The 72,089-nt window shown below is 41.5% G+C and overlaps 2 protein-coding genes across 2 annotated transcripts in view; both read right to left on the bottom strand.

The window, feature by feature from the left end:
• The window catches only part of panx2 (pannexin 2), an 11,017-nt gene extending 3,148 nt beyond the window's left edge, over positions 1 to 7,869 (bottom strand). Inside the window, exons 1-4 of the mRNA XM_066719465.1 lie at positions 7,781 to 7,869; positions 4,614 to 5,256; positions 1,962 to 3,218; positions 1,319 to 1,513 (exon numbers count right to left, since the gene is read on the bottom strand). Coding sequence (XP_066575562.1) covers positions 1,319 to 1,513; positions 1,962 to 3,218; positions 4,614 to 4,839 — 1,678 coding nt within the window. The 5' untranslated portion in view covers positions 4,840 to 5,256; positions 7,781 to 7,869. The remainder of the gene's footprint in view (positions 1 to 1,318; positions 1,514 to 1,961; positions 3,219 to 4,613; positions 5,257 to 7,780) is intronic.
• A 4,517-nt stretch (positions 7,870 to 12,386) lies between these two features.
• Positions 12,387 to 64,035, bottom strand: mov10l1 (Mov10 like RNA helicase 1). Its single transcript, XM_066719464.1, has 27 exons — positions 63,690 to 64,035; positions 60,657 to 60,771; positions 60,106 to 60,293; positions 59,417 to 59,576; positions 59,231 to 59,343; positions 58,937 to 59,124; positions 58,688 to 58,834; positions 55,052 to 55,528; positions 54,526 to 54,726; positions 48,644 to 48,758; positions 48,287 to 48,464; positions 48,067 to 48,137; positions 47,738 to 47,829; positions 45,915 to 45,973; positions 36,293 to 36,390; positions 36,020 to 36,104; positions 33,341 to 33,522; positions 32,992 to 33,138; positions 32,783 to 32,904; positions 32,520 to 32,619; positions 32,257 to 32,421; positions 21,086 to 21,259; positions 20,792 to 20,941; positions 20,561 to 20,668; positions 14,181 to 14,321; positions 12,698 to 12,789; positions 12,387 to 12,525 (listed from the first exon to the last, which is right to left on the bottom strand). The coding sequence occupies exons 2-27, from the start codon at positions 60,751 to 60,753 to the stop codon at positions 12,489 to 12,491; spliced, it is 3,687 nt and encodes a 1,228-aa protein (XP_066575561.1). The 5' UTR covers positions 60,754 to 60,771; positions 63,690 to 64,035; the 3' UTR covers positions 12,387 to 12,488.
• Between the last annotated feature and the right edge of the window lie 8,054 nt (positions 64,036 to 72,089).

The following is a 72,089-nucleotide window of genomic DNA, read 5'->3' as shown; positions in this document are numbered from 1 at the left end:
ATCTCCTGAACTCCAAACTGAATGTCTGAATGGGAAAGAAAGGTGATTTAAGCAATTTTGAGCGTGGCATGGTTGTTGGTGCCAGACGGGCCGGTCTGAGTATTTCACAATCTGCTCAGTTACTGGGATTTTCACGCACAACCATTTCTAGGGTTTACAAAGAATGGTGTGAAAAGGGAAAAACATCCAGTATGCGGCAGTCCTGTGGGCGAAAATGCCTTGTTGATGCTAGAGGTCAGAGGAGAATGGGCCGACTGATTCAAGCTGATAGAAGAGCAACTTTGACTGAAATAACCACTCGTTACAACCGAGGTATGCAGCAAAGCATTTGTGAAGCCACAACACGTACAACCTTGAGGCGGATGGGCTACAACAGCAGAAGACCCCACCGGGTACCACTCATCTCCACTACAAATAGGAAAAAGAGGCTACAATTTGCACAAGCTCACCAAAATTGGACAGTTGAAGACTGGAAAAATGTTGCCTGGTCTGATGAGTCTCGATTTCTGTTGACACATTCAGATGGTAGAGTCAGAATTTGGCGTAAACAGAATGAGAACATGGATCCATCATGCCTTGTTACCACTGTGCAGGCTGGTGGTGGTGGTGTAATGGTGTGGGGGATGTTTTCTTGGCACACTTTAGGCCCCTTCGTGCCAATTGGGCATCGTTTAAATGCCACGGCCTACCTGAGCATTGTTTCTGACCATGTCCATCCCTTTATGACCACCATGTACCCATCCTCTGATGGCTACTTCCAGCAGGATAATGCACCATGTAACAAAGGTCGAATCATTTCAAATTGGTTTCTTGAACATGACAATGAGTTCACTATACTAAACTGGACCCCACAGTCACCAGATCTCAACCCAATAGAGCATCTTTGGGATGTGGTGGAACGGGAGCTTCGTGCCCTGGATGTGCATCCCACAAATCTCCATCAACTGCAAGATGCTATCCTATCAATATGGGCCAACATTTCTAAAGAATGCTTTCAGCACCTTGTTGAATCAATGCCACATAGAATTAAGGCAGTTCTGAAGGCGAAAGGGGGTCAAACACAGTATTAGTATGGTGTTCCTAATAATCCTTTAGGTGAGTGTATATGGTTATATTATATAGATTTTCCTGTAGGATAGCATGATGGGTCGAATGGCCTCCTCTCGTTTGCAAACTTTCTTATGTTCTTACATAAATAGTAAACAAAGTATTGCAGAAAATTTGTACTTGTATACTCAATAACTAAACTTCTCATATTCATATACTGTTTGGCAGTGTTTGCTATGTAAAGGGGGTGTGACGACAGATATAGTGGTACCTGTGATGGAGGCAGAGACATGGACGATGGTGTGTGTGCCCTCGATGAAGACGCTGTCTGGGTCACGGGTGGACGGCAGAGACTCACTGTTGGTGGCCTCTGTCTTGGGCTTGCGGATGGTCAGCATGTACGGATGCACATCCAGGGAGAAGTTCCGAATGGTCTTCTTCTCCATCCCTCCTCCACTCAGCTCACCTGAGAACAGAAGAACACAACATGGATAAGACAGGTTAGCCTGGTAACCAGTGCCTGTCCATTATCCTGCTGTGCCTGGCTGCTGACTCACTTCTTGGTTAAGGATACCATTATTCTGCTTGTGTAAGGACAATACAATTCTGCTTGTGCTCTTCATCTACTCAACACCAGTGTCACACATTATAGTATAACGACCTTTGTATGATGTCATCAATATATAGAGTTGTATTATGATTTGTTTTGGATAAACACCGGATAAAGAATAAACCTAATGAATAAATTATAATAACTGTACTGATAACACAGACTGAATCACAGAAGAGAATATTCATTAAACATCCTTTGCTAAACTATGTGCTGTTTTCTACGTTGTCTTTCTTTTTACCTGTGCTGCCTAACAGAAGGAGACAGAGTGTGAACCCTTGCAGGGATGCTGCTCTTCTCCTACCTTTGCCAGTGGAGGGGTGCTGAGCACTCTTGGCAGAGTCTAGCAAGGGAGCAATCAGGCTATCTGTGACAGTCTTGCGTCGCATGGGCTTGGCCTTTTCAGGCTTGCTGCTGTTCTCCACACGCATCAGTGTGAGTGGCTCCTTAAAAGGCTGTGGCAGTGGGTTCGAGCTGGTGATCCACTTCATCTTTTTGCGTGGGCGCTTGATGACCAAAGGCTCCCCACCCAGTTCACCCACACCCAACATGGCTGGGTCAGCGCTGGGGTCCAGTGTCTGGATGCCAGAGTCCCGCATGGTGGGTGTGGCATCGTGGTTAGACTGTGCCAGTGCAGCTAGCAGCTGCCGCACCACGTTATCATACATCAAGTCACTTTCATTGGTGATGAAATCCAGCCGGTTCAGAGACTTGATGTGGTCGCGATTCTCATTGCAGAACATGGCCAGGATGTTGATGTCGCAGAACTGGGACTTCTGCCATTGCCGCTTTGTCTTGATGCCCACTTTGTGTAGCTTGTCGAACACAAAGTTGGACTTACGCACAATGAATAGGTGGATAAGGTTGATCAGGATTATGAGGTTAATGAAACACAGCAGTGTGATGTCCACTGCTGCCATGATGCGCTGCAGCTGCACAGCTGGCAGTTTGCAGTTCACACTGAGTCGCAGCTCAGGGGAGCTGCTACCATCAGGGGGCTCACCCAGCATGCAGGTGAACTCATTCTGCCTCTGTGTGGCATAGTAGGTGCTCAGGTAGGAGATTGGGATCGAGCTGAGGCAAATGATAACGAGGTGACGTGCCAGATACAGTTTGGCCAGAAAGTTGCTCTGGCCACGGCGCTCCAGGTACTTTTCAAACAGGTTCTGTTCGGGGCTCTTCTCCTTCTCTGCATTCTCAATGATCTCTCTACGCTCACGCTCTGTAATGCCCGGCCCCTTAGACTGGATTTGCTTCTCGATCTTTGGTGCCCGTCCCTCGGCAGCACGGTGGTAGCAGTTGTCGATCTCATGGAGCAGGAAGTTGAGCTCAGAGGTAAGGCGTGTGGAAGCCAGGAACTCCCAGCCAAGTGCTGGAATATACATGATGCCAGCAAAGGCCAGCAAGGCATAGGGCAGGAACTTGTGCTCAAACAACGAGGGTCGCAATGCAGGCTCCACCCCTGGCACTGCATCATGCAGCTCCGTCCAGCAGTAGCCACGTGCATACAGAGCTTGGTCACGTGTGAAGTTGTGCGGTGTGTAGCAGTATATTGACTCCTCTAATAGAAAGAGGGAGGGAAAGAGTAAGAGTGTAAATGCATCTTTTCAGGTTTTCTTCATTGTTGTAAGCTACATCCACACTGGACACAGTGCATATCTTATTGAATATACTGTAATGCATCCATAATAGGTTATTTTCTTTTATGAACCTTGAAAGTAAAGTGCTACATTTTTGTTGTTTTTATTATGTTGTTGTTTAGAACTACATAATCACCATCCTTGTTATTAGTGTTATTATTGATATGTTTTAGTTTTTTAGCACTATAATCACCATATGTAGTATTATGGTTATTAATAGTAATGCTGAAATTCATTATCATTAACATGAATTCATGAATGTATATAGCAATTAAATTAACTCTTTAGGGAGACCCCCAGAACCTGGAGATAATGAAAATATGTAGGTCCCGACGTTGAAGTTTTAGATTCTAGCATGTCATCTATAAAACATGGACTTTATGTATTCCAAAGAACTCAATATAAGGATGATTTAAAATGACCTATGAATCATAATCTTTAATCTACAGTTAACTGAAACGTAGGTAATATTTTTGTTTCATTTAATGTTATGTGTATGTAAATACCTTTTTCCAGTTGCAATGCAAGAGTCTTGTTGTCAATGACGTGTCACAGTATAATTTGCCTGAATAAAACCTTGTTACAATCAAATTAATTATCATGTTCAAGGATTGAGAATGCAGGACTTAAAAAAAACTGCAGCAAAAATATTTTTTTCATTGTAGACTGATGGGGACAGCATGTATGGTCCGATTTACTTCTAGTTGATACCTACTTTTTGATGCAACTTATACAATTAGCTTCTAAATGCACCTTCCAGTAATGACTACTGCATCAAAACTGATTTGCCCTACTCTGGTATGTCTTTTAATCCTTTATTTTGCATTAGTGCAGTACCTCATAATTCAGCCTGTTACTGCTTGTTGTTTTGATGTGCATACCATGTTTTCAAGGGTGTTACATTTGCTTCTGATTGGTCCATTTCCTTGTAGTATGGCAAAGAAACAAATACAGGAGAAGTTTTTACTTTTCAAATTTTCTTAGTGACGTCGCTTCTCTCATATCAGATATTGAAGCTTCCCTTGAAATGCTCTACCTTCTAGACCATGTACTGGAGCTACTCAAATCGCTCTGATAGTGTCGATGCAGCCTTACTGATATATCCACACACACCCTCCTCTGGAAAAAATTTAGACTACTCCACCTTCAGAAATCAATGTGAAGTTGTCGCAATTTTTTCCAGGGCTGTATATACATATACACACTTGAATTTTTTTTATTTTTTACAGAAAGCTATAACTGTAAATCACCCATTTGCATGAATAATACACTAATTGTGGACAATATCCCAGCATGTCAGTTTAGGTGTCCCAGACCTGCAAAGTTGCGAGTGAACACCAGAGTGACCAGCAGGATGGGAATCATGACAGTGCCAATGGTGACGACGCGGTCAAAGGGCAGCTCCAACTTCAGCTGTACAATAAGACCAGCCAGGGGCCCAGCCCTCTCATCCTGCTGCCCCGGCAAGATAAGCTCCCGCAGCTTCTCTCCGGCAAGCAGAGCTGTGGCCATGTCAGTGTTCTGCTCGATGATGTGCTGCATCCGTCTGGAGAGAGAGACTGGGCCACCCACCACCTGGCACACACAATGAGGACTGGGTCTGACTCACTGCCTGACTGTCTCAATGTCTGACTGCCTGTCTGTCTGTCTGACTCTGCTTAAGTGACTAACTGGCAATGTCTTTGTCTGACTCCGCGTTTGACTCTCTCACTCTCTCTACGTTACTGTCTGACTTTCTATCTCTCTTTATGTCTTGCTACCGGTCTCCTTGTCAGAATAACTACAGGGGTCTCTCTCTCTGTGTGTCTGCCTCATTATGTTTTTACTGTCATGTATATGAATCTGTAAATAGCTATGTTTGTAAGGCAAGATTGTGTGTATCTTTGCTGTTAATCAGTCTATCTATATGTCAGCTTGTCCTGTGTGTGTGCGCGGCCCAGCGCCCAGAACTTCACATTCCTTTAACAAAGAGAGAGAGAGAGAGAGAGAGAGAGAGAGAGAGATACTGTAACACTGCAGGGGAGAGAGGACATGTACAAAGCAGCCCTACCCTCTTTGTGAAACCCCCTTTTAGTCTATCATCAGCTGACTTCAGAAATAGCAGTAAGGGGGTTCCTTTTAAAAAATACAGTACATAAACACAGGCGAGGTTTATGGAAGAGCTCTGTTCTCATTGCAGAAGGAAACACAAGATCTCACTGCTGTGTCTGACAGCCCAGCTGGAAACAAGACACTCGCAGAGCCCAGTCACCAAGCACCAAGCAGGTTCCTGCTAGACAGACCTGAGCCCTGGAGCTTTCTCTACTCACACCACTGTCAGCTGGATTTGTTAAGTTTGTTTTTCAGTGTATATTGTGGTCTGTTTGCAAAAGACAGAGCATCAGTGAGGAGCTCAGCAGTATGGTAGAAATATTTTTAGATCATAACATTACTGCCTTTAACTGCATTGGAAAAACAAAACTGGTGAATAACTTCTCTGGAATTGTAAATCATCCTCAGGGCATTTATTTTACATAATACTCCTTGACACTCACTGAAATCTCATTACTACAGAAATACACCAAAACAGAGCTGTGAGATAGCAGTCGGTGTCAGTCTGTGTCCATTTGTGCATTTGCACAAGCATGCAGAGGCGTATGGAAATTTATGGTGGCCCCCCACAAGATCGGAGCACTATTCCACCCCCAGGATCGGAGTGCGATTACACGCCCCCCCTCCGGGATCGGAGTGCGATTAATATTCTTATTTTATTATTTATGTTTTTTTAACTAAATGTTGGGTGAGGCCCTTACATCTCTGTGGGCCCCGCAGGGGCGGGGCAGTGTCGTAAGCCTCTGCAAGCATGTGCTAGGGAATGAGTATCAATGTATGTGTGAGTCTAGTATACAGGCACCAGGGTATCAATTATAAATTGTTATAACCACCCCCCCTTCCTTAAAGTCCCCGGCCGTGAGGCCCAGTCAGGTTTTCAGGCATTGTGTCTGTCGCAGTGTAGACTGCTGCAAAACTGGAAGGTCATAGCCAGCATCCTCTGGCAGCTTGCTTGTCTGATTGTATTGTCCCACTGCTCACCCCAAAACACAATTATACCTCAATACTGCTTACTCTAATCAGCAAACTGAAATCTGCAGAGGGAACTTTTTTCTGAGAGCAATGCTGTATAATTGAACACAGAAGGAACGGCAGGCTGTGCACCAACACTAACTTTGTGCTGTGCTTCAAATGTAAATATTCTGCTTCAGATTATCTTCTTACATATACTGCTGTTTTTGGTCATGAAACACCCTGAAGCTAGCTTTGTATGAAGCTGCAAAAAGCAAGTTTAACTTGTTGTACTGTACTGTATTGTGCAGTACAATACTACAACAGAACAATTCATCACTGTTCCTTCCCACTGCATAAATCCCCACAGTGAGAGAGAGAGAGATGAAAAGAACAAAAGCAGGCACGGTATATAAATTTACTAAATTCTGCCCATGTGTCAAGAAAATCTCAGAAATTAATGGTCAAACTAAATAACTAACTGAGCAATAGAACAACTGAATAAAGTAATATGTAAATGACACCTTGTAAAAACAATTACATAGAGCATTGTAGGAGACAGATGCTGCTCTTATTTAACATCAAGATGCACTTCAATTCACTCTGGGCTCCACATTCCTATACTCAAATACCCAAACTGCACTTAAGACAAAACCTCCCCACTGAGTGAGCTGTCCTGTCTGTCTGGGCTGAAGGAGAGCAGCTCCTCTACAGATAGTCTATAGTCCAGTGTCTCTAGATTGCCCCATTCAAACTGCACACAGGACAGTGTTCCCCCCCCCCCCCCCACACACACACACACACACACATGTATATACCAATATGTAGAATACATTCACACCCTATACAGGCCTGTGTCACACACACTCTGTACAAAGAGCAGTCTCTCTGCAGCCTCTCACACATACACTCATACCTGTATATAGTATACACTTTACAGAAAGCACATGTACATAAACTCATTGAATAACAGAGGTAGCATTTGCATATATACAATCGACAAATCCAAAACCACGCCAGATAGATTATAAATATTATCCATCATCAAGTACAAGTTAATGCAGATTGGTGTGGAGGCAGGCAGCGTCGAGGGGCAAATGTGCGGGACAGCAGCGCATCAGCAGCTCCGCCACAGAAAGAGTGGAGACTAAGAGGGAGAGGCAGACAGACACAGAGATAGCTAGATCGAGTCTCTTTGTCCTACGATTGCTTCTATTTCTCGTCTCTCCAGATTCCTGTGCCTAAATCGGGACTGTGCGTCTGCCGGTCTCTTTCGTTGGCTCAGGCATGGCGGACAAACTTTCATCAGCATCACTCTCGGATACATTATTTCATTAAAAATCACAGTCACGCACAGAGACACAAACATACACAGTCGCGCATGCAGAATGGCAGAAATACACGCATGCACACACGGGGGTAGACAGCAACCTTAACTCACCGCTGTTTGGAGCCTCAGCACTGCAAGAGTTAATCTGCAGTGCGGACGAGCCCGTGTGTGTGTATCCGGCACCGGTATATTCCGCCGATAGCCCCCTCCCCTAAGTCTCTTACCCCTCCTCTCCCTCTGCTTCCTTCTCTACAGAAATGAGGTCATGTGCACGGCTCACGCCGTCAGTGCAGTCGAACAGCTGGTCACAGCGCGCGTCTGTGCTTCATTCTGAGCATATCCGAAACGACGCATCATTCTCTCCTCCAGGTATGCATGTCGGGAGGGCGCATGGAGCAACCGGCATGCAGACAGCTTTTCAGGTCTCATGATTTGAGGGGTTTTATCCAGCGATCAGGAGGTTCGGGATAGACAAATATACGAGTTTGGAGTCGCTGGCAGACGTGGCAGCGCCTCGCCTGCTGCCTATTCATCACGCTCCCCCGAGCGAAACATCACTACACAGGGACAAGGGGACACCTGGGCATGACACGGTCTCTGCGGTGTGGAGATATGTACAATCCGTTCTTTTTCTACGTTCCTGTCTTTATCCCGGTCTTCAACACCTGTGACGCATTTCACTGTAGAGAGCTCCATCTATGCCTGTGTATAGCTGTATGTGCACATTTATGTCGTTTGTGTGTATTAATGTATGGTTAAAAATAAAAAAACTCATACTACAGTGACTCCCCATTAAGAAACTGTGTGGACCTTTGCAACACGATGGATTCAATTATTAATATATTAGTTCTTATTTAAGCGCCTGCTTCTCCAATACAAAAATCAAAAATGCTCGTCTTGCATGAATACAGCTATGAAAATGAATATGAAACCCACTTTATTTTAAATATAGAAGCACACCCACAGGTGCTCTGTAACTGGTCTAATGATACTGTTGTAAATATACATACACACAAAATGCTCGAGCTAGTACTCCCTTGATAGAATTGGGAAATTTGGATAATAAATTGCATGCACCAGACTCACAACCTATACATGTGTTGTATGCTAATCATTAAACAAATACATTTCCAATAGAGGAGCAATCAGCCAGCCACACTCACAGCTTTCCCTGTCCCTGACATCGGTGCTGAAAAATCATTTCTCCTGGAGCTCCACCTCTGGGCTCAGCTGCAGTGCCTCCCCTCCCCCAACACATACTATCTGACACACACCGTCTATACAATCTCACAATTTCTCACAATCAGCATTAAAGTTGAACTAAAACTCTATAAGATTATTTTCTGAGGTAAAATAAGTCAAGTGCTGCCGAAGTACAGACAGTAGGGGGGGGGTTGAGTGAGGAGGGCAGGGGACCAAGAGGGCACTTTTCAAGCCCCCCCTGGGGTCTATATGTGCACATGCCTGCCCCCATCTTACAGTGTAGACTGCTGCAGGAAATGTTTATTTCTAATGCAAATACTGAAATTTCATCCAGACATGGATTTCACATCTAATAGCTTGATATTCCTGGTTCCTCTGTACATCACCAGTTTAAATTGTGTAACACTACTAAAAAAAATTAATACTAAGCTACTGAACACATATACTGCAGCACAGTACTGTGATGCTAAACAGCCCAGAAAGTCTTTTGATTTAGCTATTTAGTAAATATTATGCAGTTCTGATCATAAGAACATAAGAAAGTTTACAAACGAGAGGAGGCCATTCGACCCATCGTGCTCGTTTGGTGTTCATTAATATCTAAGTGATCCAAGGATCCTATCCAGACTATTTTTAAATGTTCCCAAACTTTCAGCTTCTACCACATCAGTTGGGAGTTTGTTCCAGATGTGACTACTCTCTGTGTAAAGAAGTGTCTCTGGTTTTCCATTTTGAATGCCTTGAAGCCAAATTACCATTTGTGTCCCCGGGTGCGTGTGTCCCTGCTGATCTGGAAAAGCTCCTCTGGTTTGATGTGGTCGATGCCTTTCATGATTTTGAAGACTTGGATCAAGTCCCCACGTAGTCTCCTCTGTTCCAGGGTGGAAAGGTTCAGTTCCCTCCGTCTCTCCGAGTAGGACTTTCCCTTCAGACCTGGAATAAGTCTGGTTGCTCTCCTCTGAACTGCCTCTAAAGCAGCGATATCTTTCTTGAAGTGTGGTGCCCAGAACTGTACACAGTATTCCAGATGAGGTCTAACTAGCGCATTGTACAGTGTTAACATTACTTCCCTTGTTTTAAATTCTACACTTTTGACAATATACCCTAGCATTCTGTTTGCCTTTTTTATTGCTTCCCCACATTGCTTGGATGGAGAAAGTGAGGAGTCCACATAGACTTCTAGGTCTTTCTCATGCGTTACTTCATCTAGATCTGTACCTCCCATAGTGTAATTATAGTGGACATTTTTGTTACCTGCATGTATTACCTTGCACTTGTCCACATTGAATTTCATTTGCCAGGTGTAAGCCCACAAATGAATATTATCTAAGTCCTTCTGAATAGCCTGTGCTGCCAAGATTGTATCTGCTGAGCCACCTATTTTAGCATCATCTGCAAATTTGACAAGTTTGCTAACTATCCCAGAGTCCAGATCATTAATATAGATTAGAAAAAGCAAAGGCCCTAGTACTGATCCCTGTGGAACTCCACTAACAACCTCACTCCAGTTAGAAGTGACTCCTCTAATTGACACCCTCTGTTTCCTATACATCAACCAGTTCATAATCCATCTACTTACATTACCCTGAATGCCTACAGCTTCCAATTTGAGGATCAGTCTTTGGTGTGGAACCTTATCAAAAGCTTTTTGGAAATCTAAGTATATCATAACATATGCTTTCACTTGATCTACAGCTGCAGTTGCATGTTCAAAAAAAATAAGGTAGTTAGTAAGACATGATCTGCCTCGTCTAAACCCATGTTGACTATCTCCAAGAATATGGTTTTCGTTGAGATGCTCCTCTATTTTCTGTCTAATCATTTTTTCCAACATTTTACAGGTGATGCAGGCGAGACTGATTGGTCTGTAATTTCCTGGCTCAGTTTTGTCCCCTTTCTTGTGGATTGGTATGACATTTGCTGTCTTCCAGTCAGTGGGCACATCCCCTGTTCTAAGTGTCATTTGGAATAATCGAGTTAGCGGCCTATAAATAATTTCCCTCATTTCTTTAAGTACTGTTGGAAATATCCCATCTGGCCCAGGTGATTTGTTGGTTTTTAATTCTGCTAGTCCCTTTAGTACCTCCTCATTTATCCTGATCTCTCTTAGGGTTTGACTGGACTGATTGTCAACCTGTGGCATGTCATCCGTTTTTTCTTTTGTAAAAACCTCTGTGAAATACTCATTTAGAATATTTGCCACATCTTGTTAGTTTTCCAAGATACCTCCATTTTTGCCCTTTATCTGTTTCACCTCCTCCTTTATTGACCGCTTGCTGTTGTAATATTGAAAAAAGCTCTTTGCATTGGTTTTAGCTCCAAGAGCTGTTTTTTTCTATTTCCCTCTTTGCTTTCCTGATCCCTTTCTTAAGATCTCTTTGCAGCTCAACATATTCTATGTATTTTGTTTCATCACCATCCCTTTTGTATGCGCTATACAACATTTTCTTCCTCTTTATGTTTTTTTGCATACCTCTATTAAACCATTTTGGCCAGTGTTTTTTGTTCCTCAATTTGCTATGTTTTGGTACAAATTGCTCCTGAGCCTCAAGTAGTATATTCTTAAAATATACCCATCCATTTTCAACTGACTCTGTATCCAGTGTGCTCCAGTCTACCTCTTCTAAGTGGCGTCTCATACCTTCAAGGTTTGCTTTTCTAAAATTGTAGACCATTGTTTTAGACTTGGACCTTGTTTTTTGAAAGAATGCCTCAAAGCTAACCATATTGTGATCACAATTTGCCATTGGTTCTCTAACTACTGTCCCCCTGACTCTATCTTGGTCATTTGAAAAGATCAAGTCAATACATGCGCTCTCTCTGGTTGGTTCCCTCACAAATTGAGTAGAAAGCAGTCATTTACCATCTCAACCATTTCTATTTCTGCTTCTGTAGTCCCCACTGGGCTTTCCCAGTCTAAGTTTGGGAAATTGAAATCCCCCATTATAACAGCCGCATCCTTGCTACATGCAGATTACACTGTACAATGCAGCATCTTTCTGAATATCTGAGTTTGGTGGCCTGTAACACACTCCTACCGCTAATCCTCCAGATCTCTTGTTCAAAAGTTTCACCCACAAAGATTCTGTTCTGTTATTGGGATCTAATACAAGTTCTTCTGCCTCAATGTCATTTTTCACATATAATGCTACCCCACCCCCTCTTCGATTTTGCCCGTCTCTCCTAAACTGTGTGTATCCTTCCAACTTGTATTCATCCCCATCATTTTCTATAAGCCATGTTTCTGTCACTCCTACAACATCATAGTCACACGCCAGCACTGTGGCTTCCAAGTCTAACATCTTGTTCCTTATACTCCTGGCATTGAGGTACAAACATTTCAGGACTTTCCTACTGGCAGTTTCCCTTGGTTTTCTTTCCTTGGTGGAACATCTCCCATTGTCAGAGCTCCCTGCCCCCCTGCCCCCCTGGTTCCTAGTTTAAATGATTCTCAATTTCACTGCACATACGCTCTCCCAATGCATTAGCCCCCCTTCTGTTTAGATGTAGACCGTCCAGGTAAACCTTTTATTGAAAGCACAACAGAACATGAACTCAAGTGGGAGAGTGATGGATAAGTGGGAAGGGGGTCCAGTTCAGATGCGACTCACTGTCGCTATGAGCCCCCGGTCAGCGTCATCTCAGACTCAGCCCTGCAGAGAGTAGAGGAAACTGAACATCAAGGAGAGAATAGAATTAAACCCACCCTGTAAAACAAAACAAAAAACCTGTGTGTGTAAGCAAATTAGTTGCTATGATTATTTTGTGCATGTCTCTGTGTAGATACAAACAGTGTGAGTGAATGTCTGTTTGACATCAACTCACCTGGTCACAGTGTTGAGTGTGAGGGGGAAGTCACAGCCCACAGATACCCCATTATCACAGGAATAGCGCAGCAGGGCACTGAAACAAAGGTCCTACAGCACCAAACAGCCAGGGTAAGACCATAACACAACACTAACAGCTCAGTGCCATATAAGAATGTGTGACTGTGGACTGCATGAGTATTCACCCCCAAGGACGTTTGCACGTTGTTACAATCTGGAATAAAAATGTATTAAGATTCTTTCACTTCGATTAACATCACATACACAACACCTTGAATGTGTTAAGTTAAATCGAACAAAATAAAACTAACACATTTCAGTGTTTAAGTATTCACCCCCAGAGTAAATATTTGGTAGACCCACCTTTGGTTGCAATAACTGCTGCAGGTCTCTTGTGGAGGGCTCAACCAGCTTTGCACTTCAAAATCCACATTCGATGGATACAGATTCCCCTCAGCTCCGTCACATCCCCACCAAAATTTTGTTCTCATCCAACCATCTTCGCGTTGTCTTCCACATGGCAAAATCCAAACGGGATTTGATGTGACAGATTTTCAGCAATGGCTCTCTCCATGACACTTCCATATAGTCCAGCTTTGTGGAGCACCCGGGTAATAATTGACATACAGTCTGTTTCTCCCATCCTGGATGTGGAACTGTAGCTCCCTCAGAGTTACCATTGGCCTGTTGGTAGCTTCTCTGCTCACTGACCTCCTTGCTAGATTGCTCAGTTTCAGTGGACAACCTGCTTGTGGTTGTGCCATATTCTTTACATTTAAAAAAAATAATTGATTTAATTGTGCTCAAAATGTGGGATATTTTTTTATAGCCCAACCCAACTGGTGCTTTTCCAGAAACAAAATTTTCCTCTCAGACTTGTTTTGAAAGCTTCTTGGTCTTCATGGAGTGGTGGTTTGGATATGCTTTATGACATACTCTGGAGCCTTCCACAAACAGGTGCATTTAATCTAAGATCATGTGACACTTTAATTGCACACAGGTAGACTCAACTAATTGTGACTTCTGAAGGCAATTTGCTGCACCATAAGGGGTGAACACTTATGCAATCAATACTTTTTTTTTTTTTTTTTTTTTTTTTATTTGCAGTTCATTAAAAAAATATTTTCTTTCCAACATTTTGTGTAGGTCAGTGACTGAAAATCCCAATTAAATCAAATTTTAGCTCCAGACTGTAACATTACAAAATGTCCAAAAGACCTTCAGGGGTAAATACTTCTGGAATCCACTATATATGATGCTTAGAAAGTGCAATTATGACTGGACAATTTACCCATTAAATTCCAAGGAAAAGACAACTGGATAAAGACTAAACTGTGACAACAGCTACCTAGAAAAATCCCTGCCACATGTGCAAGGAGAATTTGGTTATGCATTTTTTTTCCCAATCTTGACATAAGCTTTATATCTCAAATCTTAAGTTTTATTTAATGTTTTACAATAAATCAAAATAAATTGCATACCTTGACAAGCACATGTGGGTTGCCTACAATGATGAGCAGGGCTTTGGCCCGTGTAATTGCAACATTGAATCGCTTAGGGTTTGACAGGAAGCCCAGGGCACTATGCACATCCTCCTCCAGCAGGTCCTCATTGGAGCGCACCTGCAAAACACACCTTGTCTCAACTTGGCATTTTAACCTGTCATTTAATTATCTTCCATAGGTCACAAGCCAAAATGGGTAACCTAATCTAAAAAACAACTAGGAAATCAACATAGAAGCTGTCATTAATTAGAACATGAGAAAACTGATTATGATTAATAGTTTTATGATGCCTTTTGATTCAATGTTTAAAGAAAAGCCCCGAGAACGGAGGTACAGATTACATCAATTGCATTTTATTCAGGGGATGCATGCAATACTATCCACAACCTGCAATTTATCTTTTGAACACAATCAAAAGACAACAGTAAACAATCTGCACACTGTGAGTAACTAATCTGTAATACAGGGCAATGTGAAAGTTTTAAAACATCTGAAGTGTGTGTGTGACTGGGTTTTTCTCTGGAAAGAAAAATCAAATTACTTTGTGCAGATTGTACCGGAATAAGAAAGTTACTACTTACTTTGCGAACACACACACTCACACAACTGTATATTAGCCAATTCATACAAACCAGCATAGGTGATGAAAGTGAATGCTGCAGATATCTTTATGTGCGATTACTTACTTGCAATCTCCTTGTGGATTAATCTCCTATATTTTTGGAGTTAAAACCTAATTAGACTTTATTTACTTGATACTACTACTAGTACTAGGTGCCGTGTTGTGAAACACCACATCTGCAATAACTCGAGAGCGAGCTTACTGCTGAAGTGTCTGCCATTATTTAAGTTTTTAGTTTTACATTGTTAAAACTTGCTTATATGATGGAATAGTTGTGGAAATGGTAATAAGGGCTTACTTCATACAAAATTATACTTAAGAACATAAGAAAGTTTACAAACGAGAGGAGGCCATTTAAACCATCATGCTCGTTTGGTGTCCATTAATAACTGAGTGATCCAAGGATCCTATCCAGTCTATTTTTGAATGTTCCCAAAATGTCAGCTTAAACCACATCGCTGGAGAGTTTGTTCCAGATTGTGATGACTGTGTGAAAAGTGTCTCCTGTTTTCTGTCTTGAATGCCTTGAAGCACAATTTCCATTTGTGACCCCGGGTCCGTGTCTCCCTGCTGATCTGGAAAAGCTCCTCTGGGTTGATGTGGTCAATACCTTTCATTATTTTGAAGACTTGGATCAAGTCCCCACGTAGTCTCCTCTGTTCCAGGGTGAAAAGGTTCAGTTCCCTCAGTCTCTCCAAGTAGGTCATTCCCTTCAAACCTGGAATAAGTCTGGTTGCTCGCCTCTGAACTGCCTCTACAGCAGCGATATCTTTCTTGAAGTGTGGTGCCCAGAACTGTACACGGTATTCCAGATGAGGTCTAACTACAGTCTGAACATTACTTCCCTGTTTTTAAATTCTGCACTTTTGACAATGTTATTTCTTATACTTTAGCATTCTGTTAGCCTTTTTTATCGCTTCCCCATATTGTTTGGATGGGGAAAGTGAGATGTAGACTCCTAAGTCTCTCTCATGGGTTAATTTTTCTAGTTCTATTCCTCTCATGGTGTAATTATAGTGGATATTTTTATTACCTGCATGTAATACCTTGCACTTTATTTACTCATTAATATAGATTAGAAAAAGTACAGGCCCTAATACCGATCCCTGTGAAATTCCACTAACAACCGCACTCCAGTTAGAAGCAATCCTCTAATCTACACCCTCCGTTTCCTATACATCAACCAGTTCATAATCCATCTACTTGCATTACCCTGAATACCTACAGCTTCCAATTTTAGGATAAATCTTTGGTGCAGAACCTTGTCAAAAACTTTCTGAAAATCTAAGTATAACATATCATATGCTTTCATGTGATCTACAGCTGCAGTTGCATATTAAAAAAATGAATACATTTGCAAGAAAAGATCTGCAAGAATATGGTTTTCATTAAGATGCTCCTTCATTTTCTGTAATAATTTTATACTATAATGTAATACTAGTAATGCAGGCGTGTGATTGGTCTGTAATTTCCTGGCTCAGTTTTGTGTGTGTCATTTCAACTTGTATTCATCCCCATCATTTTCTGTATGCCACATTTCTGTCACTCCAACAACGTCACACACCAGCACTGTGACTTCCAGGACTAACATCTTATTCCTTATACTCCTGGCATTGAGGTACAAACATTTCAGGACTTTCTTAATAGCAGTTTCCCTTGGTTTTCTTTCCTTAGTGGAACATCTCCCTTTGTCAGAGCTCCCTGTCCACCTGGTCCCTAGTTTAAAAGATTCTCAATTACTCGGCACATATACGCTATCCCAATGCATTAGCCCCCCTTCTGTTTAGATGTAGACCGTCTGGTTTGTACAGGTCCCATCTATCCCAGAAGACAGACCACTGACCCATACATCTAAATCCCTCTTCCCTACACCAGGATTTCATCCATGTGTTGAACTTTCTAGTCTCCCTGGCCTGGCATGTGGTACCGGTAGTATTTTGGAGAAAACTACCGTAAAGGTTCTGCCCTTTAGTTTCTTTCCTAGCTCTTTAAATTAGTCTTGCAGAACCTCTGGCCTACCCTTTCCTATGTCATTGGTTCCAATGTGGACCATGACCAGTGGATCTCCCCAGCTCTGGCCAGTAGCCCATCTACTAGTTTAGGGAGATCTGCAACCTGAACACCAGACAGGCAAGATGCCATGCTGGTCTTCTTATCACTAGAACACACTGTGTGATCTATGCCTCTAAGAATCAAGTCTCCTACTATAACTACCTCCTTCTTCTGGGGGGGGAGTGGGCACCATGGTGCTCTGTAGCTCAATTGCCCTCCCATCACCCTCTGAGTTGTCATTGTCCAACTCAGTGTCCAGAAGTTGGAACCTGTTGGGCATTTCTAGCTCTTGGGTTCTCTCTCCTAAGGGGTGTACATGCCCTTTTCTGCGGGTACAACCTACTGTAACCCAGCAGTTCTCTACACTTTCCTTCTCTAAGGGCTCAACCTTCCTAAGTTTTCACGTACACACCATCTCTCTCATGGGCTGATAGACCAATTCTTCAATATCACAAATAAGGCACCGATCAGCAAGCTGATCAAGACATGAAATTTGATCCCTAGGACAACATGCTAGCATGATGCACTCTGTTTCTTTCATGAAACTGTAAATTACACTGAACAACCTTTTATTTTATTTACATTATACTATACAGCTGAAATATGTAACTTCATTTATTTTCTGATTTCAGTTTTTTTTTTTTTTTTTTTTACATCTTTTACAAAATAACAAATTTGCCAACAGATGTTTTACAATTGAAAACTGCTGTCATGATTCAAGCAGTATAATCCTTAGGGCTGCCGCCTGAAAGTCGACGAGTTGAATCATCAGTCAGAGACTGCTTAGTTGACTGAGTAGTCTTTTTTTTTTGTCAGTCAAATCAAAAGTTTTTGGAGTATTACAATAATTTTAGATGTAGGACTATATTTTATATTGTAGCAGGGCAAGCTGGCGCGCTTGCACCAAAAAGAATGTGCATGACAATATGCGATGCCTGGTGGTTAGCATTTTCTGCAGCTGACAATGCCCGGCACTCTTCTGAAAGCACCCAGCTGGGAGCGCCTCAACACTTTGGAGGAGCAGCGCTGTTTCAGTTGAGATGCTTTGGTTGCTATGATACGGAATATCCGCAGAAGTAATGTGTTGAAGTACCTAATGTCGCAGATAGTTTGTGTTGCTAAAAAATACTGAATGTAAAATGTTGGCACAAGGTAGAGTAATTGCTCTGGCCCTTGCTCTGGATGAAGGGAAGGTTGAAGCATGTAGAGAGAGGACGGACGGTCAGTGTGGTATTTGTCCCACCCCTCCTCCACTGTGGTATTTGTCCCACCCTTCCTCCACTTTTTACCCCACAGACAGCTGGGTAAAAAGTGACAGTGACGAGCGCTGCTTTTTCCCCCCCCCTCAAAGTTGAACATTTTTCAACTCTCGGCAACCAGAAAATACGCCAAGCGCTCAGCATGGAATAGACGATCAGCGCCTCATCACACTGTTGGCTTTTTAAATACGCGGCGCTCCCATTGCAAACAACTGAAAAAATACGTTGGGCCTCAGGAAAAAACACTTTGGTGGACACATGGCCTAATTAATGAGAGAAGCTGAAACCTGAGGTGGTGAAATTGGTGGTAAAGGCTACGTCTCCGAAGAAGTCTAAAGTATGGCGGCATTTCGATTTATTTATTAGTTGTTTAAAGATAAATAAAGAAGTAGGCCTATCCTGTTGCAAGAGATGTCAGTCAGGCAATGTCCTGAATTTATTTTAAACTGTAATTTGTTTACTCATTTACACGTTGTTTTTAATGTTTACAGTGAAATAAAACATTTTGGTTAGCTTGATTTAAAAAGAAATACATGTGCTGCCCGTCACATTATTCCAACAAATCCATATGGTAGAACGACATTGTCGACAATTCAAATCTTGTGTTCTATTGATGTTTAAATGCAAAAAAAAAAAAAAAAAGTTCCCATGACTCTGTTGCATTTGCTTATGTTAATGTGGTCGAAATCATCACTGAAACTCATGCCAATGGACTGTCCGATTGCCAGATAGTCTATTGATCTTTCGCAAAGCCCCACCCCAAACGGTCCTTGTCCAATCCTTCCTTAGCAACCGGCCACCACTTGAAGAAGGTCCGTCAAGCTTTCGCTCAAAATGGTGAAACGGTGTGCCGGTGGCACCTGCAAACCCGACAGCAGGTACCCCAAAAGTTTTGGGGGGGTGGGGAGTAATTTTTTCCCCTTTCCAAAGACCAAAACCCAAGAGGAAAGATGCCGGCAGTGGATAAGACCGCGAAGATAAACAAACATACATGTCTGCTCCAAGGTAAGCTAGGTGGCAAATGAAGTTGGCTAGCTAAGGCCATCGGCAGTTCTAGACTTCAGGTTTTAGGAGGGCTTTGTGGGGCTGCATGGGACAGGGGTGCCGGCTGAATTTTTTCTGCGAAATTACTTCTTCATTCTTCTATTCTTTTGTGGTTGTATTTTTAAGGGGGGGATGAGTGAAAATGCAAGGGGCGGCTGACGGTGCTTTATCGGACTATTTGACCGCCCCGTTACATCGTATTGTATTTTTTGGGGGGCTGAGAGAAAATACAGGGGGGGTAAAGCGTTATCCATGGGCATCAAGCTAATTACAGTGACTTCTATTGGGTTGTGAAATGCTTTTGTCAACATTTATACATAATTATTCCTTGGACAACAAATGTTATCCAACGCTGACGTCATACTTATTTCTGCTAACGTGACCATTAATACGACTAACTTGCTACTACTAATGTTAGCTAGATAGCGGGCATTCGTAGGCTTAACAAGTGACATTCTGCTGAGGTTGATCGGATGATGTTGACTGATAAGATTTCTGTAAAAGCTATATAAACAGAACTGACCTGGCAGTGCAAGAGCATGACTAGTCCACAAGGCTGTGCTGGTCACATGTTAGGAGGAGTTTATGGAGTTTCTCATTCTTTGATTGAGATCGGTATGCTTGTGCTTCAATTATTGTTGTCCCCCCTTCCTTGTTGATTTTAATATTCTGAACATATCCTTCCACTGCATATTGCAATCCCTTTTGCCTCGATCTGGAGGATATCATGGAGGTATTATTACTCCAGAAAGAATCACTTGCACTGAGCGGTAATATGCTACTTTCCCCTCCATGCTTGCCTGTTTACAGTAGATACCGCTTACAGAGAAGCACAGCTTATGAACAAAAAAGAAAAAAGGAACGAATAGTCGAATCTCTATTTAACAGCCAAATCCGATTCGACTGACAAAATTCTGAGTCGGGTACAGCCCTATTAATCCTGTACAATGCTCTGTATGTGTGATTGTATGTAATTTATAGTAATAAAATCAAAATTGAGAATTAAGCTACTGCAATAGGATGATTGTTAATGATTACTTTATAAATAGCTTTTAAAGGACTCTTGGTAATAGAGGACAGAAAAACAAGTAATAAACCCAAATTGAGAAACAACACCCTTCTTATCGCATCTGCAACACACAAGTGTAACACCTGCAACATATACCTGTATACCAGTGCTACTGTGTATAACATACCCGTTTCACAATTGCTGTTGAACACACACAGTTGGGTCACACTCTGAACTCTTAACACTGTCCTGATCACTCACAGACCTGACATTGCTACTGTTGAACAACTCCATTACAGAACTGCTGTGTACTACATATTGTTAATGTATAAACACACTGTACACACAGTGAAGCCAGAGGGAGTGTTACCGTGGAGATGAGAATGACCAGGAACTCCTGACCCTGAAACTCCTCCACTGAGCCGACCCTGACCTCGGAGAGCCCAACCCTCTGAAGCAGCATCCTGATCTTCTCCACCTCATGGAAGAAACATAGCAAATCATGTTCTAAAGGTGCAGTGAATTTGACAGTCAGACAAGTGTGTGTGTAAGGGAGACTGGCTGGACACAGGCAGACACTGTAACAGTCTGGCTGCCTCACCTGTTTCCTGTAGGGGGCAATGATACCGATGTCAGCAGGGGCAACAGGCCTGAAGAGGCGCTTTGCCAGCTGGCAACAGTAGAGCATCACCTGCACAGCCTCCGCAGGGTTAAACCAAGAGGGGTTCTTTCCCTCCCTCATCTCCCTGCCCTGAGAGAGGGGAGACATGGAGAGAGAATGTCAACATGGCAACAACAGATAGACCATGGGATTGACACAGACTGAAAAAGCAATAACCCAGAACTGTGGAGAAACACTGTGGGAAACACTGCGTCAGTCACAGGAATTACTCACCCTGACCCCATGGAACAGCAGGGGGAAGCCACGGCGTGGCAGTTGGCTCCAGTCACTGAGAGACTCTACCACAGCGGGTTCTGCACCCACACACAGTGCGCCTGCATAGAACAACCGTGATGGCAGCGTCAGCAAGGCCTCATGGGAGCGGTAATTACACACCAACTTTGTCACCTGGAGAGAGGGGCAGGTTATTAAGGAAACATTGGTGATACAAAAGGGCAGCAGTGTGGAGTAGTGGTCAGGCCTCTGGAGCAGAGAGTCATGGGTTCAATCCCAGGTTTGGGACACTGGTGATGTATTCTTGAGCAAGGTACTTTACCTAGATTGCCAGTTGGATAAATGGGTAAAATGTGAAAATAATGTCATATACTGCAAAAACTGTAAGTCACCCTGAATAAGGGTGTCTGCTAAGAAAATCAAGTAATAAGTTCTAAACACTACACTACCTTAGCATGCAGTAAGAGGCTTTTTACCGTCTAAAACTCAATGAACGGTAGAGGTGGGAAAGTAAAACCATAACAAGTCAACAGAGAGAGAGACAGCAGCAAGTAAGGCGAGTCATAAAAGAAAACAAATATTCAGCTCCCTTCAAGATACTACAAGTGTTTTCGTGCTACCTGAGTCTCAGAATAAACTCAAACTAGCCAGCAGCTTGGCCTCAGCCACAGAAACCATATCACTAAGTTTTCTTCAAATTAATTTAACTTTGTGCCTAATGCGTTCCTCAAGTCAGCATTCTTGCCTGATGACCGCGATAGCACAAGTTCGAATATTTTCGACTGTCTAACAGAATTGCAATAATTCAGTCTAGTAGCTACGTACTCTGCGCTAAAGACTTTGTCCTCGCCATAGCAACTGAACATTCGCCTTGCCAGAGACCTATCAATGGACCTCACAGAGAAGAGTCATCACTTCAGCGGGATATCTGAAGGACTGGACTGCCTCGCTTGTGCAACCCTCTTTTGACTTGCTACCCAAAAGACACCAGGATTTCACAGGTTTCACCGCACTATCATTCCTCCCATAGTCTCGACTGCATCCTTGTAAAGCCCCGATTAAGTCAGTCAACTTACCATGAGATTTTGATAAGTATCTGAACATTCAATATCCGTTACTCATTAAATATTGCATTTGTCTTTGCTAATGTATAATAGCATATTAATGTATTTTTGCATAATCTAGTTCTATGATATTCAGATGTTTGTTATACATGTACGAGTTATCTAGCATAGATAGATACATACACCGATCAGCCATAACATTATGACCACCTGCCTAATATTGTGTAGGTCCTCCTTTTGCCGCCAAAACAGCCCTGACCCGTCGAGGCATGGACTCCACTAGACCTCTGAAGGTGTGCTGTGGTATCTGGCACCAAGACGTTAGTGCAGATCCCTTAAGTCCTGTAAGTTGCGAGGTGGGGCCTCCATGGATCAGACTTTTGTCCAGCACATCCCACAGATGCTCGATTGGATTGAGATCAGGGGAATTTGGAGGCCAAGTCAACACCTTGAACTCGTGATTCATCAGACCAGGCCACCTTCTTCCATTGCTCCATGGTCCAGTTATGATGCTCACGTGGCCATTGTAGGCGCTTTCGGCAGTGGACAGGGGTCAGCATGGGCACCCTGACAGGTCTGCGGCTACGCAGCCCCATACGCAACAAACTGTGATGCGTTGAGTGTTCTGACACCTTTCTATCAGAACCAGCATTAACTTTTTCAGCAATTTGAGCTACAGTTGCTCGTCTGTTGGATCGGACCACACGGGCCAGCCTTCGCTCCCCACGTGCATCAATGTGCCTTGGCCGCCCATGACCCTGTTGCCGGTTCACTGCTTTTCCTTCCTTGGACCACTTTTAATAGGTACTGACCACTGTAGACCGGGAACACCCCACAAGAGCTGCAGTTTTGGAGATGCTCTGACCCAGTCGTCTAGCCATCACAATTTGGCCCTTGTCAAAGTCGCTCAGATCCTTATGCTTGCTCATTTTTCCTGCTTCTAACACATCAACTTTGAGGACAAAATGTTCACTTGCTGCCTAATATATCCCACCCACTGACAGGTGCCATGATAACGAGATTATCAGTGTTATTCACTTCACCCGTCAGTGGTCATAATGTTAATGTCTGCACCAGTCATAAATCTTTGGTCTATATCGATATGGTCGCCACCTTGAAGTGGAGGAACCAGAGCTGGAGGACCAGGAGTGAGAGCATCATGGCCTCCTATCATGGTGGCACCACAGGCTCCCATAATGATAGCTAGATGGAGACCTGCAGCGGGAGCAATGAGGGCTCCTGCTCATGAGGCTCTCTTGAAAGCTTATTATAAGAAACTATTTTATATATTTCTTATATAAAGAGAGACCTGTTAATGCAGGGATGAGTGTAAGGATTATTTTTCCTTCAAAACTTATAGTACTGTAAAACAAAATACTTTTCTCAAAGCACATTTTTATTACTAGGTCAGATGTTTTTGTATGTCATAAAAGTGCTCTTCTAAGGAATGAAAAAAAGAATTACAAAAGACTTGCAGGACACTTTCTAGTGCAGCACTTTACTAGGTCTCTTGCAGCACACTTCAACATTTTTGAACAGTGGCAAATTATTTGCCAGTAATTCAAGCATGTTAATGTGGGTGCTACAGTTTTGTCTAGGACTGCAACTAAATCCAGATGTGCTGAATCCAGATGTTCCAAAAAGCAACTGCATGCTGAAATGCAAAGAAACCTTTTAGCAAGGATAGGGTAGGATGTGAACTTCTATCTCCTCACGTCTCATAGAAAGTAAACCGATTAAAAAAAAAAATCTGTAGAAAACCTTGCAGTGCTGCTCCCGGCAATTTTCATTTCTAAATTCAAGATGGCAGCCAAACCATGTAACATTAGGCCACAACATTGTGTACATATTAACTTTTTTTTTTCCTTGTTGATACAAATTGACTGTTTGAATACTGTAGTGTGCCACCACAACAGATATAGGGTTAATATGGTAAAGGCGATGCGGTGGGGAGGAGCATAGGGAGAGGGAATAAAATCTGAAGTAAGGCAGAAGAACGAGTCAGTGTGGGAGTGTGTTCAGTCCCCAAGAGCTGCATGTGCTGCAATGATAATTAATACATTGATTTGTTGTTGCACCTGCAATGATGAGTTGGGTCTACTCCTTGGAAACTTCTGTGAGAGTTACAATACTAAACCACACTTCAGATATCCCACCATCTAAATTAAAACATTTGATTTGTATACTGTCCATTAAATAAATAAAAGTTGTTGGATATAAAAGTTTCAAACCATAATAAAAAGCACCTCAATTGCCACTGTCATGTCAGAAGCCATTGGAACGGATTACATTTAAACAGTATTTTGAAAATATAAGATTATCACTTATAAAATGTTTAATCTGAAAGAGCACTATCATGCCATCATGCCTGTGGCATCACTGCGTTATTCTGTTAATGGTTTCGTTATCCATGATCTTTACAGCAAAGTATCGTGCAATATAATGCAAACATGAAACAAAATAAGTGCTTCGACAACATTTTACCGTTTGGAATTTTGTGTTTAATGCACAGAACCCAGCTGTGGCAACGTAAATTATGTTTGCTACAATGTTTGAGGCAATATTGTGTGTTAGCAGGGAAGACCCCCCAAAAATGTAAGGTAATTTTGCAATTGAAAATATCAGGCAGGAAAAGGCATTTTCCAGGATCATTATCCAATTAAGTTTTAATTATGTGTTATTTACTAGGTTTAATGGGTCAGTTGTATAGAACTGCAAGCAGCGGACTGGAGATGATCACATATTTAGTATGCAGCTCCATACTAACTCTGCAAGTGAATTGCAATTGAGCCAATTATTATTAGGTATAATAATAATATAATGTTGAGACAAACTCTGAACTATAGAACGGTTCTTATTATATTTAACCCAAATGTTAAGGTATTGTTCATTGTATTGTATTGTCTTTAGTTACTGCTTCAGTAGTTCAAAAAAATACACAAAAAGGGTTTTACAGCAATTCACTATTTCTGACACTTTTCCCTTATTGAATAAAATACAAATTAAAGGTTAACATACATATGTCACCATGCATATAGTTTATTATGAGTAAGGTACTTTTACTTGAAGGTTAAGATGTTTTGTGCAATTAAAATCAATAAACCATGTGCTTCTAAAAAATAAAGTAAATGATTACCGTTCATTATAACTTATTTTAAACTACAAGGGAATGTTATATTTTGTTAAATGGATAACCTGTAAAAAAATAAAAGTAGGATTTTCATTTAAATCTACACATTAGTAGCTAGTGATGTCATCAATACATTATGCAAATTAGCACCAACGAAGCTTCAAACCTTCACTCGTTAATGTGTTCCAAAACCTCAAAGACATACAGGGTAATGTAAGTAGATGGATTATGAACTAGTTGATGTATAGGAAACAGAAGGTGTCGATTAGAGGAGTCGCTTCTAACTGGAGTGAGGTTGTTAGTGGAGTTCCACAGGGATCAGTACTAGGGCCTTTGCTTTTTCTAATCTATATTAATTATCTGTAATAATCTGGACTCTGGGATAGTTAACAAACTTGTCAAATTGCCGATGATACTAAAATAGGTGGCTCAGCAGATACAATCTCGGCAGCACAGGGTATTGAAAGGGACTTGGATAACATTCAGTTGTGGGCCAACACCTGGCAAATGAAATTCAATACGGTCAAGTGCAAGGTAATACATGCAGGTAACAAAAATGTCCACTATAATTACACTATGGGAGGAATAGAACTAGATGAAGTATCGCATGAGAAAGACCTAGGAGTCTATGTGGACTCCTCACTTTCTCCATCCAAACAATGTGGGGAAGCAATAAAAAAAGGCAAACAGAATGCTAGGCTATATTGTCAAAAGTGTAGAATTTAAAACAAGGGAAGTAATGTGAAGACTGTACAATGCACTAGTTAGACCTCATCTGGAATACTGTGTACAGTTCTGGGCAACACACTTCAAGAAGGATATTGCTGCTGTAGAGGCAGTTCAGAGGAGAGAAACCAGACTTATTCCAGGTCTGAAGGGAAAGTCCTACTCGGAGAGACTGAGGGAACCGAACCTTCTCACCCTGGAACAGAGGAGACTACATGGGGACTTGATCCAAGTCTTCAAAATCATAAAGGGCATAGACCACTTCAAACCAGAGGAGCTTTTCCAGATCAGCAGGAACACACACACCCGGGGACACAAATGGAATTTGGGCTACAAGGCATTCAAAACGGAAAACAGTAGACGCTTCTTTACACAGAGAGTAGTCACAATCTGGAACAAACTCCCCAACAATGTGGTAGATGCTGAAAATTTGGGAACATTTAAAAATAGACTGGATAGGATCCTTGGATCACTTAGTTATTAATGGACACCAAACAAGCACGATGGGTCGAATGGCCTCCTCTCATTTGTAAACTTTCTTATGTTCTATGTACCCTTCAGGACAGCCCTAATATGAACATACCATATTTTAACCAGCGGTTTAAACGTAATAGGTATTGTTTTGAAATTATGGCAGAATAAAAAATAAATAAAAATCCTGAATTCCAGGCCATCCTGAACCTGGAAGCCTAAAAATCCACCCCTGAATGTATGTAAATGAAGACAAAAAATAACTATGCACTATAGCCCCATTCACACTGAAATGGCGTCAAATTGCTGGCAATGTTTGCCTTCTTTTTCCTGTTGTCCTCCATTCACACTGGGTTTGAATGATGGAAAATTGACAAGGATCCATTCACACAGAAAACAGATTGCCAGCAAGAGATGGATATTTTATGGATATGGATATTTAGGAGACATCACACTACTGTGTTATTGTATATTTTTATATAGGCAAAACAATCATTTGGCAGCGCAATGCTGATACAATTCTGTGACATGACGTCGTCTGTCACTGCATGGCTGCTGCTGACACGCAGTAATTAGCTGCTCATGTACTGCAGCCGTATTGTCTTGTCAGAGCTCACTGTTGCAGGCAATGAGCACCGAGGTGATCGTGATGTCAGCACCAGCTGTGCTTCAGTTATTTATTCTCCCTCCTTCCATGAGTGTGCTAGATAACCATTGAGAAGGAGGACTGGCGCTCCTACCTTCTGACTGCCTGGAGCACCCTTTTTGTTACGGTTGTTTGTATACCGTTTGCCTTGATTCCCCTTTTGTGTTTCCACTGTTGGACTATCAAGCTAGCCGCCCATGTATTATTTGGTTGTATCAGAAGTAGTAAAATGTGTCCGACTACTGCATGTAGTAACTTTAATGCTGTCATTATTATTTATTTATTGGCAGACACCCTTATCCAGGGCAACTTACAAATAAGAGCAATACAAAGTGCAAAAATACTTGATTATTGCAATATGATCAGATTCCTAAGAAAACACGGAAATGAATCGTGAAAATGAGTAAGCTTCCAAACGAACTGAGCACATTTGTACACAAGACAAGTGTGAATGGCGAGCACACTGATACATTGTTTCAAAGCGAACGAACCAAACCGATTTTATTTGAAACTAACCCAGTGTGAGGGGGTAACACGTTTGCCTGTATAGAGATATTATACTTTGTATGACTTATTGGTATATGATGTATTAGAATTACATACACCAACCTGTTGGTTCATCAATAACACTCAGAATTGCTGCGACTATATTATTTTCAACCTACAACCCAGTCTGTTTCTCATTACAGTCACAAGTTCTTGTTCAGAGGTGGCTTAACCTTGTTGGGTTGTGGTCGCAAAAATGCACCCCTATTCTGATTGGTTACGGCAGTTAGCTGACGCACTTCGTCGACACACGAGGACTTGACGCTGGATTTGCCGGCAACCATTTTCCTGCTCCATTCACACAGACCCCTTGCCAGTAAATTGTGGGCAATTAGACTAAGACCCTTGCGGGAAAATTGCCGGCAACGGTTTGCATTCACACAGGCAAATTGCAGGCAATTGTTTCAATGTGAATGGGGTTTAAGTTTTGGTACTGAACCTCCAGTCAGCTGGCCTTGAAACTACTACTTGAAAGTTGTTTTACATACCAAAAATAGTTTAACTCAAAAATCCAAAGAATAATAAACATTGCTAACATTTTTGAGAAGGGATGATTAATGTCAAGTCTTCAAAATATATTTGTGAATCTAGCAAAACTAACGAAAAGCAGTGATCAGTTTTACAGCACATTCCCATTTCCATTCCTGCTTTTTTACAGTAGGCCTGTTTGAAACTACCATTTCAACTTAATAGTTAGGAATATACAGTTATGAGCAAAATTATTCAACCCCCACTGCAAATCAGGTTTATTGTCAAAATGTACAGACTGTCAGCTGTTTGCAATGAACAAATCAAACAAAAGCAATTGAAGTAGCTCAACGCAACAAATGCTTCAAGTGCTTTCCCCAAATTCAACTGAAAATGCAACTTATAATGACTTCTCCAGTCTCAAAATTATTCAACCCCCTGAATAGAATCCCTCACAACAGCACAAATATTCAAATCAGATGTTGCCCTGATGCAACTAATCAAGGGCTTCATTAATTGCACCAGGTTTGCTTGAGCTAGAACCAGGGTTCATACAGCTTTTCAAAAGTCAAGCACTTTTCAAGTACTTTCAAGATGCCTGGTCAAAGCTTTTCAAGCACCTCGCAGCCTTGGTAAACTAAACCTTCTCATCTAAAATGCACACTTTTCTGCACTGAACTAAGCAAATGAAATAATTTCACCACACTATTAGATGTTATTATGGTGTAACGCCAAAAATGTTTCATGAGAGCCTTCATGTACACTTGACATTGTGTTGTTACCTGGCTTAAATCAGGTTGATATTAAAATCAATATAAATCAAATCTTGCAATCAGTCAAAATTAGTGAACATAGTAACTTCAGTTTGAATTAAAGCTTTAGTGACAATTGTTTTAAACAGGCAAAACATAAAAAACTACATCAATAATTTTCTTTATTGTACTTCCATGTACATTCAACAAGCAAATGTAAAATAGAGCATAACAAAGTTCTATGAGTCAATCCATGTATATTCAGTATGCTCACTTACGGTCAAAACAGCATCATGTTTATTCTCTTCAAAACAACCAAGTATAAGTTCCTATATCCTTAACCTAGTAAATGGTGACGGTCTTTATGTTACAAATACTTTGCATTAGTATCTGCTGGTCTCTGCCGTTTTATGTTTTTAAATGGAATTACACATTATAATAATTGAATACGAATACTAAACCATCAACATGACCACATACCAGCAATATATATTGTAAATACCTTGTACTGGACAAATTATTTTGTTTTTGCTAGGGTTAAGCGATTGCCTAATTTTAGAAACATTTTAGTTTGTTTTTGCCCTGTGCAAGTGCTGAATGACACTCCCCCCCTGCAAAAGTATCAGTGTCTCTTTCTCGTTTTGTTCCGGTTGTTCTACCGGTATGCTTATTACTTTACTAGTCTGAAAAAGCATATTCTATCTATCTATCTATCTTTCTAGTTATTTAATTCTAATGAAATCAATGTTTATTGACTGTATTTTGTGTACAATGATCAACTGAATACACATATGCAACTGTTATTATTGTTATTATTAGTCTCTTGGTTGCGGTTGTGCATGTCTGAAAAATAAAGGCTTATTCTGTTGTATTCTAGTACTTTTATGTTTATTTTGTCTAATTTACATTGATTATTTAAATCCACAAGCACAATTATTATACTATATACTTGTAGAAAACCTCTATACTATTTTTGTTAAGTCTTAATACACAAAGAAAAGTTAAGCAACTTAAGAAAAAAACTCAAAACTCACTCAACAGCGCAGGGGGGCGAACTCACGCGTAGTGTACATTGCGCGCACACACAAGATGCTGATGTGCAGATACATGGATGTGCACAGAAAGAGGAATTGTCATACCATCAAATACATGTGGACAAATGTGGACCTTGTTTTAACCATAGTTTATATTCAATTTTATCGAGCCACCTCTCTTTAAAACGGCAGCTTTCCGGCATATTTGCAACATTGGGAGCTGATGCCGCGCTGTCTCAGCGGCTCACACTCGCAGCCCATCAAAACACAACGACAGATCAAACAGGAGTCATATTGGCCACGGCATAAAGCAATCAACTGTCTCTCCCCAACCACTGTAGTTATATCCCGAAGTTAATTTAATCAGATTGCCGATTTATTATGACAGTGATATATATATTTCACAAAATTCCAGCACTTTCACAACATTGAAAATACCACCTTAAAATTCAAGCATTTTCAAGGATTTCAAGTACCCGTATGAACCCTGTAGAACACATGAAATAACTGAACTGGCTAGGGGTTTGTTGAATGTCAAGTTTGACTGCATGTTAGAAATATGGCTAAGTCAAAAGAATGGTCCAAAAAGTTAAGAGATCGCAAACAAGGAACAGCATACAAAAAGATAGCGAAGGCACTGAATGTTCCTAGAGACATCATTGGAAGCATAGTTCACAAGTTCACACTACCTGGATGGGGCAGAAAAAGGAAGCTATCAACGACTGCAACCAGATGGCTGAGAAGGTAGGTTGTGAAAAACACTTGAGTGACTGCAAAATACCTGCAGCAAGACTTGGTGGCAACAGGCACTGAGGTTTCAGTGAGCACAGTAAGGAGCATACTAAAACGCAGAAGGTTTCCATGCCAGAACTCCAAGACGTATACCACTACTGACCCAAAAGAACAAGAAATTTAGTTGGCTCCAATATGCTCAAAATCATATAAATAAGCCACAGAAGATTTGGAAGGCAAGATGGATTCATTGAAGTATCAGGAAATCCTAGGAGAAAACGTCATGCCGTCTGTGAGGAAGCTGAAGCATACCTCAAATTCCACCAAGGCTTGGTTGCAGAAGTAGTCCTGGAAGATTCTACAGTGGCCATCACAGTCACCTGACTTGAACCCCATAGAAAATCTCTGGTGAGATTTGAAGAAGGTGGTTGCAGCACGCAAATCCAAGAATATTACTCATGGCCATTGCTCATGAGGAATTGGCTAAGATTCCTCAGGAACACTGCCAGAAGTTGGTGTCTGGCTATGCATCTCATTTGCAGCAGGTCATAACAGCAAAAGGGTGCTCTACTAAGTAATTAAGATGCTTGCCATGAAGGGGTTGAATAATTTTGAGACTGGAGAATTCATAAGTTGCATTTTCAGTTGAATTTGGGGAAAGCACTTAAATTGCTTTTGTTTGATTTTTTCATTGCAAACAGCTGACAGTCTGTACATTTTGACAATAAACCTGATTTGCAATGGGGTTTGAATAATTTTGCTCACAACTGTACATCATAATATGGAAGCGTATTAGGGCCATGTAAAGAGTTTTTTATTTTCCCCTCTATCAATGAGGGGGCATGCATGGGGGTTAAAAAAATAAATAACACTCCCTACTTGGCCCTACTACAGTTCCGTATAATAAACTGGGTGTATGATGTACATTTTGAAGAAGAGGTTGAATTTGCAGAATCCCAATAATAATGTCCACATTAAAAAGTCTCAAAAAACCTTTATATCACACAAAAAAAGACTGGACCAAAAAACCCTCACTATATATATATATTTTTTAGCCAAAATATTAATATACTGAAATACCATGGAACACTACCAGCCACTGTGAAAAGGAGGAGGTAGCAAATGCACTTCCTGCTATACTGCTCTAAATAGTTAATGACTGAAAAAATACTGGAATCTAAACCTCTCCAGGTCACCCCATCTCCTCCCAGTCCCCACCCATTGTTAATTTAGTTGATGAAATTGATGAGGAAAATCAACTGTTAACCATTTTAGTTAACAAAGCTGAAAATCTGATTAAATCATCCAAAAAGACGATAACGATGACTAAAATATTTTTCATTTTCGTTTGCAAAAATATGATGAGAAGAAATCCACAGTTTGACAAAAACCCTGCCCATCAAATAGCAGCCAATCCCTGGCAGCACGATTATATGCGTCCTGTCGACTTGACTAAACAGGTGGTCTATGTGGCATTAGGGTCCCTTGTATCAGGATACCCCCTCTCTCTTCCTCTGTGTGGTATCAGAGTACCCCTGCCCTCCCCCTCCATGCAGGGTTAGGATCTGCCTACCACTGTGATGTGATGTCGGATTGACCCACCAGCAGGGGGTTGTAGCCGGTGCTGTGGCCAAATCGTGCCTCGTCACGGGAGTAGAGGGGAAGCCCCATCAGCCGTTCCAGCAGAGACACCCCAAGACCAAACGCAGAGGCCAGGCGGCACTTCACCACTGGGCCCAGCTGCCTTGGATCCCCTACTAGGACAATCTGGGGAGAGGGAGAAAAATATGTAAATGTAATGGAAAGTGCTGCATGGAAAAGTATTATTAAGACAGGGCAGGTTATCCAAATATATGCTAACTAACCTGTCCTTCTCGCTCTGACAGCAGGCCCAGTGGGATCAGTGTCTCTGGCTCAGTGGCCTGACCTGCTTCATCTATAAACACATGACTGAAGTGACCCACTCTGGGAGGGAGAGAGAGAGGGGAACACCTTTCAGTTTTAGAGTGATCATGACATGAACTACAGGTGGAAAGCAGGTGGTTCCCCTTCCTTGACTTCTCCAGTCCATTCTCATCAAACACTCGATGCCTTTTCTAACCACCCCACCTCCCCCCCGCCACCATACCGCAATCCCAGTTGGTATAGCATGCCGGCAGAGGAGCAGGTGGAGATGATGATACGGTGAAAGGCAGCCTGGCGTACATCCTCCCCAGCACGGCAGTATGGACGGACCTCCTCAGGCACGGACTGCAAGTGAGAGAAGGGGGGTGGCTTAGAGGAACCAGAGACAGAGAAGTGGAGAAACGTAGTATTTGCTGTGATCGGTGTAGTTACCTCCTCCAGCCTGCAGGTGGCATTGAGGCGCACCAAGCTGCCACTTTGCAGGAAGCCGCTGTGATGCATTCGGGAGCAGAGTAGGTCGGCTGCACTGTTCGAGGGAGAGCACACCAGTAGCCGACTAGAGGGGAGGCGATGGTAAATCTGTGGGCAGAGTGGAGGGATTGTTTATTGAAGGATTAGTTTAGGGTGTGTCAAAGGAGACTGGAAATTCTGACAAAACCATTGAAGGGAGGTACATTGTTTGAGGGCCCTTCCATCCAGCCCTGAAGGAAGCAGAATGGTGAAAGCTGCACTATAGCCTATATCTGCAGCACCTCCAAGGCTATACCAAACTGGTCTGTACCTGCAGTATGGCTTCGATGAGGGTGATGGTCTTTCCAGTGCCTGGGGGCCCAAACAGTATGTAGGGGGTGGGGCGACATTCCCCAATAAGAATCTGTCTCACTGCTGCTCGTTGGTGAGTGTTTAGGGCAGGATTAAAGAACCCTCCAGCTGATAGCATACTGAATGACAGAGTATCAAAGTCTGAGAGAGAGAGAGAGAGAGAGAGAGAGAGAGAGAGAGAGAGAGAGACACTGACTTTTAACTACACTTTATTAGCAGGTGATTAAAAATCAATTATTTCAACAAGCTAGCAAAATGGATACTAAAGTGTTTTTTTAAACCACAAATACCACACATGAAGCAAGTCAAACATGTCTAGGTTATGCATCAGTGTGTAAAAATCATACTCAACCTTGATGATTCTGCACTTCACCCGAGAGTAAAACGTCTGTAAAACTGTCACTGGCCCTCACTTCAATCATGTTCTTCCTGCTCAATATATGGCCATTTTGTCAAGCTGGAAGTTGGCCAGTTGGTAAACGTATTGTGTGTGCTTCTCTTTCAGTACACAACAATTAAAAACAGATATACTAAAAACCAGGTTAAGATCCGTCAACAAAACCATGAAAACCGTAAAATAGGGGTAAGAGATACACACTCACTAGAACAATAAAAAATGGTTTCCCCGACACTAGCACAATGGACACATCACCAACACTGGGGTTTAGAACAAACACAAAGGAATTCTCCTTAATGCTGGTAAGCAGTAGGGTAGTGCAATATTAAAAATTAAAATCACAGATGATGGACGTGCAAACATCACGATATACGATATTAAATCGGCTCGCCGGAAGGGGGTTGGGGTGCAAGTTGTGCAGGTTGCGGCAGACAGCTCCTGTAGTGAGTGTTCTCTCTCCAAACCCTCGGGGTCTGCCTCTCGGGGACCTGGGGCAGCCCTTGATGGAAAAGCTGTGCGCCTAGCGCCATCTCCTGCAGCTCGCTGGTGTAGAGCTGAGAGTAAAACTTACTCCCTCTTATGGATCTCCCATGACCCCAACAGTTCCTGCATGGAGGCCAAGCACAAGCAGTGAAAAAGCTTACTCCAGCCTCACTCCTTCTCCAGGATGAAGTAGATCTCACTAGCGTCCCCTGTGCCCTGCCGTCCAATAGGTCTGCCAAATTTTATTTTTTGCTGCGAGAGACTCAAACTACACAATCTGCCATGGTCTCAGCGAAGTCTGAAGTTCCATGATCTCAATCGTGCAGACTGGGTGCTGTTCCAGGTGACATTCATAAGAACATGAGAAAGTTTACAAACGAGGAGGCCATTCGACCCATCGTGCTCGTTTGCTGTACATTAATAACCAAGGTGATTCAAGGATCCTATCCAGACTATTTTTATGTTCCCAAATTGTCAACTTCAACCACATTGCTGGGGAGTTTGTTCCAGATTGTAACAACTCTCTAGGTGAAGAAGCGTCTCCTGTTTTCCGTCTTGAATGCCTTGAAGCCCAATTTCCATTTGTGATCGTGGGGCCGTGCGTCAGAGTATATCGATATCTAAGAATCTACCAGTCCTCCCTCATACACAACTACCCAAGTACCTGTGCTGGTCCCTGGTGTCTGGGAATCAGCCTGTCTGTCCTTAAGGGCTCCTCCTCATTTTAATACCCACCACATCATCTGCAGTGTCTTCCCCAGGATTCGGGGGTGGGTGGCATTTTTTACACAATGCGTAACAAGGGATACCTTCTGTAGATTTAGGTAGCAGGATTCCTACCACTGCCAGCTTTCGGAGCTCGGATAAACCCTTATACCATACCAAAATGGCTGCCTGGGTGTCAAAATCTTGATGTAAACACTGAAAACCTGAAATGGAAGAGCATCGCACGGTGGAAGCAAAAGTTATAGCACCTTGGCAATCTTGCATTTCAGAATTATTGTGCCTCGGCACTGAAGTCCTTAAATGACAATGGAAACTCTGTTCTGTATTACTTAGGATCATAAAAACCTGCCTTCTAAACGTTACGAAATGCCTCAGCAGCGGATTCCTTCCCAATGACAGAATCCTTCTCATGCCAAACATGATCTTCCTCTATCTGCAGTTTACTCTCCAGTACCTAATTTCACATAAGAGGTGGCACCATATGAAAGGGTAATCTTCCAAGCCGGTGCCACTAAAGGCAACACCAAAATGTTGGTGTCATTAACAGTAATGCCCAGCTTTGCAAGCTCTGTTTTTGCCAAAGAAAACACTAAAGCACCACTCATTCAGGAGGCAGATTTAATATTTGATTGAATTACACATTTGAGGGGACAGAACAGTTTAGGGGTGAATTTTATTCCATGATGGCGTGTTAGGATTTCAAAAGGTCCCCCTGAACCAGCCATAGTGGCCACAGACACGGAGAAAAAACAAAATCATAAACTGTATTAACAGTAAACAAGAGAAAAGCAAAAATCAGATGCACACAGACCTGCCTCAGCTCGCACTCTTGAAACTCAGCCCACAAACTCTCAGCATACAAGAGATAAGGTGAACAAGGAAAAGCACATACTTCTGTTTGCCCATTTCTTTTTACCCCATTGAATGACAGAGCCATGCTGCTGTACTCATTCCCAGTTCTCCAGTCTGAGCTGCAGAAAAAAAAAGCAGGCCGGGGAAGACTTATGCTGTAAGGAGTTAGCTGCCAATCACCTGTTTTAGTCTGTGTTGCCACAGAAACCATGTCCATGAAGACTGTCCCCATAGCTGGTTCATCTGTTGTGTGTGGACCCTGTTCCTGGGTTGGGAGAAAGAGCTTTTGAAAACTGTACTCCATATTTAATGAACATCTCTTTCCCTGTTAATCCATTCCCATCACCTTACACCCTGCCCTTCACCCCCTAAGCTTTCCTCCTAATTTCTACACCTCTCAAAACATCATCCCCAACTACCTCCCTTAACAGCTAAGGGTCACCCTATCCTCACCCCATCATGCTCGCTCCCTCTTCTGTCCTTCTCCTCCTCTTCTCCCCATTTCTCACTCCACTGGGGGGACCGAACCACCACACAGCTGGGGAACAACACTGCAGAGAGAGAGACAGAGACTGACTGACTTTAAATGTACTTTACAAATGTACAATTTCCTTTTCCTACTGTTAGAGATAGCCAAATTGGCCTGCCCTATCAAAAAATTGGCTTTGAGTTGAACAGTAGCACTTATACCATACACAAACACCTTCGAAGAAAAACACAATGAGAGTTGAAAAAGAAAAACCTGCAACCATAAAAATAAAGGAAATCTATTACAGTCTAAATAACAGTGAGCAACAGTTTCCCTTTGACCACAAAACACACAGGCATCAGTCACATCATGGTCAATAATAGCCAGAAAATAATTCACTGCTAAAACCATATGCAGAACCCTCTACTGTAAATTCCCAGCTCTCTTATTCAGGGGGGGTTGTATACAGAGTTCCCCAAGCTCTGCGAACTGCACTTTCAACAGGCAGCTTTCCTCTCCAGGGTGAATCAGGGGCACCTTTTAACGGTGCAAAATTAGCAGTTTTCAATAAGCCAAATTCAGTGTGTCCCTGGTTGGTTTGCGCATGATTAATAATTTATGAATAAATTCATTTTCTTAGCACAGGGCGAATTACACAAAACATACATATTTTACAGTAAGAGAAGATCAAATACACAATAAGCTCTGTGGACAGTGATGCACTTTGCGAGCAATCACATGCCAGCAGAGTGCTGACAATGTATTATTATTATTATGTATTTCTTAGCAGACGCTCTTATCCAGGGTGACTTTCAAAACATAGCATTGTTGCGGTGTCTGGCAACAGGGACAATGCAACAATGATTTGGGACCATCATCCCAGAGTTCATCAATAAGCAGAATTTCAAACCATTAACATCACCTGAGATCGTCCGACAGTTTATTGATTTGCCCACGCCTGCGCCGCAAATACCCCCAAAACAACCGCATTCATAATCAATAGGATAGCCTATAGTCATTGTTTTTTAAACAAGAATAAAAGTAAAAATACACTACAAAATGAATGAAAATGTATCCACTCATACAAAGTATATTCATAATGAACTGTATGCGGGGTGTATTGCATATTCGTATAGCTGTATTTTCGTTTCTGCTCGTCTACATGTGATCTTGCGTTGTTTTGTTTTTTACAATGCATCTGTGCTGCGTACACACTGAATGAGTTTAATTGTGATGGTTAAATAGGGTTTCAAAGACAGTAGTAAAACTTGCAAAAGGACACAGTACGCCATGGTGCTGATTATTATTGCCGAGCGTTTCTAGACTTATATCCGTGCTTGGGAACGTCCACATCCAGTGATGTCAGTGTTCGGAAATGCAGGCCGGTTCGCAAAAAGTTCAGCTGGTTCCCAGGGCGAGCACCAGCTCTGGCACCATGTCGGTGGAAAAGCGCTAAGTGTGTGCAGGAGAGGCTGGACAAGGAGTACAGCATTCCCAATAGCGAGCAGCCTTGTCTAATCCCTCTCTGAACTGGAAACGGGGTACTCAAACCACCATTGATTTTGAAAAACACTAAAAACTTTATTATAAAAACATTTAATCAATGCCAAGAAATTAGGGCCCAAACCAAAAGCTTCCAAGGTATGGAACAAATACTTGTGATCCACACGATCAAATGCTTTTTCTTGATCCAATGAGATCAAACCTGCTTGAAAGCCAAACAAACTGGATGCCACAATCAGGTCCGTCACCAAAAAAATGTTATCAAAAATAGAGTGCTGTGGGACACAGTAAGTCTGATCTGGGTGCACTAGGGATCCCATAACTGGACTGAGGTGGTTGGCAAGAGCCTTTGACAAGATCTTAAAGTGACAGCACAACATCAACACAGGTCTCCAGTTGGAGACTGAACATAAGTCACACTCTTCAGGAAGCAGCGTAATAACTGCCCTCCTGCAGCTCAATGGCAGTTCACCATCCAGCACACCCCCCTCTTCACACACACACCGAGTAAGTCCGTCCCCAGCACTGGCCACAGAGCCTCATAGAACTCCACCAGAAACCCATCAAGTCCTGGAGCTTTCATTGTTCAAGTCCTGCAGGGCAACACTGAGCTCATGCAGTGAGATGGGCTGCTCAGGCTGGGCCACACTGGCTGCAGTGAGCTATGGAAGACCCTATGTGAAATGCTGCGCTGCTGACTTGCCCAATCCTGCCTGCGCCTCATACAAAGCACTGTAGAAGCCCACTGCATACCGACGCACCTGCGCCAGCTCACACAGCTCATTTGCAGATGGAACATGTGGTTCCTATCCATCTTTGCTTCAATCGTGCAATTAAAATCCCCTGCCATTACCCAAACTTCATCAGGTTTGGCATCAGCTAAAACAGGTGTCAAAGTTATTTAGCCTTGGAGGCCATTTCTGACAGCACCTTAGTGTCGAGTGCCATCTAATGATAAAAGGAAGAAAAAAAAAAAAACACCTGTGTTGTGTGTATAATTGCATACTGTTACATAATCTTAAAATAATGAATAATTAGGAAGTATAACACCTCTTTATGAAGTCTTATTTTCCACACATAGTTAGCCTAAGATATAAATATATTTTACCTTTCAAAACTTGTCCCGACACCTTGCAGTTCTTCCCATTCACTAGCTTTGGGATATATCGTGAGATATTCAGACCAGTGGCAACACACAGTATTGCAGACAGATGCTCATCTGTGAGCCTTGACCTGTGTTTCGATTTGTTCACGTTCATTGTGGAAAAGAGCTGTTCGCAAATGTAAGTGCTTCCAAAAAGGCTCAGAATTTTGGCAAAATGATCGGTTAGCTTTCGGATGTTGTTTATTGGGATGTTTTGTTAAAACTCTCACAATGGCATTGCAGAGTACTTATCCCGATACTTGTCACGATATCTGCACTGAATGGATTAGCAAATAACTGAAATATCTCCCGGTGTAACTGGAAGTCTAAGAAGCAGTGCTCAAATTCTTTTTACAAGTCTGACAGTTTTGCACTGTAACACATGCAGCTTTCTTTCCAAAATGCATCTTCAAGAACGGCAAGAGGGAACGTGAGCAAAATTTCCTCCAACGGTTTGCCTATCCCACAAATTCAACTTTGCTTTAAAAGCACTTACTTCCTCTAGCATGTTTGGGTCCTTGAAGTTTCCAATTTAAAATGTTCATTTGCTCAGTAAGATCGACAAGGAAAGCAAGGTTCATCAGCCAAGGAGGATCTTCAAGCTCTTCAACTGTTTTGCCTCTCTCACTCATGAAATTCTGAATAACCCGATGCAAATTAAAGAACTGTTTCAAAACTGTGCCGCGACTCAACCAACGTACTTGTGAGAAGTACTGTATGTCATCGTACTGTGATAACAGTTCAGCTAACGGAGCCCAAAACTGGCGGTATTGCAAACCTCCACTACGAATGAAATTCACACACTTAACAACTGTGCTAATTAATATGCATATTATACAATAATAATGTAGTTGAGGAGGTAAATCAACAGGCATAGCTTGTGAGATGCATTCCAGTTCAAGAAATGGAAAAGCTGTGTAATTTTGAAAAGCTGCAGGTTTAACTGATCCACCTTGTAATAATAATAATAATAATAACAAAAAGTGTTCTTAAGAACAAAGTTTACAAACAAGAGGAGGCCATTCAACCAATCATCCTCGTTTGGTGTCCATTAATAACCGAGTGATCCAAGGATCCTATCCAGTCTGACTTTAAATGTTCACACATTTTCAGCTTCTACCACATCACTGGGGAGTTTGTTCCAGATTGTGACTACTCTCTGTGTGAAGAAGTATCTCCTGTTTCCATCTTGAAGCCAAATTTCCATTTGTGTCCCAGGTGCGAGTGTCCCTGCTGATCTGGAAAAGCTCCTCTGGTTTGAAATGGTCGATGCCTTTCATGATATTGAAAACTTGGATCAAGTCCCCACGTAGTCTCCTCTGTTCCAGGGTGAAATGGTTCAGTTCTCGCAGTTTCTCCAATTAGGACATTCCCTTCAGAACCTGGAATAAGTCTGGATGCTCTACTCTGAACTGCCTCTAGAGCAGTGATATCTTCCTTGAAGTGTGGTGACTAGAACTGTACACAGTATTCCAGATGAGGTCTAACTAGTACATTGTACAGTCTGAACATTACTTCCCTTGTTTTAAATTGTACACTTTTGACAATATACCCAAAGATTGTTTGTCTTTTTTTATTGCTTCCCCACATTGTTTGGAAGGAGAAAGTGAGGAGTCCACGTAGACTCCTAGGTCTCTCATGCATTACTTCATCTAGTTCTATTCCTTCCATAGTGTAATTATAATGGACATTTGTTACCTGCATGTATTATCTTGCACTTGACCATATTGAATTTCATTTGCCAGGTGTCAGCCCACAACTGAATATTATTCATGTCCCTTTGAATAGCCTGTGCTGCCGAGATTGTATCTGCTAAGCCACCTATTTTAGAATCATCTGCAAATCTGACAAGTTTGCTAATTATCCCAGAGTCCAGATCATTAATATAAATTAGAAAAATCAAAAGCACTAGTACTGATCCCTGTGGAACTCCACTAACAACCTCACTCCAGTCGACACCCTCGGTTTCCAATACATCAACCAGTCAATAATCCATCTAATTATATTACCCTGAATGCCTACAGCTTCTAATTTGAGGATCAGTCTTTGTTGTGGAACCTCATCAAAAGCTTTCTGAAAATGTAAGTATATCATATCATATCATATGCTTTCACATGATCTACAGCTGCAGTTGCGTGTTTGAAAAATTCAAATAAATTATCATGATCTGCCTCATCTTAACCCATGTTGACTATCTCCAATAATATGGTTTTCATTAAGATGCTCCTCTATTTTCTGTCTAATAATTTTCTAAAACATTTTACAGGTGATGCAGGTGAGACTGATTGGTCTGTAATTTCCTGGCTCAGTTTTGTCCCCTTTCTTGTGGATTGGTATGACATTTGCTGTCTTCCAGTCAGTGGGCACATCCCCCGTTCTAAGTGTCATTTGGAATAGTTTAGTTAGTGGCCTATAAATAATTTCCCTAATTTCTTAAAGTACTGTTGGAAATATACCATCTGGCCCAGGTGATGTTTGTTTTTAATTCTGCTAGTCCCTGTAGTACCTCCTCCTCATTTATCCTTTCAGGGTTTGACTGGACTGGTGGTTTACCTGTGGCATGTTATCTTTTTTTTCTTTTGAAAAAACGCTGTGAAATACTAATTTAGAACATTTGCCACATCATGTTCGTTTTCTAAGATACTTCCATTTTTGCCCTTTATCGGTTTCACTTCCTCCTTTATTAACCTTTTGCTGTTGTAGTATTGAAAAAAGCACTTTGCATTAGGTTTTAGCTCCAAGAGCTGTTTCTTTCCATTTCCCTCTTTGCATTCCTGATCGCTTTCTTAAGATCTCTTTGCAGTTCAACATATTCTTTGTATTTTGTTTCATCTCCATCCCTTCTGTATGCGCTATACATAATTTTCTATATTTTTATGGCATACTCCTATTAAACCATTTTGGCCAATGTTTTTTGGTCCTCAATTTGCTATGTTTTGGGACAAATTTCTCCTGAGCCTCAAGTAGTATATTCCTGTGATGCTGGTACATCACATGGTCAGGAGCAATGGCCATGTTCCCGATCTATACACGGACTGATAGAACCTGGTAACATTATGGACCATCAACAAAACACTGACTTACCTGTTCAAAAGGATTCCACCACAGCATGCAGACATGGGAAAAGAAGGGAAAGAACATACATTAACATGTGAGCTCACATAACACGCACATTCAGCTAAAAAGGACAATATCAGTGAACTAAATATAAAATCTCTGTAAATACTTACCTGTTTATATGTATTTTCATTTAACCTTGGGATTGTGTTGTGGGGGGTAGATTGGTGGTGGATGTGTGTGGATTGTGAGGAGTCAGGTGGTTGTGGAAATGGGGTTACAGAAACCTCTCATCCTGGTTATTTAAGGGAAGCCCAGGAGTAACTAGGGGGTGGGACTTAAGGTATAAAGGAAGCAGGATGTGAGCAGGGAGAGAGAGTGTGTTTGGGGCGTGACATGAAAGAGCAGAAGTTCAAAGTCAAGTTTAATTATTGCCACCCTTCCAGAGCTCGGCAAAGAGTGGTGGGTGACAATTCCTAAAATATAACCATCCATTTTCAACTGAATCTGTTTCCAGTGTGCTCCTTGACACACAACGTTTTGGATGTCAGACTATAAATGACGTTTCGGTGCCACTGCCTTCATCCTCTGTCATCATGGCTCAGTGTGTTTTTCTCTTCAGGTGCTTATGCATCGTCATGCTCCCGCACCATGTGAGTTTGAGCACTGCAAAGAAGAGTTTGCTGCAACATGTGCAAAGCTAGTGTAAAGTGTTCCCAAACTTTCACACCTTTCCACGGGTGTAGATGTAGCCGGCTGTAAAAGGACACAATAACCGCAGGGAGACTCGGGTCAGGGCTTTATTGCGGCTAGCTCGATAGTCCAACAGTGGAAACACAAAAGGGGAATCAAGGCTGTCTGCGAGGCAGTGGACAATATGGTTGCACCACATGAGCACCTAATTAGCGCATGTCAGCAGCAGCCATGCGGTGACAGACGGTGTCCTGTCACACCTGCGTTATCTTTAAAGTTGTTGTAGAGGCAATTGAATTGATTACTTGTTGCAGCCCTAATAAATCAGACAGACTGGCAAGAGGAGCGGAAGGGAGATGTGATTTTAAGCCATGGCTCCAATCTCAGTGCTGGTGTGGCTATTTTATTTGAACAGGCTTTTCCAGTTGGTAACATAACCGTAATTTGGTGTTTTTGTTGAGGGTGAATATGATTTTTGGGGAGAAGTTCTTGTAATGTCTATGCCCCAACAACGTCTATGAGATCTTAAGAAAGGGATCAGGGAAGCAAAGAAGGAGATAGGAAAACATAGCTCTTGGAACTAAAACTAATGCAAAGAGCTTTTTTCAATACTACAACAGCAAGAGGCCAATAAAGGAGGAAGTGAAACAGCTAAAGAGCAAAAATTGAAGTATCTTGGAAAACGAACAAAATGTGGCAAATGTTCTAAATGAGAATTTAACAGCGTTTTTTACAAAAGAAAAAACAGATAACATGCCACAGGTTAACAACCAGTCCAGTCAAACCCTAAGAGAGATCAGGATAAATGAGGAGGAGGTACTAAAGGGACTAGCAGAATAAAAAACAAACATCACCTGGGCCAGATGGTATATTTCCAACAGTACTTAAAGAAATTAGGGAAATGTATAGGCTGCTAACTAAACTATTCCTAATGACACTTAGAACAGGGGATGTGCCAACTGACTGGAAGACAGCAAATGTCATACCAATCCACAACAGAAGGGACAAAACTGAGCCAGGAAATTACAGACCAATCAGTCTCACCTGCATCACCTGTAAAATGTTGGAAAAAATTATTAGACAGAAAATAAAAACATCTTATTGAAAAACATTCTTGGAGATAGTCAACATGGGTTTAGAAGAGGCAGATGTCTTACTAATGTATTCAAATTTTGTGAACATGCAACTGTAGCTGTAGATCACGTGAAAGCAAATATGATATACTTAGATTTTCAAAAAGCTTTTTATAAGGTTCCACACCCAAGACTGATCCTCAAATTGGAAGCTGTAGGCATTCAGGGTAATATAAGTAGAATGGATTATGAACTAGTTGATATATAGGAAACAGAGGGTGTCGATTAGAGGAGTTGCTGGAGTGAGGTTGTTCGTGGAGTTCCACAGGGATCAGTACTAGGGCCTTTGCTTTTTCTAATCTATATTAATGATCTGGACTCTGGCACAGTTAGCAAACTTGTCAAATTTGCAGATGATACTAAAATAGGCGGCTCTGCAGATACAATCTCGGCAGCACAGGTTATTCAAAGGGACTTAGATAATATTCAGTTGTGGGTCGACACCTGACAGATGAAATTCAATGTGGACAAGTGCAAGGTAATACATGCAGGTAACAAAAATGTCCACTATAATTACACTATGGGAGGAATAGAACTAGATGAAGTAAGGCATGAGAAAGATCTAGGAGTCTACGTGGAGCCAAACAATGTGGGGAAGCAATAAAAAATGCAAACAATGTTAGGGTATATTGTGAAAAGTGTAGAATTTACAAACAAGGGAAGTAATGTTAAGACTGTACAATGCACTAGTTAGACCTCATCTGGAATACTGTGTACAGTTCTGGGCACCACACTTCAAAAAGGATATCACTGCTCCACAGGCAGTTCAGAGGAGCGCAACCAGACTTATTCCAGGTCTGAAGGGAATGTCCTATTCAGAGAGACTGAGGGAACTGAACCTTTCCACCCTGGAACAAAGGAGACTATATGGGGACTTGATCCAAGTCTTAAATTATGAAAGGCATCGACCACTTCAAAGCAGAGGAGCTTTTCCAGATCAGCAGGGACACATGCACCCAGGGACACAAATGGAAATTGGGCTTCAAGACATTCAAGACGGAAAACAGGAGACACTTCTTTACACAGAGGGTTGTGATAATCTGAAAAACTCCCCAGAGAGGTGGTTGAAGCTGAATATTTGGGTACATTTAAAATCAAACTGGATAGGATCCTTGGATCACTCAGTTATTAATGGACACCAAATGAGCATGATGGGTCAAATGGCCTCCTGTCGTTTGTAAACTTTATGTTCTTATGAGAGTGATAAGCCAATGGGAAAAGGGTGTTGGGTGGACAGGTGCACATGGCTGTGTAGGAATGTGAGGTTAACGTGGGTGATGACTACCTCTGGAGGTGATCTGGGGAATAGGAGAGAGGAGATGTGACAGAGAGAGAACAAAAGACAGAGAGGTGAGGATGACAAGACAGACACTGTAGGATCTGTGAGGAGTCCAATGCATGGAAGTCCTGGATCACAGCCAGGCTAGACAGAGCTCACTAATGCCCCTCTCCACTGGCACATCCAACCCGGAACCAAGCCCAGCTTGCCCGATAGGGTGTTGTTCTAGTAAGTACATTAAGTGCAGATTATATGCAGGCAATTATTATAGTGTTAATTTTACCAAGTGCTCAAATGTTACCTGTATAAAAGTTTGTACTTTTACGAGTTGAGATTAGGAGCACTCCCTTTAAGAGAGTGCTCCTAATCTCAGCTCGTTACCTGCATAAAAGACACCTGGGAGCCAGAAATCTTGCTGATTGATAGGGGATCAAATACTTATTTCACTCATTAACATGCAAATCAATTTATAACTTTTCTGAAATGCGTTTTTCTGGATTTTTTTGTTATTCTGGTCTCTCTCAGTTAAAATACACCTACCATTAATTTATAGACTGATCATTTCTTTGTCAGTGGGCAAATGTACAAAATCAGCAGGGGATCAAATACTTTTTTCCCTCACTGCATTTAAACTTAGTAATCGGATAGACTGACGTTATGTGATGACGAGTTCCTGCTTGGGTCGGATTTGCCATTGGAAATGGGGTATGGGAGAAAGTCCCTGACAGAGAAATAAAGGGAAGAGCAAAGGAGGGAGAGATAAAGGGATAAGGAGGGAGAGAAAGGACATGACTTACCTGCTTCGCCCAAGTGTCTGGCCTGCTCCAGTGCACCGTGACAGCGCCGCATTGTCAACCTGAAACAGACGGTGCTTACACCATACTGCATAACCACACACTATCCACATAAAAAATGTTTTAATGTACACTGCACACCTACTAGAGGTGTGTAACCGCTAGCTTCATGGCAATACGCTACATACCTCGATACATGAACTACGATACGATTCAGGGCGTGTACCTTTGGCTTGATGATGATACGGTATGTAACTCTCTATACAATAGTATCAAAATATGATACGTACCTCTATGCCAGTGCTTTTCAATTCCTGTCCTGGCATAACCCTGTGTCTGATGGTTTTTGTTCCTGCTGTGTCAGTTACCTTAATTCAGCCATTATCTTAAATATTTCTTTAATATATGTTTAAGATTTGAAAACAATAGCATGATTCTTTAAATAAGCTCGTTATAGTTTAATTAGAGCTTCAATTAATTAAGAAATCAGTTGCAACAAAAAACAGCAGACAAGGGTATGCGAGGACTGGAATTGAAAAACACTGCTTCATACATTAATACCACAATACAACAAAAATATCAGTATACTTTGCTCATCAGTATAATGTAATAATGGTAACTATAATCTCCAATAATTATAATGTTAAAGTATTAACCTAATTAACAGTTTTGCTAAAAACTCGGAGCAAGGACAGAGAAAATATATTAATCATTCTTCAAAAGAATTAGGATACCAAACAATCTTTCATTTTAACATTAAGAGGCATAATTTATTTTAAAGCAAAAAGTTTTTTTTTTTTTTTTGTGTGTATACATGAAATGCCAATAGTTATAAAAATTAATAATAAAATTATTAATGCAATATTAGGCAAGGTGGCAACACCACCTACAGCAACACCTGCCCAACTGTGGTCCTAAGGAGCATTTGCCCAGCTGGTTTTAAGTATCTTTAAATATCCAGCTACTTTAATATAAGTGAAAAAAGGGTTACAAGTTTCCAATTTACCAAATAGTTAATTCAATTAGATAAATAAGGGCTCAGGTTGAAAAAAAAACAATTCGCCCTGGATAGGGGCATCTGCTAATAAATAAATAATTCGGCCCTCCAGGACTTGAGCTATGCAACCCTGACTTACAGTGTTCTGGTCAACTTTGGCCTTGAGAGTACTTTTCTGTACACTGACTATCACCTGCTAAATAGTTTCTCATTTAGGATCTTTAAAACACTATCAACAAAGATTAAAACATAGTGGACTGAAAGTACTTTCAGGACACTAATAGTTATTTGGCAGGTGAGAGAGACTAAGCATCAGTCACACGACAGCAAACGCAGCGTTTAACCCCCACTTCCCCAATCCAAACAATACAGTGCTTTTTTTCCCCCGTCGCTCCCCTCCCCCCCTTCTCTCACTTGCAGCTCTTCAAATGAAACAATCATTACAGGCATACCTTAATGTCCATTCGAAATTAAAATGCACCCCCCAGCTTGTACAGCATACTTCTATTGAGACAGACAGCTGGGAAATCTGGATGAAGCGTGATACACCTGACATTTGACATTTCTTCAACTAAATATTCCATGGCTGTTGACAGCATCGGCAGTCACATCAAATATTTAAATCGGTCAACCGCAATTGATCTTAATTTCTATTCAGAATGCGAGCCGGTCGGATGTTGCTCATTATCTGTTGCCCCATTTTCATTACACCCGTAACAACTACACTACATGCTCTGCACAGATACACTGTACTGCATATACAATGTTATGGCACTTTCAACTCACTTCCATTTCTCTCACACTCAGTTGGTCTTTCTATGAGCGTTACCTGTTCAAGGTGAATTCCACACACAGGGGCTCCCCCAGGTAGCTTTGCTGGAACTCACTGTTCACTCTAAGACTCACATCCTCTTCACAGATCTGCAGAGTACAGACTGATTTACAAGTCTGACAGAGTGACAGGCAGACCAACATTGATACATGCAACACATGGCTGGAAGAAAAATTATGATCATAATAGTAGTTATATTAACAGAACCCCCAAGAGTATAGACACAAACCGCTGACTTGTCATAATAAGTTTGTTCGAGATCCACTCCTGGTACATGTTATAGACCCCCCCCATTTTAGACCCTCAATCCCAGACCCTCACTGTACCTCAGTGACATAGGCGATGTACTCCACCACCAATCCGCCAGTCTGTGGCTTCCTCAGGATCACCTTATCTCCTACAGAGAACAGAAATACACCATCATCCAGTCATTGTATCCAGTATCAGTGTCATTCTTAGTGTATCACTATTGATTAACAATGTGTGAGTCGCAGTATCACTGCATCAGTGTGTTAATCAGTGTGTCAGTCTCAGTGCATCTCTCACCAATATTGATGCTGGGCCTGCCCTCAGCTAGCCCTGGTACCTCCAACTGCAGGTGTTCTGCACTCCTTCCAAGGATGGCACTGGTGAGGCTGAACTGCTTCAGCTCCGCTTCAGCATGCAGCTCCTCCAGCCACAGCAGTGCTGAGAACCGTGGTCTCAGCGAGTCCAGGGACAAGGGCTGGCAGACAGGATACTGTACTAGTCAGAGACGCTATACAGTGCAACACCAGCAGGCAATTATACAGTAATGCAGATTTGATGTGCAGCAAAGGCAACAGAGAAGGGGTAAGGATATGACAAGTGACAGAAAGGCAGAGGGAGTGATGTTGGAGGCGAGAGTGAGAACGATGGGCCCACCTGCCCCAGCTCAGGCTGAGCGACCAGCACATCACCCTGGGTCTCCAGACACTCCCTCAGCAGCTGTGGGACAGGGTACTGGCCCAGAAAACTTGGCAGGGTGCGCTTGGAATTCCTACAGAGGGACATACCTCATTGCAGCAGCCTCTTAAACACACAGGCATGACAGAGACGCACCTTATTGCAACAGTTTTTAGGACACAAATCCAGACACCTCATTGTAGAAATGTCTAATTAACGTACACATAGAGACACACCTCACTGCAGCTTTCTGTCATTCAGGTATACATACACCTTACTGCAGCAGTCTCTCTCACACATATCATAACACACAATAACAAAATATTGTTTTAAGAAATTTTAGCTTTAAAGCAGCTTCATAGCTTTTCTCTGGAAGGATTTATGAGAGTGTTTTGCATTTGGTCTTACAAGAAGTAGCCTATCTACACTATTTAGGACAATATTAACACTTAAGTATTGATTGACCTTGAAGGGGAGGTCAAAGGTCCTTATACTATTTTAGCAGTAAACAAAGTTCATTACAAATCTGAAGTAAGATTGCTGCTTTGAGCCTTGCTTCTAGGAGAAACAATGAGTTTAATACTCAGTGAATTTAACCTAATAATAAAAATATTAATAATAATAAAAAAAATAACCTGGAAGGATAATTCAGAGGTAAAATTCAGAGATACTGAAAGCTCATATATGGTTTCCTATGTGTTCTATGTAGAATGTGGATCAATCTACTCTATGAGGCATTACAAAGCTCAAAGTGGTAAAATTTTACATTTCACCTGAAAAGAGGTCAAAGGTCAAAATCAAGGACATTTTCAAGTAGGACACCCATGGTTTCTTATACATGTCCAATACTAAATGTACATATTCAATCTAAATGCAGTTATAAAGCCAAAAAAATAAATACTGAATTAACCTTTGAACCCTAAAGGAAAGGTCAAAGTTCAAACATACATACTATTTAGTATGCGGTATTGGACGCAGCCATGATTTCCTGTGCGTTCTATAGTGACCAAAATTATATCTGCCGGTATGGTGTTATAAGCTATCAAATACGATCGGTAAACAGATAACATTTTTGGAAACTGCATTCAGTTTCCTATCTATGTTCCATAGTAATATTACTCTTAAACGTATCCTGGAAGACAAGTTCCTAACATGGAGTATCTGTCTGAGAAGGTCAAAGGTCAGATGTAATGATATTCAGAAATATAATATATGGTTTACTATTAGTGTTCAATTGTAAGTATGGTGCTAAAAGCAACGTATAATTAGTTATTAGCCATCAAAAGTTTTTGGGTTCTTGAGGTCAACGAGAATCTTGACCACCAATCAGCACCAAAAACAACAGCATACATTTTCACATAGTACAAGAAGTGTTTCAAGTGTCATCTTGATGGCTGAAAAACTGTAGGAAGAGATGCATTTACAAAAAGTGGTCAGAAACAAGTAGCAGCAGCCAGAAGAAAAATAATAAAGAAAATGAGAGAGTAAGATCTACGTTTTACAATGCAGATAATTAGTTAATAGAAACATAAACCCATGATCAATGTGCAGAACACATAGTTTAGCTAGTCGGTACACCAAACCAATTATTTTACCAGTAATAACCGTTTTTTGTTTTTTTTAATTGAGTACATCTTAATGCAAGTTGTCTTTCCTCCATTGTTTGGAAAATAAACTTCAACATCTACCCAGTACCAGCAGAATTTATTTTTAATAGCTGAATCTATTTCTCTTTAGCATTGTCACAATGTCACCAGAATTTTGACTTCGATACAGATTTCAGATTAGTATCACAATACTCGATACTGATACTGGAAACTATACACAATACCAAAACGAGAGAGAGACACACACATTATATATAATATATAATTATTTTTTAAACACTCAACAACATACTGGTTAGAAAAAACTAAATTAGAAAACTACAACACTTAAATAACAATATAATAATTATCTCACAAGCAGGTAATTTGTTAACAGCAGCATTGTTTTCTTATGGAATTACACATTATAGGAGTAAAGACTCAAGTCATGTCAGTGACATGCCAAGCTCGAGTCAAGTCACCTATATGGCTCAAATCACTTCGAGTCATTAGTTCCAACTGTTCAAGACAATCAGCAATATATACACAAATATCTGTGCTCAACTGGGTTGGATGTACAGTAATGAATACCACCAAAATTCATCTATTTTCTCACTTTTTCTCCAGTGAGACTGCTCTATAATGGTTTCAGACACCACATGAAATGACACTGGGTTGGACTTAACCCAAGGCCAAGAGAAAATAAAAAAAAATGTAAACAGGGTTGTAATGTACATTTTGTGATGTACACTACATGTAATTAACATAGAATGCATATTTTAATTTCTCTCAAACTTCTTCCTCATTAATTTTAAAGACAGTATGTGTGCACGTGTGCAGGTTACTGTGTGTGTATATCAGTATGTGAGCGTCGATTATTGTTATGATTATTATCCAGGACGACCTACAGGATACAAGAGCAATACAAAAAGTGCAGTAATACCATTTTTAATTACAAATTAAACCCAATAAAATTACAGGTTCAAAATTATAGAAGTGCAGATTTAAATATACTGTTAATATAAAATACAAGTCCTACCATCCTGGTTTTAACAGCTAACAGGATGCACTGAATATGTGCTAATATGCGTTTGTATCAGTATGTGTGTGTATCAATGTGTGCGCACAGGCATAGATTTGGTTTCAGTATTGGGGGGTTTGTGTAGATATGGGTGGGGCTGGGGGATATATCGAGTTTGTGATATTATTTTGGATGAAATGCAAAATATGTGGCCAAATCTGTATGTGGCCAATCACTTGCAGAAAACACATCAGTTTTTTGTTTTTTATTCTGCCAAATCGCCTTCATTTATAGAAGTATGGCAATATAAGGAATGAAGAGAAGGGAGAAAACGCGTCTCCGTGGTGTGTTACAATCAAATAATTTGTGTTGATGTTAGTAAATGAGTAGTTTTGAGGTACTTAATCAGGAGATGCAACCAATTATTTTACAAACAGACTTACTACAAATCTTGAATGTTACAAATCGCTATATTATATATATATATATATTTTTTTTTTTTTTTTTTAAGTAACGGTAGCCGTTAAAAAATGCAGGTGGTTTCATTTTCTTAAGATTAAGTGGTACAACACTTTTTTTTTAAATTATAATAACATTTTACAGTGCTATAAGCAGAATTTCAAATCGAAACTCGACTGTCATAGCGATGAAATGTACCTGTCTAGCATGAACAGATGTTAAATACACCACTATAAACTTGGATGTGAATCTCTCAAGCGCAGCAGAAAGCTTGTCAGCATTCATATCGAGGGGAGATGCTCCCAATAGATAAGAGCATTACAAAAGTGCAATAATACAGTACAGATAAAAACATTATGGTATGGAAGCTTTCTAGTGCCAAATTTCAATACATATGCTAAAATCGACATATTGCTTTACAGGATGTTGCGAATTTGTCGTGCATTAATTAAATGCAATACACACGTTGTTAAACAATACAAGCTTATTTTTGTGTTTCATCCCTGCTGAATTGCTTTATAGCATCATAGTATTTTAATGCCATAAACACATGTAATAGTAATGCTTTACATTGCTTAAAGCAGCACGATGGTAGTGACTAAATTAAATGCAATACACATATTGCTGTACGTCAAGTGTTTTGATTTACACGATGGCTCCACGTGAAGAGTGCCAAAATTAAATACAATGTAGGGGCGGAGACTGGATGTGATTAACTTACAGGGGGGCGGGATTATAGGTGTGGCTGAGCCCAGAATCTCAGTACATAACCATCAACCTGAGGTTTTCAGGGCATTGCACTTTGTACAAATGTCTGCATGGGTTGCATGGAAATAAGTAATTTTTTGAAGTTTTTGAACTAATCTGACAACTTGTGCGCTCGCTTGTTTTTGTTATAGCTGCCTGTGTTGAACCCAAAGCGGACCCATTTTGAAATGCAACGTGATATGCTGATTGATTACAACTATTGAAAATAAAAATAAAAATATATAGCAGCACTCGATCCATGTTTAATTTACTGTTGATGTTAGCTTGTTTCTTGTGTTTTGTTTTTTTTTCAGGTTAGATTAGCAAACACACAGACTTATATGCAAAGTAACAGTCACATTTTAATGTTGAGAGAATGTATGGTTTCTGTCTTTTCAAGTGACAAATCTCACGCATATAGGTTTTAAAAACTTGAGAGCTATGTAGCTTTAGTCATTTTGTACAGAATCAGCGCAAATCTGAGCATTCAGTTACTAAATGGTCAGATTCTGTGCAGAATGAGGAAAAAGTCTGCGTGACGTGAACGCACCCCATGTACACAGGCTGACAGAGTGATGCCTAGTAGTTCTACAGTTTCTATAGAGAGCCTGCTTAGTTACAACATGTAGCTAGAGTCATTGATAAAAAGGGGTGAGATTAAAGAGTTGAGAAGACTACAACTGCAGTGGGTAACTAGGATTTAATTAAAGGTTGTTTTAGATCGAAAGATTCTTAATGTCCTACGATTCCAAATTAAAACTAGTAGTGATCCGGTTTTATGTAGCTAATGAACTGAATACTTACTGTATCTGTTATTTATGATTTATTAATAGCTCTATTGTGGTTTTATTCATGTAATTTGTATGTGAATATGTACTGAATGTGTTATGATGTATTATAGCACTATTTGTTTTAAGCACAGCTAAAGTGGTTATTTCCAAAATAAAACTTACTGATGACAATCTTTGGTCAGATACCTTTTTGTGATTAAAAACTTGTGATGAAAAGTGCATATCAAATACATTTTCCATTTATACATCGTTTTTAAAACAATGTGAAACATTGTAGCTCCGATGTGATCATTGTGATCATTGCCAGACATTCATGTTGGTATTTTGTTAACTGAAAGCACACGTTTGCAACACTTAAAAACAACATTGAAAGATTAATTTACATATACTTCTTTAAAATATGTATTTGAATCTAAAAAGTCTACATCAAATGCTCCTTTTAAAGTTGGGAAATTAAGTCATAACACAAAAACAGTTTGCAATGTAATTTGCACATTGTTCGTTTAAATCTTTATTTTATTCTGTTTGTGTATTTATTAATATCACCTTTATTTTGTATTTGTGTAGTAAATAGTTCTATTGTTTGATTGAATAAGAATAGCAGAACAAAGTCACGTCCCCGTCATGCCCCCGCATGCTCCCCTCCACGGTAACACCGATCACCGTGATTAATTCAACGGTGCATCGATACCAAAAATCTGTCACCGGCACAGCCCTAAAACTTGAGACACACTGGACAGAAGTATTGAATGTAACAAGAACTCAAAACTTACATTTTCTTTTAGTATCGAAAAAGTATTGAATTATCGCTAAACACAAATGACAAATTTTTCATCTGACTGAAGAAATCCATATTTGTGATCAATGCCTGATTGGTCTACATTTCAATGCGATTAAGTGACAAATCAGCAGCTACGACGCAACACTCTCTGCATATATTGACTTGTCCACAAGATGCCTTCAGATACATATACATACCCATGCAACAAAGCCAGACAGGATCAACCCCCTAACCATTCCTATATTGTTTTTCATCAGAAGCTTCTGTTAAAAAAGGTCCATAAATTGCCTAAATTTCATAATTCCACCAATAACTCGTGTCTGACAGACACCTCGCCTGCAGTTGCCTCACACACACACACACGCGCGCACGCACACGCACGCGCACGCACGCACTTCATTCCAGTACTGATGGAATACATCACTGTGTGTAGTATGCTCAGTGTTACAGTGAAGGACTACAGTGGGTTGGATTACCGATGTATTGAGGGTCCAGGTAGTACAGTGATTGTCTGGACTGCTGGTAGCTTGGGTGTATCCCAGGGCCGGGCGGGGCAGTAGGGCGAACTTGGCTGCAGCAAGCTCTCCTCTGTGCTGGTTACAACCACCTCTAAACGCCGCCGAATGGTGAAACTGTGGAAGTGCAGCAGCAACATCTCTGCACACCGGCCCAGGCTCCTGAAGTACAAAACAGACACTTTTGTCACCATCATAACCCAGAAAAAAAAAAAGAGATGTGGAAAGCAGATGCCCTGCTGCACAACTCTACCATGTAATACACAACACAATCTATAAACAATATTGCAGTATACACACTGCTTGCCTCCCTTTGCCCAGACTCACTGACACAGTAGAGCAGCCCTGCATAATGCCCAAGGCCAGGACACCAGATTCTGCAGTTGTGTGTCAGGTCAATACCAGAATATATGAACACACTGTACAGCTACTGCTCTACAGAGAGGAACAGAATAAACAAACCAGGACAGAAAGACACTTCACTCACTTGGCCTGGCAGCGCACAGAGATAGACAGCCTTTCACCCGGAGTGATATCCCTGTCTCCAAACCTCTGTGGCTCCTTCACAGAGGCTTTTGACAATTCTTCTGGGGGGGACTCCGTCTGTGCCCCACCCTTCCCCTTCGACTGCTGTCCCAGAGTACAACTCCCACTACCTCCCTGGCTTGGGGGAGAGCGCACAGCCTGGGCCACCCTTTCACTGGCAGGCTCCAGGGGCACAGACAATGGGCGTAAATAGTGTCCCCTGACTGGACCCAGAAGTCCGAGCAAGGGGCTGCGAACATAGCCTTGGCAGGGATAGGTCTGGCTGATGGACACAGCATCTGGGGCCTCATGGGTGGGCTGGGTCCCTGTCTTTGTGGTAGGGGGGGCCTCTCCTGTGAGGGAGACCGTGAACTGAGCCTCTGGGTCCAAACCTGCAAATCCACAGCTAAGCAGGCGGTGGGTCTCTGAGCCCCTGTTCCTACAGAAAAAAGGGAGATGGAGAAAGACTGAAGTGAAACATGTAGTGCAAATGGGATTTCAGTTTAATTCTATCATATAATCTTGCATCACTTTTAGAAACTAGCCCTAGATCTATATTGTCCATTTCAAGGACTACTCATCAAAATGTAGTTTATGCAAAGCAACATCAATTAAACTTAAAATAATTTGTGCACAGGTTGTGATGTTTCACTTCTTGCTCTGCTGCACATAGAATTATTTTAAATTGCTTGTTCTAACATTATTGTGTAAGCCTCCCTAAAGTAATGAAAAAGTGGTTCAATACATTTAATGTACAAGAACACTTATTTTCAAAAGTCATCATGCAATGGAGAAACAAAGCCATTTTTCCATTAAGCAATGGAGTCATTTGCACATCGTTCCTTTAAATCAGGGGTGAGGAACTTTGCTCCGGCCCTAGAGTCCATTTGAAAAAAATAATTTCTGTGACATACAATTAACACTAGAAGCGCCGAGCTTATGTAATAAACATCTCTACTGCGTTTTAACTGCATAAACACGAAAATAAATAAGTTATAAACACATTTACCTATAATAGCCAAAATCGGGTTATTTACTCTAGTCATTAAAATACATAACTCAAATATAACCCATAATCCTGCCTTTACAACAGAGTCAGTCTGGTGCTCAAGTGGCGATCTCTATCTGTCTACAGTCTTTCATGTGCTTGAAAAACACATGCATTGCACAGAATTACAGGCGTTTTCTGACAACTGTAGTCAGATTGAGTGGATACAATGATTACCCGCAAATAAATATGGATTTGAAACGGAGATTTGAAGAGAGCTCGTTTTGGACATGCCGTTTATATGAACATGACTGATTCAGGGGCATCAGTGATACTGTGAATGACAGATCATTCGTGGGTTTGTGCCAGTGTTGTGAAAACATTGCGAGAGAAACTCCAGGTCCAAATGGCAACGAGTGCTTTTACTCTACTGATCAATACACAATTGCTACTGCACGTAGTACAGGGTGCAATAACGCAAAATAATGATTCATGGACATTATCAGCGGAGGAGCATATATTGAAATGCTATACATTCGTGGAGTAAGTGTTCACCTGGAGAGGGCTGTCAAAATGCAGTGTGAGGTGCGAGTTTATGCAGGGAAAGTGCAGAAACGTGTCCTGTGTGGACTGTCCCGAGGTATGCAGGGTAAATATATAGTAAATAGTTTGTTTATTGAAATACACTGATTTTATTCACTGTAGCTTTGTAGGTTGAAAATGTTTACTTTACTGTACAATTATGTTTTGATAAATGCAGTTATTTTTTAACTATAAAATATTGCTTTTGAGCATTATTCCAATATTTAAGTTTACAATTGTTTCATTATATGCCGTTTTTGAGCTTTTTGTTAATTGTAGGCTATACACTCACCTAAAGGATTATTAGGAACACCATACTAATACTGTGTTTGACCCCCTTTGGCCTTCAGAACTGCCTTAATTCTACGTGGCATTGTTTCAACAAGGTGCTGAAAGCATTCTTTAGAAATGTTGGCCCATATTGATAGGATAGCATCTTGCAGTTGATGGAGATTTGTGGGATGCACATCCAGGGCACGAAGCTCCCGTTCCACCACATCCCAAAGATGCTCTATTGGGTTGAGATCTGGTGACTGTGGGGGCCAGTTTAGTACAGTGAACTCATTGTCATGTTCAAGAAACCAATTTGAAATGATTCGACCTTTGTGACATGGTGCATTATCCTGCTGGAAGTAGCCATCAGAGGATGGGTACATGGTGGTCATAAAGGGATGGACATGGTCAGAAACAATGCTCAGGTAGGCCATGGCATTTAAACGATGCCCAATTGGCATTAAGGGGCCTAAAGTGTGCCAAGAAAACATCCCCCACACCATTACACCACCACCACCAGCCTGCACAGTGGTAACAAGACATGATGGATCCATGTTCTCATTCTGTTTACACCAAATTCTGACTCTACCATCTGAATGTCTCAACAGAAATCGAGACTCATCAGACCAGGCAACATTTTTCTAGTCTTCAACTGTCCAATTTTGGTGAGCTTGTGCAAATTGTAGCCTCTTTTTCCTATTTGTAGTGGAGATGAGTGGTACCCGGTGGGGTCTTCTGCTGTTGTAGCCCATCCGCCTCAAGGTTGTACGTGTTGTGGCTTCACAAATGCTTTGCTGCATACCTCGGTTGTAACGAGTGGTTATTTCAGTCAAAGTTGCTCTTCTATCAGCTTGAATCAGTCGGCCCATTCTCCTCTGACCTCTAGCATCAACAAGGCATTTTCGCCCCCACAGGACTGCCGCATACTGGATGTTTTTCCCTTTTCACACCATTCTTTGTAAACCCTAGAAATGGTTGTGCGTGAAAATCCCAGTAACTGAGCAGATTGTGAAATACTCAGACCGGCCCGTCTGGCACCAACAACCATGCCACGCTCAAAATTGCTTAAATCACCTTTCTTTCCCATTCAGACATTCAGTTTGGAGTTCAGGAGATTGTCTTGACCAGGACCACACCCCTAAATGCAAGAAGCAACTGCCATGTGATTGGTTGGTTAGATAATTGCATTAATGAGAAATTGAACAGGTGTTCCTAATAATCCTTTAGGTGAGTGTATAGTTGTTTAAGTTTTGACTGCAGTGTGTGCATTTAGAAAAAAGTGATTTGTTCTTGCATTAGAATGCAAGTTTCATCTGTATTAATGTTTTGATGTAGGTGTATTAATTAAGGTTGTGGCCCGTGAATACATCTGTGAATGCTCGAATGGCCCTTGATAGGAAAAAGGTTCCCCACCCCCCTGCTTTAAATTTTTATTTTATTCTGTTTGTCTGTATTTGTTAACAGTACTTTTATTTAGAATTTGTGTAGTTCTGTTGTTTGATTGAACAATAGAATTGAAAAGTTAATTTGAAGAGGCTTCCTACTTCTTGAAGAATTTCACCACCCCCTACAGACGGTAATACTGGGCACTGTGGTAAATTCTTCATCGGTATATCGATAATAAGTATCTGTTACCAGCACAGCCCTAGCATCAGACATTTACTCTGTCCAGTTTCAGTGTTAATGTAGTATTGTGCAACATTAGTCACTTTATGCACTATGCCAATGCAGTGTTGTGCAGTGTCAAATACTCACTCTATCCAAATCTGCAGCTCTTTGCTTTCCCCCAGCAGCAAGCTGCCAACACTGGTGTCGGTGCTGACCTGCAGCCCCCCTCTGTTCTGCAGCAGGCTCTGGCTCTCCCAGTGTGAGCCCATCAGGGCCACTGGCATCACACACACACTGTGAAAACAGCAGGGGTCAAAGTATCACGGCACAGTCCACACAGGAGACTTAACATTCACTGTAATGATCCCCTGATGATACTAAAAGTATATCAATTACCTGCGGTCACAGGGAGCCATACACAGTGCCCTCCAGCAGTACAGTGACTGGCTACTCTCCACCACGATCACTGTGACTATGTCACCAGGGGTGGGGTTGTATTGCCTTGGCAACAGCAGGGAGTCCAAATTAAAGAAAACCTGGTCATCCACCACCCCATTGCGGCCACAGATACTGGACACACACACCTAAGAAATAGAATATTACTCTACTATATTATAGACTGGACACACACCTGAGACAGACAGAGAAAGATAGGGGAAAAGAAGAGAGGGAGGTAGAGGGCAGTCTGACCTGGTCTATACGGCGGTACCGAAGCGGTGAGACAGACTGGGCCTGACTGGACCACTCGGTGGGACTGATGAAGTACTGAGCCTGAACCCAATCCCCTTTTATTGGCTTAAACCCTGGGACAGAGAGAGAACATCAGACTTGTGCAGACAGAATCATTACTTTCAGACAAAAAGACTCAGTTCTTACCTTTAGATAAAGCATCGTGGGGGAAGTAGGTGGTCTGATTGATGAAGCCGCCATCCTGGTCACATGATGTCACTATGCCAATCAGTGGCTTGAGTTTATTGGACTCTGATTCAATGGACCAACCGCTTTCATCTTCCCAGGAATCTGTCACTCGCTCAACCTGCATGCCAGGACAAACAAGTGCACCAGTAACCACCCAGTCCAAATACCTTTACATCAGTATTATTATTTATATATATATTTACTCGTCCAGGGTGACTTACAAAATATAAGAGCATATATATAAAATATAAAAGTGCAATAATATAGTGCAGTTCAAGGCATAATACATTTTACAAATTCCAATTTAAATTTAAAGTGTATACAAGATATACAGTAAACAATATAAGGTCTTACATACTAGATTGTAAAAGCTGATCAGTGCAGACGAGATGTTAAGTCAAAGTCAAGGGCCAAGGGAAAGGGAGAATAGGGGAAATCTAAATAAACAATACGAGTACTAATAATGGAAAAGCAAGAAGTATGACAATGTTTGTATAAGTGCAATCTTATAGGAGAATGAATTACTAATTTATTTTCAGACTGTACTTGTAATTTACAGTCTGTACAGTAGTAACTATGCACAAGTTACTGTGCCAGTAGTCTATGCAGATACTGCCCTGCACTGTTCCCATGACCCCTGTCCTCACCTTCAAGGCCCTCCAGCCAGCAGTGGAGTGGTCTCTAACAGCAATGGCACGGACTCGGTCACCAACACCCAGCGCCCCACCGCCCAGCACTTCGGCTTGTGTGAAGCATACCAGCTTGTCAATCAGCCCGTAGTCCTGGCCTAAATGTGTCACCTCACCCATGGAGATGTTCCGCACCTCTTCCTTACCTGCTTCACAACCACATAAGTGAAAATAACAAACCCACACATTTTTATTCATAAGCAAATTCATGTGCATACTCATACACTTATTATTGTCTAAAGTTCAATCAATGAAAGGGGACGATATCACAAGTTGCTGATATCACGAGTGCTGTTGGGAAATTCCTTCTGACATACTTTCTTTTGAAGAGGATAACTTCAGGCAGTGTTTTGTGTGTATATAGAAAGTTAGGTGGTGTGAGCTAGCTCCAGATTAATCTCTATCACACTATCTGTGCTGGTCTGATCTGAGTGTCTCTCAGCATGAATCTTTCCTGGGCATCTCAAGCTGTCCTAAATGTGTCAAAGGGCTGATTTTGTGGGACTGACCTGACCCAAGCAGACCATCTTCAAACTCCTCTTCCTCAGCCTTCCTCCACAGTGAGGAGAGCAGCCTTGCCACCACACACTGTGCCACTGTTACCATCTCCCCTTTACACACACCCTGTAACACACAATGTGACGTGATCACTTTTGCTGCCATGGCTTTCCAACATGCAGTACTTTGCTCAGTATCCGTTGTTTTCAACATGAAAAAAACCCACTGAAGATGCTCCCGTCTTAACGATCTGCTCAAAACAACTAGAGTAAGATGAAGTTTTCAATTAAATTGTTGAACAAGGAGGTTTATAGAAAATATTAATGTTTAACTTAGGGCTGCAACAAATGACTATTTTGATAATCGATTAATCTGTGTGCAAAAAAAATCAAGGGCTTTATTGCATATAGTGTATATATTAACAGGTGTTTTTACATTCATCTCAAAACACAAAGCTGTTTTACTCTTCAGTTTGAAAGGTGCTAAACTTTTCATAAATAATGAAAAATAAACATTAAATTCAGTGTTGACAGGCTTATCTACATCAAACAGCTTCTACGACATTCCAATATTGGACTATGCAGGTAAAAAAAAAAAAATCCTGAAATGAGAGAATACGAGTATGCATAGTACCACAATATTTACATTTGCATACACACTGGATGATGCATACGATCATAACGTGCTTAAAAAAGTAAAACGTGTTTTCATGTTCCCTTTCCCACCTCGCACAATGAACTGTAGCAACCGAATTATTTGCCACATGATTCACTGGGGCATAATCTGTCCAGCAATAAATATTGGAACACAAGTACAGACTGTTTCTTATGCAATAGAAGACGTTTAGCCGCCTGTAGAATTGTACAACGTCACGTGCAAGGAGAACAGAACAGTACGCATATGTAATGCAGTTGAGAACACCTAACTTTACAGAATGAAGATAATAAAAAACTATCCAAATCAAGCTGCTTTCAGTCTGATATGGTCTAACACTATACTTAAAGCTAGGGTATGCAATCCTGAGAGGCCAGCAGTTCGCAGCTTGTTTTGAAAGCATAGAGCCCGCCCTCGCTTCAGAGGCGTCTCCAAAGCCACGCCCCCTCTATCACACATGCGCACACACACAGGGCAGAGTCTCAGCGCCAGGAGGAGAGACGTGTGGGTGGAATCGATCTCAACAGTTTCAGATTACCTCATGTCTCGTTCATAGGTTAGACATTACAATAATAACGAACGTAAACATCTTATTCACGGTTATTATGTTTTTAAAAATAGTAGCTGCGGCTCGCCTCCCATTCTCGCGCTCGCTCTGCACAGCGTCAAGGTTCCCGCGCTGATGACGTGTCATTGTCTGCGCAAACAAGTTGCGCGACGGTATGCAAATATAGATTGACAGACAGGAAGGACATCCTATAATTACATTCGGACCGAATGCAATGATTAGTCGATCCTGTTTTAGTCCTGTCCCTTCCACAGAAGACCACTTAAATTATTGATTGCTATCAGGATGTGAAGAGACTTTCAACCAGTATAACAAAAGATTGCATACCCTACCGTTAAATGATGCACAGACTAGTTTTAACCCGTCATTTTAGATGTGTATGTGTACGATACGCAGACCTTTGCTATTCTGCGCAGTATCTGCACGTTTTCTGAACAGTCTCAGATGGTCATTGGCTAAATTGATCAAAGTCTCGGCAGAATAGCGAAAGTGCGTGAATGTGCGCAATATTTCTCGATTGCGTCCTCACGCCATCGTCATTTCGACAAATACTGTCACAAAACCCCGCGATTTGTTCGTGCCTGATCAGTGACTAACTGTTAAAGATAGGCAACTGATTGAATTTAAATCATATTACCTTATTACGCCGTTTCTTGGACCCAGTGAATATGTATTGATCAATCGTACACAACTACACTCTAGGTGTGCCCAAAATGATCTTGCATTTTGCTGCTGATTGGTGCCGTGGTCTGATGCTGTAAAACTAGTCTGTGCAATTTGCATACTACTGCATCTACATCGAAGTAGGAAAAATATGAATAAAATGTTACAGAAATCCCCCATTTCAATCTGAATCCCCCATCTGAAAAATAATTTTCCACCATACAATCCCCCATGAAATCTTTCCCCCTATTTTTTCCCCCATGGTTTTGATTTTCCCCCACACATTGGGGATTTTCGCCTCAATCTGGCAACCCTGACGGTGGCTCGAATGGCCTCCTCTCACTTGTAAACTCTTATATTCTTACTGCTGCCCCCTAGTTAGCGGAGGTGAACGACAACTTATCACACACAGCATTGTCAACACCATAGATACAGAATGCTATATCCACGCTTTAGCATTAGCAATGGTTTATTAAACAATTCAATTATTTTAACAAATATAACGTAAATCTATGATACACAATAAAGCTTAAATGATTGGCAATTCAAATTGTTTTAATAAAAACACTAATATTTAAACAAAAATCAAGTCATCCAATCAAATCGATTTCTGCAGGGTTACTGCAGAAAGGCGTTCTTCCATCTGCTGCGTGTGACGTAAGACATATCGAGCGCAGCAAGTTGTGGGATACGCGAACGCGACTGAAAAACTCACTCCACACAATGTTTCTACTTATGAAATAACCCGAGAAGATAGATTTTCGGTGCAGTTCCCCGTTAAGGTCCATCTTAATTTGTTTTCTATCGGTGTGCGATTGCCTAAAAGATTGATTAGAAATATACCGTTATAGGGCCTATATTTTCCCGTATATTGTTTTTTCGTTAATAAAACACTACTAAAGACGCCAGTCCTCCATTCAGGTCAAGTTAAATGGTCTATATTAAATCGACAATTATATAATTATCTTTGTATCGACTTGACCCACTGTCATGCATTCCATACACTATCGTATCTTCTTAAGCATCTTCTTATCGTATCTCCTAAGATTAAGATTCTTATACAATCTGCAGACCCCCACACATATTAATACATCACTAAAGACATAAATCTGGAGTCCCTATACAGATAAATAATCAACCATAAAGCTTTGGTCAGTACCTGGCCTCTTTCTTCCAGTCAAGTGGCCCCGTGTCTCCAGTTCAGCAACCAGCCTGCTGTCCGCCCTCACTTCCACACTCGTCAGCTGACCTGCTCAAAGTTTCAGCTGGTCAGAACGCGGGGCTGTGGGTAACACGTACTGTGACTCGGAAATAAAAACGCGATTTTCAAATCTGAATTAAATAAACACTGCAATTACGGGCTTGTCTGGACGAGCTTCTGGAGAAATTCAGGTATAAGGTATAAGAAGTGTCTAGAAAACCGTAAAGCTGGTTCTCCAAATCTAAAGATACAGAAAACACTTGTTTTGGTTATTATTTATACCACTAATCGTTCACACTTAACGCAGCTGTTAAGTTCCTGATTTGTCGAAAACGAGGCAGCATAGTCTCTCGTGTCACATGATAAGGGTAAAGTCGCTAAATGTACAGTTAGTGCCAGGGGAGGTCGTTGTGGTGCAGAGACATCGGCTGTGTTTGAAACTCGGGTTGGCCGTGCACCGACTGCTGAGCCCGGAGCCGGAGCGGAGTTGGACAGTTTTTGTTAGTTGTGCTCCGGAGTAGGAGCGGAGCTGGATCTGACATTATTGCTGGAGCCGGAGCGGAGCACATCGGAGCGCTGTGGAGCCTGGAGCCGGAGCCGAGTTCATGGAGCTGCTCCACTCTTTCCCCCTTCATTAAACCCACCCAGATATTAAGTCCAGTTTTCTTAAATTAACAAAATATATAAATGCATAGGTATAGTTGTGTGTTGGAGGTTATAAAATAAGATCAGTTCTCACTCCAGCTATTAGTACATAATACATTATTTATTTATTTATTCATTATTATTTTATTATTAATTGTAACTATATGACACCTTCACTTTCTCACTCCATTCAAGAAGTGATTCTATAATCTCAGGGGATTTCTCATAAACCACTTGCAAAAGAAGTAAAGTCCATTTTAACTCCAAATTCTTCATCTGCCTAAATTAACCTCATTTTATAGCCATCTGTTATCTGAAATGTCCTGACTAGTTTGTCCAAAAGTTGGTTGCCAGGGAGTTAAGGTCACATGCTGGAGTCATGCCCCCTACACCTTGTTTAACACTTTTAAGATATGAAAATACAGGACCCCTGGTGGGGGGGGGGGGGGGGGGGGGTTGCGCAATGTCAGTCTAGAGGGGGTGCTGGCAATTAGATGACGATGGGTGGGGGGTTGAGTGCAAATTGTACACCGATAACATTTTTAACAACATATTCAATAGATTACAGTACTTAAAATAACCTCACATCTTCCAAAAATACTGGACAGAGGGTCAAAGTACATACACTACATGGCCAAAAGTATGTGGACACCTGCTTGTCACACATCTCATTCCAAAATCATGGGCATTAATATGGAGTTGGTCCCCCTTTGATGCAATAACAGCCTCCACTCTTCTGGGAAGGCTTTCCACTAGATGTTGGAACATTGTTGGGGGGATTTCAGCCACAAGAACATTAGTGAAGTCGAGCACTGATGTTGGGCGATCAGGCCTGGCTCACAGTCGGCTTTTACATTCATCCCAAAGGTGGGATTGGGTTGAGGTCAGGGCTCTGTGAAGGCCAGTGAAGTTCTTCGACAAACTATTTCTGTAAGGATCTCACTTTGTGCATGGGTTGTCATGCTGAAACAGGAATTGCACAATCACCTAGAATGTCATTGTAGGCTGTAACGTTAAAATTTCCCTTCAGTGGAACTAAGGGGCAGAGCCCTAATACCATTATTCCTCCTCCAAACTTTACAGTTGGTGTATGCATTGGTGCAGGTAGCGTTCTCCTGGCATCCACCAAACCCAGATTCCTCCATCGGACTGCCAGATGGTGAAGCGTGATTCATCACTCCAGAGATTTCCATTGCTCCCAGGTGCCACGTTGAAAGTCATCGAGCTCTCAGTAAAGTTCATTCTACTGCCAATGCTTGTCTAAGGAGACTGCTGTGTGGCTTGATTTTACAGTGGTTCTCAAAATTATTCACCCCTATTGGTCTTTTCCACATGTCATTGTGTTACAACATGAAATCAGAAAGGATTTAATCAGGAGTTTTTGCCACTGATCAACACTGAAAATTTGTCAAAGTTAAAAATACGATCTGCATTTTGTTTCTAAATTAATTACAAATACAAAACAGAAAATAATTGAATGCATAAGTAATCACCCCTTCAGTCAATATTTGGTAGAGGCACCTTTGGCAGCAATTACAGCCTATGTGTATAAATCTCTACCAGCTTTGCACATCTGGACACAGCAATGTTTGCCCATTCGTCTTTGCAAAATTGCTCAAGCTCCATCAAGTTGGATAGGGACCTTTGGTTAACAGCAATGTTCAACTCTTTCCACATATGCTCAATTGGATTGAGGTCCAGGTTTTGACTGGGCCACTCCAGGACACTGACATTTTCACTTTTAAGCCATTCCAGTGTGACTTTGGCTGTATGTTTGGCTTCCCTGCTGGAAGATTAATCTTCTCCCAAGTCCCAGGTCCCAGACTTCAGCAGTTTTTTTTACAGGATTTCCCTGTACTTTGCTGTATCCATTTTGTGTAATGCTGCCACCACCATGCTTCACAGTAGGGATGGTGATCTCAGGATGATGGTGTTAGGCTTGTACCAAATGTCGCGCTTAGCATTGAGGCCAGAAATATCTATTTTGGTCTCATCAGACCATAGAATTTTGGTCTCAGAGTCTCCCATATGCCATATACACTAATTAGAAGGGGTGTCCACATACTGTTGGCCATGTAGTGTACAAATACCGGACAGTCCGCTAAAATACTGGCCGGCTGGCAACCCTAATATGCCACAGACATGTTTACAGTCTTCTACTTTTTCATGTTTGAATGGTTAAACAGATGTTTGTTATTAATATTTTGTTTTTGTTAAAGTTATTTACATAAAAGAAGTATAAAAGGAAACATAAATAATGATCGCATCATAGTTTGCATTATTTTTTGTGGCTCCGGAGCTGGAGCTGGTTAAAAGCATCTGGAGCTGGAGCAGCAGTGTGGAGCTGCACCGGAGCTGCTCTGGACCTGTAGCTGGGACTGCTGGAGCCGGCCTGGAGCTGGGGCAGGGGGTCTCCATCAGCTACGGAGCCAGCCTGGAGCTGGAGCTGAATATCTGGAGCCACTCCGGAGCTGGAGCCAGCACTGCCAACCCTATTCAAAACCGCTTACTACTACACATACTACATTCCAACATGTCAGCAGTATGCATATTGGACGATTGTATGGTAAATGTGCCCGGATGGTTTGCTACAGTCTCCAAAATATGCAGTATACAACCAGAGCTCATTACAATGAATATTGCATTCCATCATGCTTCACGTTCGGCTGACATTCCATGTCATGTGAGGTCACATGGCATATATAGATACATAGATACAATCTCGGCAGCACAGGCTATTCAAAGGGACTTAGATAATATTCAGGTGTGGGCTAACACACAGCAGATGAAATTCAGTGAGGACAAGTGCGAGGTATTACATGCAGGTAATAAAAATGTCCACTATAATTACACTATGGGAGGGAACTAGAAGAAGTAACGCATGAGAAAGACCTAGGAGTCTATATGGACTCCTCACTTTGCCCATCCAAACGACCAGACTTATTCCAGGTTTGAAGGGAATGTCCTACTACTTCAAAATCATGAAAGGCATCAACCACATCAAACCAGAGGAGCTTTTCCAGATCTGCAGGGACACACAGACCCGGGGACACAAATGGAAATTGGGTTTCAAGGCATTCAAGATGGAAAGCAGGAGAAGCTGACAATTTGGGAACATTCAAAGGATAGGATCCTTGGATCACTTAGTTATTAATGGACACCAAATGAGCAAGATGGGTCAAATGGCCTCCTCTTGTTTGTAAACTTTCTGATGTTCTTATGTTCTTAGTAGGGTAGTAGTATGCGGTTTTGAATACAGCCTTTGTATCAGTCGTATTCAAGAGGATCAAACATCATCTGTCTAAAGAGCTTCAGTGATATCCATGTGTCTTAAAAAGTTGTATGCACTCCCGACAACAACTGGGCAGGCTCCTGATGAGACAGCGGATGGTGTCCTAGGGGATCTCCTCCTTTGTCATCCAAGAACTGCCTACACACTCTGGCCACATGAGGCCGGGCATTGTCCTGCACCAGGAGGAACCCAGGGCTCACAGCACCAGCGTAAGGTCTGACGATGGGTCTGAGGATTTCATCCCGGCATAGGCGGACAGAGTACACAGCTTCATTACTTGAGTAAAAGTACAGATACCCCTTGCTAAATTTTACTCAAGTACAAGTAAAAGTACTACAGTCAGATGTCTACTTAAGTAAAAGTACTGAAGTACTTGTTTTTAAAAAAACTGCAACTAACTCTTCATTGTTATTTTCGTCCTGTTGACCAAAGACACGGAATGCGTTGACGAAATTCGACCCGTTGTCTATTGTAGTTCTAACAACCTTTAGACTTATTTCATACTCTGCATGAATGTCGGTGAAAACAGCTGCCAAGGCATCGAATGTGTGGGAGCCCCTTAGTTGACGGCAAGCAAGGGTAGCTGAACGGCGTTCAAAACTGCAAGGATCGAGCCAGTGGGCTGTTACACCTATAAAGCTCCTTCTCCTGGCCGTCCAACAATCAGTAGTGGTGGCAATGTATGGTACCTTTTTCATTTCATTCTTGAGACGTTCTTTCATTTTAGATGTAGCTGAATCAATCTTGGGCCGCACAGTTGTGCGGGACATGACGGCACTACTCGGTTGTAATTCTACAATAAGGTCTTGGAAGGATGGTTTCTCAACCAGGGAGAAGGACTGGAGACCTTGAACGATGAAGCGGAGGATAGCCCGATCAACCGTCTTCTGAGACAACTGCTTGGTCTCCAGCAGCTTCAGTTGCTTCGCCTTGAAGCCTGTTCCACCTTCTGATGGCCTCTTGCAGGCTGTTGAAGTCAGTTGACAGTATTCCTCCAGATGTGTCTCATGCCTTCTCTGTAAAACACAGTATAATATTTCAGTTTACACTATAATAAACTAATAAATATTAGAAAAGATACCCATCATGTAGTCTACATAGCAGTATTATTAATTATGAAGTGCTGGTTGTTCATAATTTTCCAATGGCTCCAGACTAACTTTTTAAATTGGTTTTACTGGTACAACTAGGGTTGCCAACTGTCCTGAATTAGCCGGGACGTCCCGATTATTGGGCCTAACTTATTTTTCCCGTGCGGCCCCTCTTTTGTCCCGTTTATTGAGTGCTGAGCTGATCTGACTGATACAACAGCAACACGACACTTAAGAATGATCACGACAGATCATCATCTGATCATCCCCAGATCTGATCATCATCCAATCACGCGCATCAGACCATACCAATAAACTATAAATTGAGAATTAATGATTCTTTTGGGAAAAATAATTAGATTTTTAATTTGAACAGAATCCTCTGCTGTCTGGTCGCTCCCGGTTCGATCCGGCAGATCCCTTTCACTGTACGGCCAGGTTTTGATTTAGCCAAATCAGTTTTGGTGAATTTAAACAACGTGATTATTGTTCATGAGTCCAACATCCAGCCACGCAAGAAAACATGCAATCTACCCGAGGGAATAATATGCTGATGTGATTTGATGCCCAAGAAACATGTCTGATTATTATTAATGTTTTTTAAAAAAAAGAAGTCAGGATTATTTGATGAATAGAAGGTTTAAAGGAGATTTATCTGAAATAAAAAAAGCTTTTGTAACATTATAAATGTCTTTGTCACTTTTGATTCATTTAATGTGTCCTTGCTGAATAAAAGTAGGCTATTATTTTCTTTAATTTCTTTAAAATGTAGTGTATAATGTTACAAAAGCTTTCTATTAATAAATGCTATTATTTTAAACTATGTTTTGTGTGTAATGTGACTTTGTGTGTTTTAGAATTAAATTGTACATAAACAGGTTAAGCAAAACAAATATGTTTATGTCTGAGAACCTTTTAAACACATACGAACCTGAAATGACATACACTGTGTGATACAGTACAAATATTTTGACTGTCCCTTATGTTCCTGTAAAGAACCACGATTGTCCCGCATTTTTCTTTTCAGAAGTTGGCAACCCTAGGTGCAACTAACTTTAATTTACGTGGACCAGCAAAGTATTTAGGTGCTTCTGACATTCTAACAAGTGCTGCAATATTAGGTCAGGCAAATACAAGACTTTGGGTAGCATATCTCTCATGTATTTAAATACAATTGTAGGCTATTTTTTATGGTATAACAAGACAGATATAAGTACACTCAAGAGCGTTCCCCCACTTGAATAGGCATTTAAGCCTTACAGTTCAACAAACACTATTGTACTGAACTGTTATTTTTTTTAAAAGCCAAATAGCCCCTGCTCTAGTTATTCGCTCTGGTGCAATAAGTGAGCTGAAATGCCCTGCTTGCAACTAGCATAGCCTACGACTGAACTAATTAGGCTTTTACATTTTTTGTATGGTAAAAAAACTTTCGTAGGCTACTCGAGCTCAGACTAGAAAATACAGCTGGCAAATTGGCGGGTGCATGTGGCTTCGACTACTCAAACGTAACAGAGAATGTAAAAAGCCGCATTATCGCAGCTAGCCAATCATTTAGTGCACTTTTCTATAGCTAGTAGAATCTAGCTTAGAAATTTAAGTTTTTTTTTTAGAATAAGTTACGGGTACTCACAGTTATGGATAGCAATGTAGCAGAGTAAAGAGTAAAATATTTGCCTCTCAAATGTACTTGAGTAAAGTCATGAGTACTCCCCAAAAATTATACTCGAGTAAAGTACAGATCCCTCAAAAGTGTACTTAAGTACTGTACTCAAGTAAATGTACTCCGTTACTGTCCGGCTCTGCATCCCGGTACCTAACAGCAGTCAGGGTATTGTTGGCTAGCACATGGAGGTCTGTGCAACCCTCCAAGGATATGCCTCCCCAGACCATCACCGCCAAACCGGTCATGCTGGATGATGTTGCAGGCAGCATAACTTTCACCATGACGTCTCCAGACTCTTTCACGTCTGTCACATGTGCTCAGTGTGAGCCTCATGCTACCAGTAGTGACAAGGACACTAGCAAAACTAGAGAAGAATCAGTCAGGAAGGATAAGGAGAGAGCAATTGTCTGTGGCCACCACCTGCAAAACCATTCCCTTTTTGGGGGTTGTCTTGCTGTTGCCTCTCCAGTGCACCTGTTTTCACTTTCATTTGCACCAAAACAGGTGACATTGATTCACAATCGCTTAGTCTTCCTAACTGGACAGATTGATATCCCTGAAGTTTAATTGGCTTGGTGTTATACTGTGATGATTATGTGTTCCCTTTATTTTTTTAGCAGTATATAATCATATCTGCACAGTTGCAGCTTTGAAGGGGAGCTGTGTCAGTGTGTCACCATGCAAGGGTAAGAGTGGGTCAGACAAGGTTCAGGGAGGGTCTGGAAGAGTTAAGCACCTTTCTACTCTCTGCTGCCCAGGATATTAATTCTTTGAGTCATTCAGTCAGTCAGTCTGATATCTCTCTGAAGAACAGCTGGGCTGTGTCGCTACTGTGTACTAGACAGTGGCGTTCTCTGACATTGTGGGGGGCATGGGCTCAAGCCACAAACAGGGCACCTTGTGTTCACCCGGTGATAAGTGTGTTCCGAGGGGGGGGATGCCGCTGAAGTGCGTTCCGGGTTGGGGGGAAAGCTGCCGCAGTGCGATTGGTGGGGGTAAAGCCGCCAAAGTGTGTTCCAGGGGTGGGGGGGGAGCCGCAGAATTGCGGTCCGGGGGGCGGGTGCTCGGGAGAAAGGGCATTTTGGAAGTCTTACAGAAAAAGGGCATGAGCTCTGCACAGGTTGAGCTCTACCTGTGCACGTGCCTGTTACTAGACAGTGATTTGCAATAAAAGTACATTAAGGGAATAGAAAAGCAAGAGAATTGTGTAAATGTATATACTTCAGTACTGCATGGTTTGGTATTGATAATGCTGTACTTTGTGCTGTACCCTATTTCTCTCTATGTAATATCTTTTTTTAAATTAAACTTCTGTACACTATGTAATGTTTTTGCTATGTCATTATTTAACATTTCTTGCATGTATTTTCAGTAGATTTTAATCCCCTTTGCTGAAAGACACAGGCAAGAGAGTAGAGGAGCTATTCCAAAAAGGGGTGAATGGGAGAGGAACAAAAACAAACACAGAAAGGTGGGGGGGAGGGAGTGTTAAGTGATGTCTGTCTGAATAGAAAGACAAAGGAAAGCAACCCAAGAATTACTGTGATCCAGAGAGGGAGGGAGGTGGGGAGAAAGGTAGGGAAGTGGAAAGTACAGACGATGAAAGGGGGAGAAGAAAAGGTCAGGAGCAGCCCTGTTATGCAACACAGAAGGTGGGGAACAGG

The sequence above is a fragment of the Amia ocellicauda genome, chromosome 12 (genome assembly GCF_036373705.1).
Source record: "Amia ocellicauda isolate fAmiCal2 chromosome 12, fAmiCal2.hap1, whole genome shotgun sequence".
NCBI classification, from domain to species: Eukaryota; Metazoa; Chordata; class Actinopteri; order Amiiformes; family Amiidae; genus Amia; species Amia ocellicauda.
This window is presented reverse-complemented; position numbering and strand designations above follow the sequence as displayed.

Coding starts and splice junctions, on each gene's coding strand:
- mov10l1 (XM_066719464.1), bottom strand. CDS start 60,753: ATGGTAACAGTGGCACAGTGTGTGGTGGCAAGGCTGCTCTCCTCACTG. Junction 32,905..32,991: donor CCACCTGCAGGCTGGAGGAG/GTAACTACACCG, acceptor TCTCACTTGCAG/TCCGTGCCTGAGGAGGTCCG. Junction 12,526..12,697: donor ACACTCAACACTGTGACCAG/GTGAGTTGATGT, acceptor TACTCTCTGCAG/GGCTGAGTCTGAGATGACGC.